The sequence below is a fragment of the Nelumbo nucifera genome, chromosome 1 (genome assembly GCF_055504915.1).
Source record: "Nelumbo nucifera cultivar China Antique chromosome 1, China Antique-T2T, whole genome shotgun sequence".
Taxonomy (NCBI): Eukaryota; Viridiplantae; Streptophyta; class Magnoliopsida; order Proteales; family Nelumbonaceae; genus Nelumbo; species Nelumbo nucifera.
Window position 1 is genome coordinate 24,011,854 of NC_142649.1, and position 72,089 is coordinate 24,083,942.

Here is a 72,089-nt window from a genome sequence, read left to right on the forward strand (position 1 = left end):
CTCACCCCTTTTCAATCAAAACCCCCACCTTCGGACTTGGTGGAATGTTTTCCCCTTTTTCTTTTTCTTTTGATTTTCCATTTTTTATTTGTTATTACTATTATTTTAGGCTTTGGATTTTCCCTATTGTGTACTTTGCTTTTGATTTTTTTATCTTCTTTTCTATTTTGGATTTTTTTTTCTATTTTTTTACATCATGACTTTCCTCATTTTTATTTTGAATTTCCCCCTTTTATGTTTTTTTTTTGCATTCAAAATTTTCCCCTTTTTTTGAATTTTGAATTTTTTTAATTTGTTTTATTCTTTCTTTTTATTGACCTTTTTTCTTTTTTTTCCTCTTTTAAAAACTTCCCCTTTTATTTTTCCCTCTTCAATTTTTTTGGATTTATTATTATACTTTTTTTACTTTTTATTTGATTTTTTGGAGATTTTGGTTTTTTTTTTATTTTTTTGCTTTGTTCCTCTTTTCCTTCTTTTTTTTTCTTTTTTATCTTTCTCTTTAATATTTTTTTGGATTTTAATTTATTAATTTTCATTTGTGTATATTTGTGCTTAACTATACCCTACTGCCCCTTTTGTATTCAATTTTTTTTACTTTTTCTTCTTTATTTTGTTTATTTTTGGCTCTTGATTTTTTATTTATTTTTGACCTTTTTATCCCTTTTTATATTTTGATTTTGTGTTATTATTTGATGTGGGTCCCACAAGGGGCATATATGCAAGCAAAGTTGAGGTGGCTGACAGCCTAACTGACTAGGCTGACACATGTGTACTATGTGGATTGTGATGCATGAGGTTGGAGTGTGACACCTAGATCCATGGCTGAGGTCACCAATCTACAAACCTCCATCCATGTGGGCTTCTCATTTTTTTGGAGATTTTGGTTATTTTACTTTTTATTTTTTTGCTTTGTTCCTCTTTTCCTTCCTTTTTTCTTTTATATCTTTCTCTTTAATTTTTTTTGGATTTTAATTTTTTAGTTTTCATTTGTGTATATTTGTGCTTAACTATACCCTATTGCCCCTTTTGTATTCAATTTTTTTTACTTTTTTTTCTTTATTTTGTTTATTTTTTACTCTTGATTTTTTTATTTGTTTTTGACCTTTTTATCCCTTTTTTTATTTTGATTTTGTGTTATTATTTGATGTGGGTCCCACAAGGGGCATATATGCAAGCAAAGTTGAGGTGGCTGACAGCCTAACTAACTAGGCTGACACATGTGTACTATGTGGAATGTGATGCATGAGGTTGGAGTGTGACACCTAGATCCATGGCTGAGGTCACCAATCTACAAACCTCCATCCAAGTGGGCTTCTCAGGTTGATGACTAGCTGAGAGCTTTCAACCGGCCTCACCGGGTTCCTAGTCCCGATGGCCCAAGTGTACTGGACTCTCTCCTAATGGGATGATGGGATGCTAAATCTAAATGCAAGATGATGTGCGTAGAGTGTGAATAGCAGATAGAAACAATATTACACATAAAGCAAATCCAAATCATATTTGGATCTAAATCCCCTTTAAGTGATAAGGATGAGTCCTTATCTTATCTGCATATTAGATCAGCCCTTCCTGATCTTATCAGGAGGTTTCCAGATTCAAATCTTTATTTGGATCTGGACTCTCTGAGTGGATAGGGATAATACCTTATCCTATCTGCTAATCTAATCTCAGATCCGCCCCCTTCTTTAATTGATCAAATCAGCCCAGTTCGAAATGGGCTTTAGGCCCAATAAGTATATGTTCACACTTAGCCTTCCAAACTGTTGCCTAGTTGGGCTTCCTTGTATGGTGTGGGACCCAAGCATTGATCTACACATCAACCACAAGGGTTTGGCCCAGCCTTTGTTACAAGGCCTAGCCGAATTCACTGGAAAGCCTAGTGAACCCCTTGAGCCCATCACATGGACTCTATGGGCCCAACACTTACACTAAGTGGTCCCTAGGCCAGGCCACCTTGTAACACCCAGGGACTGTGGGCAGATGCAAGATTAACCCATCAGGTATTACCCTCAATGGTCTTACACTCAACCTCTCAGCCCATAATGATCATACACTGCCCGACAAGAGAGGACCTCTCCCTCGGCTGCAAGGAACAGTGCTGCACTCTCTACTCACATGGATCCCGGGAATTAAAACCTTTTTGCAAACAATTTGAAACCATAATATATATATATATATATATTTATATCCGTATATAAAATATATTTTGCAAAACAAATTTCAATGATTGAAATTGGCTGCCGGCAATCTTGGTTTCCATCAGAGAGAGTGCATCCCCGATCATTACCTTTGTCCGACAAAGGGGCTGATCTTGTCACTATGATCACCCACTCAGATGAATTCTCAGACTGTCCCAACATACCCAAGTTTTGACCCCCGTTAAGGATCTCACTAATTGGCATATCAAAGACAGCCCAATCCGACACCTAGTGCAGTATCATAATCGAGTCTAGGGGTCAGGTGTAACTTTCCAGTTTTGCCCACTAATCACCAAGGTCCACGACAATACTGGAAATCTGTTCTGGTTCAGGGTTTCAAGTAAACCTACACTGCATGTACCTCGGGTCTCACCCTGGCAGCTGAGACAGGCCACCCCAACACTTGGCGGCACACCAGTGTCAGCCTTAGTAGGATAAATCTCCCCAGACTTATCCAACGACTGTGAACATTCTAAACTAACACGAGTCTCATTATGTGTCCAGTTTAAGGGTATTACACAGAAACACACCACTATAACATGAATTAAATATGTACTTTATTCATTTACAATAAATGTCATAATGTACATCAATCTGATTGGAGCTAAGGGCATACACTGTCTAACAGCTCCCACTTGCACTTAGGTCCAATCTGGTACAAGCCAAAGTCCTAGACTTTCCACGTGTTTCTCAAACACTTTCTGTGTCAGTGGCTTAGTCCATGGGTTTGCCACATTCTCCGCTGATGCTACCTTTTAACATCAATCTCCCGTAGATCCAGTGTTGTCACACAACAGTGGAATGGGTGATGTGCGGAATTCCAAATTCCAGAATGAACACCTTCATTCATAAGGCAGGCTCACTTACGGCAATGTGATTGGCTTGGGTGTGGACTGTTATCTTTGCTACTTAGGACCCCTGTTTACTTACTTTCAGGAAACAACACACGATCCTATCGTGAAAACATACCCAGATGTAGACTTTCTATCATCTGGATCCAACTGGAAATCGGCATCAATATACCCCTAGATCTGTAGTGAGTTACCATCGAATACCAAACAAAACTCTTTTGTCCTTCGAATGTATTTAAGTATATTTTTCACAGCAGTCTAGTGCTCCTGCCCTGGGTTGGCCTGGAATCTGCTTACCACACTCACTACCTGAGAAATGTCAGAATGAGTGCACAGCATGGCATACATGATGCTCCCTATGATTGAGGCATAGGGAATGTCCTTCATGCCCTCAATCTCCTCAGAAGTCTTGGGAGACATCTTCTTGGAGAGAGTGACTCCGTGCCTGAAAGGAACATTTCCCTTCTTGGAGTTCTCCATGCTGTATTTCTTGACAATTTTGTCAATGTAAGCAGATTGGGATAATCCTATTATCCGCTTCTATCTCTATAGAGTCGAAGACTTAGTATATAGGAGGCTTCTCCAAGGTCTTTCATGGAGAATTGCTATGAAGCCATACTTTTACCGTAGTCAACATTCTTACATCATTCTCAATGAGTAGAATGTCGTCTACATACAGAACCAGAAACGTAACCTTATCCCCACTGGACTTCCTGTAAACACAGGGCTCATCCGGATTCAGCAAGTTCTTATCATGCCATCTTTTAATTCTCTTTATAGACTTTGGCATTTTCATAGGTGGCAAGTCTGAATTCATCCATCTCATTCAATTGCAGCCTCCTTTTAGCCCCTATGGCCTCAATGTCAAAATTCAAGAATTTAAGAGCCCAAGAGGCCTTATGCTCTAATTCTACTGGTAAATGGCATGCTTTACCAAAGACCAACCTGTAGGGGGACATGCCAATGGGTGTCTTATATGCAGTTCTGTATGCCCACAATGCATCATCTAACTTAATGGACCAATTTTTTTTATCAGATGCTACAGTCTTTTCCAGAATTCTTTTGAGTTTCGTGTTAGCCAACTCCACTTGGCCACTAGTTTGTGGGTGATAAGGGGTAGCCAATTTATGTATAATTCCATATTTTTGCATTTACCGCTCAAATTAGCTATTGCAGAAGTGAGTTCCCCTATCACTAATTATAGCTTGTGGAGTGCCGAATCGGGAGAATAACTTCTTCAGGAAGTGTACCACCCTCCTTGAGTCATTTGTGGGCAAAGCCATGGCTTCCACCCATTTAGATACGTAATCAACAACAACAAGGATGTACTTATTCCCAAAAGAATTCGGGAAGGGTCCCATGAAGTTTATACCCCAAACATCAAAGATTCCGCAGATTAAAATATTGGAAAGGGGCATTTCATTCTGTCGGGAAATGTTTCCCGACCTTTGACATTTGTCACATGTGGACACATACCTATGGGCATCCTTGAATAATGTAGGCCAATAAAAACCTGATTGGAAAACCTTGGCTATGGTGCAACTAGCTCCAAAATGACTCCTGCTTCTTTATCATGGCAAAATTGGAGTACCGACTCCATCTCCTCCTCAGAAACGCATCTCCTTATGATTTGATCTGCATACAATTTATACAAAAATGGTTCCTCCCACAGATAGTATTTTACATCAGAAAGGAATTTCTTCTTTTGTTGATATGATAGGTTAGGAGGAATGACTTGTGCAGCTAGATAATTTGCAAAATCAGCATACCAAGGATATGCATATTCTTGAATTGAGTACAGTTGTTCATCCGAAAATTCTTCTCGGATGTTGCTGGTTATCTCCTCTTCTGAGCTTACCTTGTCTAACCGGGAGAGATGATCAGCAGCCAGGTTTGCAGCACCCTTCATGTCTCTAATCTCAATATCAAATTCTTGCAGTAGAAGGATCCACCTGATCAGTCTTGGTTTTGAATTTTTCTTGGTAAGCAAGTGCCGTAATGCTGAGTGATCTGTGTATACAACAACTTTGGACAATATTAGATATGAACGAAATTTGTCAAGTGCAAAGATTACTACTAGCAGCTCTTTTTCTGTGGTGGTGTAATTGAGTTGGGGTCCATTCAAGGTTCTGCTAACATAGTAAATTGGCTGAAAATGTTTGTTCAATCTTTGTCCCAAAACAGCTCCTATAGCAGAATCACTCGCATCACACATTAATTCAAATGGGAGGGTCCAATCTGGTGCTACCATGATAGGTGCATGGATCAATCTATCTTTCAAGGTGTTGAAAGCATGAAGGCATTCAATTGAAAATTCAAAAGTTACTTCTTTCTGAAGAAGGTAGATAGTGGCTTGGCAATTTTTGAGAAATCCTAAATAAACCTCCTATGGAAGCCGACATGTCCTAAGAAACTTCTCATAGAGCGGACAGATGATGGGGGTGGCAAATTTTCAATTGCCTCCACCTTGGCCTTGTCGACTTCTATACCACTGTAAGAGATCTTGTGTCCAAGCACTATGCCTTCTTGCACCATAAAATGACATTTCTCCCAATTCAACACAAGATGTGTTTCTTCGTATCTAGTAAGCACCTGTTCCAGATTATTCAAGCATGCATCAAATGAAGAGCCGAAAACTGAAAAATCATCCATAAAGATCTCAATAAATTTTTCAACCATATCAGAAAATATGAACATCATGCATCGCTGAAAGGTTGCTGGGGCATTGCATAATCCAAAGGGCATCCTTCGGTATTCAAATGTACCATATGGGCAAGTAAAAGTGGTCTTTTCTTGGTCTTCTAGTGCAACTGGGATCTGGTTATACCCCAAATATCCATCCAAGAAACAATAATACTCATGCCCGGCTAGCCTCTCTAACATTTGGTCCATAAATGGGAGAGGGAAATGGTCCTTCCAGGTGGCTTCATTTAATTTTCTATAGTCAATACATACACGCCATCCGGTGACAGATTTAGTTGGGATGAGTTCATTTTTCTCATTTCATGGGTGGGGGCTCACCCAAGAACTGTCAGAAATAGGATAAATGATCCCGTCATCTAATAGCTTAATTATTTCAGCCATTACCACTTTTTTCATGTTGGGGTTCAGGCTTCTTTGGGGCTGAACGGAAGGCTTGCTGTCCTCTTCCATCAAAATTCTGTGAGTGCAGATTGATGGATTAATGCCTTTGATATCCTCTACCTTCCAGGCTATAGCATTTTTGTGTTCCCGCAGCACTCTTAATATTTTTTTTTTTTTTGTAATGGATTCAGTGATGTAGAAATTATTATGGGGAGAGCTGATGGTTCCTCAAGGAAAGCATACTCTAAATGGGGAGGTAATTGCTTCAATTTAAGGGTGGGGGGTTCTTAGGATGATGGCTTACCTGATGGTCCAAGAAATTTGCCTAAGTTCTCTAATTTGAGAAACCCCTTTCCCTTGAATTGAGGCTTATCATTCAGATATGCTATCATGAGGTTTATTTTTTCATTTTCTCCTTTTTCAAGTTCTCCCTACTGGAGGCAGAGTTCAAGAGGATCAGCCATCCTACTTACCTGTAAGCATTCATCAATTGTCATATCAATGGCATCAATCATATAACAAGAATCATCACTAGAGGGTGCATGTTTCATAGCATCAGACATTTTAAAAATTATCTCCTCATCTTGTATCCTAAGGCTGAGTTGTCCTTGTTGGACATCAATCATCGCTTTCCCGGTAGCTAGGAAGGGTCTCCCTAGGATAAGTGGGACCTCCACATCTTCTTGCATGTCTAACACAATGAAATCAACTGGAAAAATGAATTTGTCAACTTTAACTAACACATCTTCTATGATCCCCCCTAGGATGTCTAATGGATCTATCAGCCAATTGTAATGCCACTCTAGTGGGTTGGGGCTCCCCCAATCCCAATTTCTTGAAGATAGAAAATGGCATTAAATTGATGCTAGCTCCCAGGTCACATAACGCTTTCTCAATTTTTAAACTGCCTATGGTACAAGGAATAGTGAAACTCCCTAGATCTTTGAGTTTCTGAGGTAGCTTGTTTAGAAGGATAGCAGAATATTCCTCATTCAAAGCAATTGTAGCCACATCTCCCAGTTTCTTTTTGTTTGCCAATAATTCCTTTAAAAACCTTGCATAGTGTGGCATCTGGGCTAAAGCATCAGCAAAAGGAATATTAATGTGTAAACTTTTAAATATTTCAAGAAACTTACCAAATTCCTTCTCCATTTTCTATTGCTTCAGCCTATTAGGGAATGGAACTTGTGGTTGCTGGTGCATCCCTTGTTGTGCTTCAGGTTGTTCCTTCTTCTGCTGTCTGGTCCCAAGGTTTGTTTCTACCTTGGGTTCAGCCCTATTCTTCTTTTCTACCTCGGGCAACTCTTTTCCACTCCTTAAGGTAATAACTTGTACTTGCTCTCGTAGATTCACTTCAGTGTTGCTTGGAAGAGTTCCCGGCAGTCTGGAAGAGATTAATTGTGCCAATTGCCCCACTTGGTTTTCCAGGTTCTTGATCGAGGCTTCCTGGTTCTAGAACCTAGTTTCTATACTTGCTATAAATTTTTTCATCAGCTCCTCCAAATTGGATTTTGGTTTGGGCCGATGATAAGTCTGGTGGAAAGGCTTGGAAGTATGCTGACTTGGCCAGGACTGGTTTGGATGTCCCCTCCATCCTAGGTGAAAGGTATGGTGACTGCTGTCTTGACAAATTGCTAACATAGTCAACTTGTTCAATAGCTGGCCTAAATTGATCGCCCACTTGGCAGTCAGTACTGATGTGGCCTCCCCCACACAATTCACAAGTAAGAGGCTGCACATGCATGGCAGCTATCTGCATTTCATCAATTTTCTTACTGAGTGCTCCTATTTGTGCTAATAGTGCCGTATAAGTATCAACATTATGCAGGCCATGCTGCTTCCTAGTATGGGTTCTTTCAGAGTGCCATTGATAGTTGTTGGCTACCATTTCTTCAATGAATGCATGGGCAACCTCAGGAGTCTTATTGTTTATGGACCCTCCGACTGCAGCATCTACTATGGTCTTATTTGAGTCAGTAAGACCATTATAGAAGGTCTGCACTTGTAGCCATATGGGAAGGCCATGGTGAGGAACTCTTCTCAGCAGTTCCTTGTATCGTTCCCATGACTAGTATAAAGATTCCCCCTCTTGTTGGAACAATGTAGTGATATCATTCCTCATTTTAGCAATTTTAGAAGGGGGAAAATACTTAGAGAGGAAATGGCTGGTCATTTCATCCCACGTAGCTATTGATCCCGCTGTTAATGAATTCAGTCATGCTTTGGCTTTATCCTTCAAAGAGAATGGGAATAACCTCAACCTAATGGCATCATCACTTACCCCATTGTGTTTGAAGGTGTCACATATTTCTAAAAAGTTAGCAATATGTGCGTTGGGATCTTCGTGGGCCATTCCACAGAATTACACAGTGTTTTGAATCATTTGTATAATGGTAGGTTTAATCTCAAAGTTGTTAGCAGCAATAGTAGGCCTGATAATGCTGGAAGCAGCTCCAGTGAGTGAGGGTTTGGCATAATCCATCATGGTTCTCTGTTCAGCCATTTCTTGAGTTTCTTGAGCTTCTTGTTGGACTTGTCTAGCTGCTCTTAGACGGACACAGAGAGTTCTTTCAATCTCCGGGTCGTAGAGGATCTCCTCCAACTCGACTCTGCTTGTCATAAACTGTGAAAGTCAAGGCATTAAAAAGGCCAATACAACAGAATATAAATCTAAGCTTATCATAACTGAGATATGTACAATGATTTACTAATCATAAATAATTTTGATTATTAAGAGGGATCCGAACCAGCAATCTTATTTACATCCATTAATTGCAGCATCTGCTTTCAGACCTACAATTCTTTTTGTGATGATCAACTTTGGTGGTCAATTTAGTGTCTTCTAGAGGTTGATCCAAGCTATCTTGATGTGGCCAAAACCAACCACTAGTTAGAAGTTGTCACCATGGCAACAAGTTGGGGGAAAAAGTGATGAATTGACTTCACATGACCTTAGAAGGCTTGATTGAAGGCCTAGCCAACCTAATACTAGTTAATCTCACTAAACTGACTTGAGACTAGCTGGTTTGTCGAGCTAACCTAATACTAACTCACAATATGTGTGTTTAGTCAACCAAAGAACAAGCAACATATGAAAAATCATGTGGAGACATGGTAGCCATGTTGATTAGAGTATCAATGCCAAAGCATTCAACACGTGCCCACTACCCACCATGTGCACACCTTTAATTCACATCTTTCTAAAAGCGGTGTTGAGTTTGGGCTCAAAACTCCCCCACTTAGCCAACTCCAATGTGTACCAAACCCTCCTCTCTGTATCCCTCTTACAAGTCACTCTTATACTAGCTTTCTTTTCCACCCTTGGGCGAAATTAGGATTCATAGGTTCTTGATTAGTGTCACATGCATTTTAACCCTTATGGGGGCCGTGGCTGCCTTTAGCTGGGCCTAGATTGATGAAGTCAAGCCTCTAATGTTTTTCTTAGAAGAAGTCTGCTCCACCGAGTGGTCAAAACTCCAAAGAACTTGAGCAAGATTTAGGTGGTGTTTGGTAGTTTTTGGTCCCATTCACGGTAAGATATGGTGTTTTGCTATGTGTGGATATGGTTCCCATCCATAAAATAGTGCGGACAGGGATGGACCACACTCCAATTTATTGCCCATAGTATTTTCTCGTGAATGGTCCACACTATGGTGTGGACAGTTTGTGGGAAGGTTTCAGCTTGCGTTACATTGGTCCAATTACTCTCATTTTATTTAATTTTTTAATAAATTTTAATATTTTATCAATAAAATAATAATATTTAATGTTAATTCTAGCACAAGTATGATGGTTCTCCTTTTCAACTCTTTTTCATTATTTAAATATTAATTTTTTAATAATTTTTATCAATAAAATAATATTTAAAATATTAATTTTTTATTTTTTGATATTTAAAACAATATTTTTTAAGTTATTTAAGAAATGCAATTGTTGTCTGCATATTGATACATTTTTTTTCAATTTATTTACCATATAAAATGCAAAAATTAGACATTTATGATCGACTCTGTAGATTTCCCATAAAATGTATATGAGATACATGAAATCAAAAAGTATGGTGTGGGCTGGTTCACACCACACCTACAAAATGCCACTGTAGGTGTGGGCTAGTCCAGTCCGCACAATCTATCCATAGTTTAGGACAACTATGAACTATGGTGTAGCATGGATTGATCCCTACCATAGGGTGTGGTGTGGACCAATCCACACCCACCAATTTCTCATTAACACATAGAAGACCCCCTTATGCTCCTACCATTTTTAGGCTCCCCTTCCACCTCAACAAGATTGTCTGCCTCTTTAGAAAGAAGCTCTATATTTGAATTTGAATTTGATTCTAACATTTCCAATGTGGGCCCCACTTCATCAGCGTCTCCCTTGCCTACACAAGACACCGGCACTAGCTATCTAACGTCTCCACCTCTTACTGTGGTGCTGACGGAACTCCCTCGGAAAGTTGGTTAAAAAATCCTCTCTTCTGTCAATGTCTCGCAACCCACCTCCGGTCCCCTTCCCCTCTCGAGTCAGTATGTATCGAGTTCCTTCCTTGTTCCTAACAGGGACAACAAAACAGGCGTTGAGGCTTCCCCTGGAACATAGCCCGCCTCCACTACTAACATCTTAAAACTTCGCCTCCCACCACCAAAGAGACTGCCACTCTCACTACAAAAATCTCCCCTACTACCTTCATTGAAACAGATTTAGAGAATTCTCGGGTAGAATGTGCCCAGGCAACCAACGAATCAACCTTTGTCCAACTCAAATTTTCTGTATCTACCTTTACAAAGCCTCTAAGTGAATCCCCTACTTTTGGGAATGTCTTCCAATACCATGCATGCAGGGGAACTCCGAAGCACCTTTGTTATGTTTGTACCTTTGAATTCTTTGTGGCAACTAGCTTCATGAATCCACTCCTAATTAATTTGAGAAAAACCCAAAGGTAAATTTTCATAGTGGTTTGCAGTGGCTCGTAGTCCACCCTGCAGTGGCATGGACCTAATCCATATTCATTGACAACTCTGTGAGGGCACAACTCTATATTTTGGGGCTTAGGGTTTTCTATGAGGGCACAACTATGTATTTCTTCTCCATTAACAACTTCATAGTGGATTTCTTTTCCTCCTTTGCCCATGGAGGTAGGATATAAGTTGAACCATATAAATCAATGTATTTTGTGCTTATTTCTCTTTATCTCTATTTTTACTTTTAGTTTGGGTGCCATTCAGATTTGTTTTATAGAGTTTTTCCACAACAACTTTACCTTTGTTGTGAAATTTTAGTAAGATCTAGGGCTGACTCTTTTTTTTTTGGAATAAAACAAGTGAGTGTGAAGTGTGGCTGCTTCTAAGAGAGATCTAGGGCTTACTCTCGAAAACACGCATGATTCCAAGAGGGGAACAAGGCCGAAATGTTCCAAAATAAAAGAACCATTAAAGAACTGGTGAGTTGAGTTGGTTGGCCAGTTAGCTAGTTACGACAAGGAAGAATGGTTGAAGGAGTCTGACTCCACCCGTACTCTATAACTTAACCTGTCATACCTAAGTGTTGATTGAAGTCCAAAAGACATCACCATGAATACTTTTCTCACTGCGATGCTCAGATTGTTTGATCTTCTTATAATTTTGAATCTTGTGGGGGATTGTTGGTGGGAGATTCAAATTTATAAGAATCTCTCTCCTTCTCTTGTTTTTGTCCTTTCCTCCCTTGAATGACTCATTGTCCCATATTGCTTGGGAAAGGAGTGAGAGTGGAGTATATTTGTAGTTTTGCTCCTTCTATGGGTATGGACTCATAGGAGGAGAGGACTATAGATATTCCATGCATGTGAGTGGGGTTGGGGGTGCTTTTCACACGCGCGCATCGAGTCTAGCCGGGGCGTGGGCGTGGGCGCATGTATGTGTATGTGCGATGCACTGAATCACTTTGTTTTAAAAATTCTAAAATGACACATTTGTGTCCATTCGGGCTGAGAGCACTCTATAAAAGGAGTGTTGGCCAACCCGGTCAACACACACACCATTTTTCAGACATCAATCTTTAGTGATTCGTGGAGGTCTGGTAAGCGAGTGCACGCCTACTAGTGGCCTGTGGGTTGTTTTATCTTGGCGACCGGTTTGCGATCACCAGACTGCACCGTAGGGAGCAAATATAGTTTTAAGGAGAGTGACCAAGTGGCACGACTCAGCCCTCCATCTTCCTACAATTCCCAGTTTCGAGTTCTTGCAACAACTTCAAATCACTACAACTTTGGTTTGGAAAGCGATTACCAATAAGTTCCATTTGCTTTCTCTTTACTATTTTTACAACATCAGATCAGGTGGCTTAGCTCCCTTAACACAAGTGATGGTTGGTAAATTGGGATGACAATACGACCCACCCCAATCTGGGCCCCGCATTTGACCATTGGTAGGGTCATATTCTAATCAGGGACAGGGTGGGGACAATATTTATGTATGTATGTATACATGTATATGTATATATCATATTATAATTATAATTAACACATGCTTCTAATGGGGTGAACCTAATCAGGTTCAAGTCCATCATATTATAATTATAATTAACACATGCCTCTATTGGGGTGAAACCAACCAGGTTCAAGTCCAATCCAAGCAATAATTTTAGGTGAGTTACAAGTCTATAAAATTTAAATTTTTATTAGTTAATTTTAAAATTGTATTAATGTTATTATTTCTAAATTAAATGCATCTTAAAATAATGTAATTAATATTAAAAAAACAAGTGGTATCTATTTCTCTAAATTTAAATTAAGACTCAATTGGTTTGGGCAAGTTAAAGTCCAATTATATTCAAGCAACATTTTCAGGTGAATGACGTGTCATGAAATTTAATTTTTTATCAATTAATTTCAAAATTTTATTGATGTAATTATTTCAAATTTAAATAGAACTTTAAATTAATGTTATTAGAATTTGGGATTGCAAATTGTATTTATTTGCCTAAATTCAAATTGACCTTATGCACTGGTCGGCCAAAGATTGAGGGAAGCGTTTTAATACTCACAATTGTCTTCTACTTGCACCTACTCACATTAACACGCAGTACCCTTTCCAACCAAGGTTCAAAGTATCGACACGTATCGGCCCATATCAGCTGATATGTATCATTTCGGGACCCCCCTGATATGCCCCTACAGTGGGTGTATCGGGTTTCTGACTAGTTCAGGGGGTGGAGGAGCCCAAAACCGCCCCCCTGAGCCAGTTTTGAAAAAAATAAAAAAAAAAGAGTAAAAAAACAGTATCAATATCACCTGATACGCGGGCGTATCGATATTTTGAATCTTGTTTTCAACTATTTTACTATCAATCCTCTAGCAATCTATATATTCCCCATAAATAGTAGTCTATATATAGTCCATCTTTGTGGCTTCCAAATATTACAAAAAATTACTTAACTCTGTAATTTCCTTCTTTATTTCTTTTTCCTTTTTTTTTAATGGACTGAAATAATAGTGTTATTATTTTGATCTATAGGTACCATTTGAAAGATGTTGTTCTTCAAGGTGGAATTCCTTTTAATAAGACCCATAATATGTCTCTATTTTGAATACCTTGGGAAAGATTCTCGATTCAACAAAGTTTTTAATAGAGCAATATCAGATCACAGTATAATAATCATGAAGGCTTTGAAGGTCTGAAAGAGGTGGTGGATGTTGGAGGAGGGATTGGAGTCATGCTCAACTTTATCACATCTAAGTATCCTCAAATTAAGGGTATTAATTTCGATTTGCCTCATATTGTTGCAGATGCACCATCTTATCCTGGTATGACTTATCTTTTCCTTTGCATAATTATCATTATTTACTAGGTAGAGAAATTAGCAATATTTCTGCTTCCAATTTTATGGTATTTTAGTAAGAAATTTTAATTCTTTGTCATCAGGTGTGGAACATGTTGCAGGGGATATGTTTGAAAATGTCCCACAAGGAGAAGCCATTTTAATGAAGGCGAGTTACTTTTTTAATTTTTTTAAATAATTTATTTCTTACGAAGATCATTCATAAAATATTTTAAATGAATTATTATAATGGGACAATATAATTCACAAAGATCATGCATGCTATAATCCGAAATAGTTCCTTGTAACTTATAAATTGTTTATTACAATTCTTGATTTTATATAATATATATAACCAAGAAATATTTTCAATTATTGTTATTTATTTGTGTTAAAAGAAATTAATTTATCTAGTAAACTGAGTTTTGAATTGTATTTAAAAGGTGCATGAGACTTGAATTAATCCCCCCGTACGTATTATTAATTTAAAAGCTCAATTATATTATTCGTAAAAGAATTTCTTTTCCTTTCTTAAACACTTGTAGTTCGTACTTCATGACTGGAGTGATGAGCAATGCTTGAAGATATTAAAGAACTGTTGGAAAGCTCTTCCAAACTCGGGAAAGATTATTGTTGTGGAATACATTCTTCCAGAGGCTCGAGCAGCTGGGATTAGTGTGTTGCCTGAAGTTGTAGATTTAATAATGTTATCTCAATGTCCTAGAGGAAAAGAGAGGACTTATGAAGAGTTTGAAGCACTGGCAATGAGCTCTAGATTTTCCAGTTGTGAAAGACTTTGATGTGCTTATGACATGTGGGTTATGGAATTCCACAAATAGCAGGGGTTTGTTTGTTTGTTTGTTTTGATGAAAAAGTTAGTGTAAGGTTGTGACTGTGAGAGAGTTTTATTTGTAAGGGTGGGGACTAGTCTATATATCCTAAAGTCTGAATATTTTATCAGGTTTATAATAGTCACGTTAATATTTTCTCTACAACATAATTAGAAATAAATTGAGTCACTGAAAGCGGCTTTCCTGTGTTATCTCTAGCAGGTAGCTACACTCTAATCAAATTTGTTTTGTAATTCCCTGGAAGCTCGCCACCAAGGTTTTTGAAATCAACCCGGAGAATGAACCAGTCAGGGGTCCAGTTTTTGGGTCAAACAGTCGGCCTATTCTGATAAAAAAATAAAAAAAATAAAAAATGATTAAAACTATTCAAACAGTTTGAACAGTTAATCGTCCGGGTGAGTGGTTTGTTGATCAAAATCAATGGTTTTTAAAAAAATCCAATTTTAGGGAAAAATGGAACTGATCACCTAACCGATTTTCGGTTTTTCCGATCCGACCATCCGATCCAGTTTTGAAAATCATGCTCGCTATAAGAATGGGATGACAGTCACCACCTAATTTTTGCAAGAAAAATCAAAAGAAAAGAAAAACAAAAATATAGGGAGAGAAAGAAGCATGAATTTTGAAAACCTTCTACTAGAAAAAGCATGACAGCCAGATTGGCTATTAAAACCATTGTCTTAGGCAAAAGTCGATTGCCGATTTTGATCAAATCAGCAGCTTAGACTGAAAGAAAAGATGTGCTTCTTTTCTGAATCTCCGGCTTTGATATTCAAATGTGGTAGCCAGAATCGCCGGGAAGCCCAGACTGACTTTGCAAGATAGACAATGAAACAAAAGTGGTGTGAGCTGGCCTTCATGACCGCCGACAGAGATATATTTTAAAAGTATTATTATTCTGCACCTTTTTTGGCGGTAACTGACCCGTATGGGTCACATTAATTTAATTTATTATTAACGGGGACTCATATAATGCATGAGTTTTGTGGAACGGGATCTACTCCTAACATTGGGCGCCTCACATACACATCCACTGTGCATTGGGAACATCTCCTGTGAAAAATAATTTACAAGTACGGGAGATATTCCTAATGCATGGTAGGATGTGCTTGTGAGGCACATGTGAAGCACCCTATGTGAGGAGAAGATTTGGTCTCGGGTTTTGTTAAACCAAAAGCTATACAATAAAATACATAAGAGTATAAGACCAGTCTCTTGTTTTATATTTTAATTTTCAGATAATTAATAATTATTTATATTTTGAGAAAATCTATGATGTGGGATAGACATGGTATCAAAAGAGTTTTGACCAATCAAAACCCACCCATGATTTCTGATAAATAACACCTGATTGGCTACCACACTTTATGATTCTAGTTGATTGGTCATACATTTTTCAGATATCATATATTTTCCATATTATAGTCACACCCTTATATTTTATATACTACTTTTAGTTCTTTTTTTTTACAAGACAAAATAGCAATCATTAATTTCAGTTAGGGTTTTAAAGTATTTCCAATTGGCTTGGGTTCAACAATTTCCTAATTAAGTCGATCAGGTCGAATCGATTTCAGCTTGGCCATTTGTAAATCAACCAAAACCAAAATGACCCAATCATATACATATAGTAAAATTTTATACTTTAAATATATTCTTTTAATAATACTGCTATAATTTTTAAATTTAAATTTAATTTTTAAGTTTAAATCTTTTGAACCAACTAACCAAGCTAAAAATTGACACAAACCGATAAAACCTAAATTGGATGGTTTTCACTAATGGTCGGTTGAACAACCTACAACAAAATTGAACTAACTTGTGAATACTCTTAATTTCAGCCAAATTAGTAGTCTAATCTCTAATAAATAATAATAGTTTAATCCTAAATAGTTACCGAAAATTAATAGAAAAAGTACACAATCATTAGAAATAATTTACAATAAAAATACAATAAATAGCTAATAAAAATACAGTAATTATGAAAATACAATAAATAATAAAATCTATTAAATTAGTCAAAAAATAGTGCAATCTCCAATATAATTTCATCACTAATTACTACTAATCAATAAATTATAACAAAAATACATAATTGTGGAAATTAAATTTATAAGTATAATAAATTAAATTTAAAAAGTTATACAACAATAGTTTGATCTCCAATAATATTAAATATTTTCTACTACATAAGAAAAAAAATATATATTTTTACATAATTAACGAAAATAAATTTACCATAAAAATACAACAAAAAATTACTGAGAATACAATAAATATTGATTTCAGTATATATAAATATTTATTAAATTTAAATTAAGGTTTTAAAATTATTATTAATAATAATTATGTTTTTCTTTAAATTATTTCTACAACTATTAATTGATTTAAGAGAAATATTATTTTTATAATTAGTATAATAATAATTTAAATTATGGCTCTATTTTTTACTATCTATTAATTTTTTTTGAAAGTTATTATATATATGTTTTTATTTTGAAGCATCGATATTTTTTAAAATGTGATTTAGTTATTAAATTTTTTGATATGTAAAATATTTAAAAATAAGTTATTTACAATAATATTTATTTTTATAAATAGTATCATTATTGAAATTTCTAAAATATTAATGATTTATTCAATTTAATAATTTGTAAAATTATAATATATACTATTAATACATAATTTCGTTATTAATTTCGTAAAATGCAAAACAAATATTACTTCAAATATTATGAAATCTATTAAAATTATTTCTAAACTTTTTAATATTTTTTAAATTTATTACATAATGTTGTTATTTGAAATATTTAAGATTTAGTTATGTTAAATATTTCGTGAGTTAAATAATTAAATAATATGTAAAAACTTTTATCTAAATTTTATTTATTTTAAAGTTGTCATGTAATATTAAATATTTGTTATTTAATTATTTAGCTATTTTTAATATTTTGTTATTTTTAGTTTTTTAATATTTTGACAGTATTTAAAGTGAATTATCCATAAAATTATAATTTTTATTTTTAGTGCTTAATTTCATTATTATAAAAGCATTACATTATTAATAATATGAATATTAGTAAATATATCATAATTACTTTTTTGTGTTTTAATAAATATGTTAAAATTATTACTTAATTTTGTTTTATTATTTCAATAATTTAGGAGATCTAGGTGAAACGTGGGGGGAGTGGATAAATTGGAATTAGAGACAAATTAAAAAAAAAAGTCTACTAAATTAGAGATAATTTAGAAGAAGAATAGGAATTAAATATAATTTAGGAGAAAGTGGGGGATAGTGGTGCCACTTGGCTAGACATTAGAAAAGAAAATCTCTCTTTTTTTATCTATTGGTTGTTTTCAAAAATCATATGAATGAAATAAAAGCAAAAGTTCAAGAAAATGAGGGTAATTAAGAATAAAAATGATCAAAGGATATTTTAAGCGTTACTGACATGGTAAATTTAAATAAATAATTTTTAGTAGAGAGGGGGTAATAAAAAATTTATAATTTATTTTCTAATAAAAATTAATTAACAAATTAATTATATTTTATATTGCAATTTAAATTAATCAATAATTTTATGAAAATGTAATGAATTAGATTTTATTTCCCAATAGAAATCAATAAATAAATTGATAAAAAATTTAATGAACTTTTACTTTCTAATATAAATTAATCAAACATTTTCTAAATATTTTACCTAATTTTCTAGAAAAGTAATAACCTTCATTTATTAGTATCCTAAATTACACTCTTTATTTTCATGAATGTTATTTTCAATATAAAGTTGTTAATTTTCGGAAAATTTTAATAATTTATGTTTTATTTCCAATAAAAATTATTCAATAACTTATTTATCTTTTAATTTCCAGTATAACTTAATCAATAATATCCAGAATAAGTAATAAATAATTTTATGAAAATATAATAATTTTGAAAAATTATTTTCCTAACTTACTCATTTACTTTCCAAAATGTTATTTATATTATAAATTATTTAATTAAATTCTAAAAATTTAATAAGTTTCAATCAATTTCTAAAAATTCAAAAATTTATCCTTTACTTTTCAATAAACAATAATCAAGAAATTAATTACTTTTTATTTTCCAAAATAAGCTATTCACTAATGTTCTAAATATGTACTGAATAGTTTACTTTTATTTTCCAATCAAAATTAATTATCTTTTATTTTCTATTATAAATTAATCAATGATTTTCTATAATTAGTTTTCAAATTACAGTAATTTTATATTTAATTTCCGAATAAAAATTATTTGTACTTTTTTGAATAAATATTTATCTATCAATAATTTTCTGAAAATGAAATAATTTATCTTTTATTGACTATAATGGTTTGAATAAATTTCAATAATTTTACAATAAAAAATAATAATAAATAACCGAAAAATAATTATATTTATTTTATTCTTTGATATATATTAATCCAAATTTTCTAAAAAATGTAACAAATAAATTTCTGTAATTTATTAGTTTTCAATATTTATTTTTCCTATTACAATAATTTATCTTTTATTTTTCAATATAAATTTATTAATAATTTTATAAAAATGTAATAATTTATCAATAATTTTTTGAAAATGAAATAAATTATCTTATATTTTCAATAATTATTACAATAATTTTATGAAAATTTAATAATTCATAGTTTATTTTTCAATAAAAATTTATCAGTATTTTCTAAATACATAATAATTAACTTTTTAAAACTACGATAATTTTAAATTATCATTTTTGAAATCACACTGTTGTATGTTTTGTTTTCAATTATGAAAATTAATATTTTTTGTAAATTGGAATACATTTATTTTTTACTAGCAGGACCTGTGGGATGCATGGATTTTCTTAAGCAAAAGCTAAATAATAAAAAGGCATAAGAGTAGACAATTGTTTTATACTTCAAAATTTTAAATAATTAATAATTATTTATATTTTATATATTATGTATAATAATTTTTTGCAATGAAATAACAATAATTAATTTCAGCTATGTTTGTTCACCAAATTGATGAATTGACTAAACAAACCCAACTTGACCCAAGTTGGCCAACTTCGGTTCAACAACTTTCCAACAAGTCAACCAATTGAACCGTTCAAACCATCACCTGACCTTGATTCCGTGTTTGGTTCTATTGAAACCTACCCTCCGGTCAAAAACCGTTCGACCCAAATGATTCAACCGTTGACCCATTTGACTCGATCACTAGGTTATGGTTGCACATTTAATGTATGTGCAAACTTTTGGAGGCCATAACTTTGGACTGCAATGTCCAATTGAGGTGATATTTTCTTATTTTTTATTTTGGGTAACCTAACAAGATCTATGCATTCGAAGGTGCTATAGGTTCTTTGCCTCGCTATTTTCATGGAAAAAAAACCCTTTTTGGCCTTGAAATGAAATTATTAATGTTTTTTACAAATAAAAAAATTTAAAAGTGTAAATTACATGGACCACCCTATTGTACGGGGTTAGTGACAAAGACCCCCTACACGTTTTTTTGCGACAAAGGCCCCCTTGAACTTTTACTTTGCGACAAATGCCCCCCCTCCCCCCTCCACCCTCAACTATTAAATCAAGTAACGGAAGGCATTAAATTACCAAAATACCCCATTAATTTAAATTTTCTTTTTTTTGCCATTCTCTCTTAAAACCTAACTTGCTCAAAAGTAAATTTAATCGTAATGATCCATTCACCACAGACACAAGTTCTTGTGATATTTAGGGGATAAAGGTTTCTGTGGGTGTGATCGTATTGCCTAGATTTCCAAGTTCATAGGTCGTACTATCGAGGTGTAAAAGAGCTTCTGCTTGTTGTTCTTCAACTTTTCCATCACAACGATCAGAGGGCCCCCCATTCAGAAGCTCTCTGTTAGAATTCTTCATTTTCTTTCTCTGTACTCTAGAGTTTAGACCAAAGAGAGAGAAGAGGGTAGTTTGAGCAAAGTAAATGGGATGAAGATAATAACAGTAAAGGAGAAAAAGCTAAAATAAATTAGAAAGAGTAGTTTCGGCATTTAGAAAACTTTAAACAATAAAATTAGGATCTTTTTTCGAAAGTTAACTGACAGAACACTAATGGAGGGGGGTCTTTGTCGAATGGCCAAAGTTCAGGTGGGCCTTTGTTGTAAAAAGAAAAGTGCAAGGGGGTCTTTGTCACTGACCCCATAGTATAGGGGGTTGGTGTAATTTACCCAAATTAAAAACATAATTAGAACATAAATTAAATATAAAATAATACATATATTTTATGTAAAACATAATTATATACTATTTATTAATAAAATATGTATTTGCACACACAGAATGGTCTAACCCATTTGACCTAGATGGTTGAACCAGTGACCCATGACCTGAAGGCAAAAAGTGGTCAACCATATATAATGTGTGCTAATTAGAAGGAAGTAGAGATTAGTTAAGAGTCTAACAAAAAAAAACTTAGCTATTAGCAATATTTTAGGAATGAGGAGGGGTTTTAGGAATTAATAAATACATTTATTAAGTAATTTTGAAAAGTTAAAGTATAAAAGGAGGAGAGAAAATAAGAGTGGGAAAATGAGAGTTTAAGAGAAATAAATTAGGAATTTTGGCAGGTTCATGGAGAGGAGACGTAGACAACCATTAGAGCTTGATTGACAAAAATTCTAATGAATATTTTTTAGGATAAATTGCTAAAAGCTCCCCTGAAGCAAAAATGTCCAAAATACCCATGGAATTACTAGTAAGGTTGGTTTCTACAGAAAAACAAAATTTATAAAGAAACAGAAAAAAAAAAAGAATTTAAAGTTGTAATTTTACATTTGAGCGATTGATATGAAGGGAAAATTTTGAAATTAAATCAATTTTCAAAAAGAGATTGGAAGGGTTTGGGGTAGTGATTCATATGAAGAGAAAATTGAAAAATAAAAATTTTGGTCAAAATTAACTACATGAGTATTTTGGACATTTTCATGCCGTTTTTTTGAAGATTCTAACAAAGTGGGTCTACTTGCAACCATATTGAAACTTTAGGGGAGATGATTGCAATTACCAAACTTCAGTGGAGGTTTCAGCAACAATCAGGAACTTCATGGGAGATTTTAGGAATTTACCCTTTTTATAATTAAAAAACAACAATTAAATAGAGGAGAGAAAAATAAGCAATAAATGGGGGAGATTGTAGGGATGTGGAGGGTAAGGGTGAGAATGATATCATCTAATAAAAAGCCATTATTAGAATTCTTTCTTAGAAACATATGAATAACGGGATCGTCTCTCCTCGACTTATATACCCCTTAGGTGTCCTTCCATTCAAGTTAGGACACTTGTTCATTTACAAAATCTCAATTAAACAGATTGTAACAAAAAGAAATCCCATCTCTAAAAGGAAACTGAATATTGATTCTCTCACTATATCTCTCTATCCATTAAAACTTGTTCAACTTTATACAAATTTTATAAGATGAGTTATAATTTTATATATAATTTATATCAATATTAAGCTGAGTTGTTTGGTTAGTCTAGAAATGCAATTTGAATCGATTTTTAGAACATGTGTATTTTGTCCGAAGATCGAATCATGGTTAAATTAGTCAATCCGCCACCTAACTAAGATTTTTGGTCCATCCACTACCGAACTACATGGCTACTATAGAAACATTGACTTGGTTAATAACATTGTGATCTAGATAATTGAACCATGCATTAAATTATTTAGTCCACTTAGTTGAGTCCCAAGTTAGACATTATTACTTCTTTTCCCTAATTTTTATTTTATTCCTATCACTAATAAAAGTAATTATTACTTATAAAATACTTTTCAGTATCTTGAATATGTAATATTAGAGATTTACCAGATTATTTTATAAGTTTCTATGTTTCTAAAATTTTATGTATTTTTATTATTTAATTATCACCTCATGGATTGATCCATTTGACTTGGGCATTAAACTGTTAATGCAACACCTTGATGGGTAAAAACTGTTTTGCTTTAGTAGAAATAAATCTTATTTTTCACATTTATTTTTGTTCAATATGTTGAATATGTAATATTAAAGATGTATCCAAAATATTAGACTCATTTGACATCATTGATTAACTCATTTGACCAAAAAATTAGACTATTGACCTACCATCTATAGATGCAAATGATTTTTTTTCATTCAGTTTTAAAATTTACACTTAATTTACATCATTAATAAAAATAATTCTTATTTATCACACTTATTTTTGTTTAATAAAATTAATATATAGTATTAGAAATGATCTGAAAGTTGTAATATATATTTGTTTGTATTTTTCATCTCCTTTTTTTGTTATTTTGAATTTTTTAACTATGACATACCAATTTCAGCCTAATGGTTGAACTGCTATATTGCCACATAGATAGGAAAATGGTTCATTTTTTATTGGTTTTAACTTTACATTTCACTTCATTAAAGAAGATACTTCCTATTTATCATACTCATTTTTGTTTAGGGTGGTAAATTGCAAATAAGTAGCATGTACTTTGGGGTAGTCTCACTTCAGGCATGAATATTCAAATGAGAGAGTAGGTTAAGATGGTCTGCTCATGTGCATAAAAGACCTACAACATCTCCAGTTAGAAGAAATGATCTGTTACAAGTGGAAAGATAGAAAGCTTGGGATAGACCAAAGAGGACATGGGTAGTTGTAAGAAATGATTTAAGAACTAATAATTTAATAATGTATATGGTTATAAACAGAACAAACTAGAGAAAAAAAAAAGATTCGTCTAGCCAACCCCAGATATTTGGGATAAGTCTTGGATGATTATAATGATGATGACCCCATTAGTTGTGGAAGTCGATGCAAGTCCTCCACTTCTTTCCTATAATTGATCCTAGAGTCAATTGAGGTTAAATCTTGCTTGAAGTTTATTTGTTGTTGTATAAAAGTAAGAAGCTAGTGTCTAGGTAGCAATGTTCACTCACTCTTTGGATCATATATATGATCAACATATATAGCCTCCTCCAAATACCTAGGATCCTTCATATAGTTGGGGAAGGCATTGGAAGAAGTCAAGCATGCCAACGAATGTGCAATCGATGCAACAATCATAGCCAAAACCCAGTGATCGATCAATTGAGGAATCCAATGTCACAGAATGTAACTGTATTTTCTTCTCTCACCTTTTTTTCCAAAGACCATATCCTAGGTAAGTTTTTTCAATTGAATCCATTTAATTAATTTTCTAAGCTATCTCATCACTGTCGTAAATGTTAAATAGATGCAAGAATAAGTGAGGTTAGCATTTTATAGTGTTTTGTGAAGTAAGTTTACGACACTTCTTATCTAGTGATCCTTATCGATTATAGATGAGAGCTCCGGTAAGCTCATGGTTGGCTCAAAAAATGGAGTTTCCACCCATTTTTTGAAGGAAATGGGCCCTCATTTTTAAAATTGGAAAATTTGATTTAAGTCTTTGATAGTGACTCCGTTCTCCATGGAAAAGGCACACAACTGAGAGGGAAGGTATCAACCCAATATGGGTGTTGTTCAGTCTCAAATTCTAGCGAAACATGAATTAATAGGATTGCTCAAAGCTCCTAAAATCTGGTGAAAACTGATAGCTATAAATATATAACCCTAGCAAGTGTACTAGTTATCGAATAGTATAATAATATCGTTCCCATGGGGATTTAACAAAATAAGTATTAGAATCACAGTCTTCCCTAATTATTTGGATAGTCAAAATTTAGATTTAAGGAAACAAGAACTACTGAAAAATAGAAAAAAGAAAATAAAAACAAGGGTGATCACCAATCGAATATGCAAATGATGGAATCGCTAGGACTTTTGGTCCACCTAACCAATGCAATGAATATTGATGGGTCCAATTATCCAAGACTAATTGTTATTCCCATAAGTTAAGATTTTCACAAATTTATTTAATATTCTCTCTCGAGATATACTAAACCTACGCCCATCAGGTAACCCTTCGATCTCTCGAGTAGAGCTCTCAAGATGGAAGTGCATTAAATCCAAGAAAATCATTAAATTCAGATGAATCATGTATATATATCTCTATATACCATTCAATTCACACTATGAATTATTCTATCAATTATGTGAATTCCTCTCTCAATTCATTCACATAACCCAAATCAATTAAGAGGTGGCCAAGCTCTTAATTGCATTAAGCACAATAATTCATAGACTATATGGAAATCACAATCTTGGATAAATCAAGAAGATAAAAATATATTCATTAACATGGTTAGGCTTTCCATAGCCCTAGCAAGAAACAAATCAGTTCATGATAGAAGAATTAAAACAAACAAAGGGGAAGAAAAAACTCTTGAATTCGCCCATGGTGCTGAGATCTCCTCTTCTTGAAGTTTCTTGGATTCTTGAACCTTTCTTGAACCCTTCTTAACTGATTGCTCTTTGCTTCTTGATTCAGATCAGAAGTTGAATGATTGAATAATTCAGTGATCAAGTGATCAAGTGATACCTAAAGCTGGTCTGCCCCCTCATTTATATAGATTAAAGGGGAGGGGGTGGTCTCCTACTTTCTCTTGAAGTTGATGTTTACAAGAAATAGAAAGTCTTATCCTAATTCTAATCCTATTTCTTTATCTCTTGAACTCAATCCTTTTATCACTCTAAGATTACATCATGAATTTAAATCTAGAAGGATTCTTCTTATTTTCTTGTTCTTGGATTCGTAATAGACCTCATCTGTGAATTGGGCTTCAGTCAGGCTTTTCTGCGAGTTGGGCTTCAGTTGCGGATTGGGCCTTCCTATGAATTTGCCGCGACTTTGGGCCCGGAATTGACTTCGATGCAGGCCGAATCTGCGAAAGTCCAAAACATGAAAGTTGTTTTTTTTTTCTCTTATCTTTCCAGTGGATCTTGAATCAGCCCATTCGGAGTTCGGAGACGTGAGTTAGGTCCAGATCACTGAACGATGTCGAAACTGTGAAAAATCATCCGATTTGTCTTTCTTTGCTCTTGATGCCTTCTTTCATACCCTGGACCAAAATACAAGAGATATGAGTCCAATTAGATGCTAATTTATTATAAAAGATAGAATAATTGAGGATAAAAATATGATAAATTCTACTCTCATCAAATCCCCCACACTTAAACTCTTGCCCGTCCTCGGGCAAGACAAAACTCAAAACAAAATTAAAACAATAGCAGACTAACTAAAAGATTTGTTTTGGATTTCTCTCAACAGGGTATTTGTCCTCTCGTAGGCCTTGATCAGTATCCATGCTTCTTCCCTTCGTTCACTTCTTTTCCTTTTTAACTTGTCCAAGAATAATCTTAAATCGCCAATCCTCATGTCCCCAAGTGAGATCGACAATCAAGGGAAGCAGGCATCTCTTTGCATTAATAATTTAGGGCTAGAGTAAGCCCTCTTTGTTTTCATAATCACATGTGGCAAGATTCAAAAAATACCCTCCCATGATTCTTCAGAACGAAACAACGAATGTTATTACCATAAGCTTGCTCATGTATCATATCTCCACCACTTATCATGAGTGCAATGCATCAAAAGGTGAATTAGGGTTTGGGATCTAGGGATGAGTGCATTTTATGCTCTATCTCACCCTTTTATTCTTTTAGTGTGAGTGCATTTTATGCTCCATCTCACACTAGCTCTTTTTTCTCTCGGTGTGAGTGCATTTTATGCTCCATCTCACACGAGTTTTTTTTTTTCAAATTTTTTTTTTGGATAACACATTCCAATACATGAACTCATTATCGTGGTCTCAACATGCCTAACAAAACAAGTTCTAGAATAATCAAACCCTGTTTGTCCGTTAGAAACCAAATGCTCACAAGGGTCAACTCTGTATTGCATTTTGCCCGTTGATCATTCAAACTACTGAGATGCCTTACCTAGTTAGAAATTTCAGCTAGATTTGCCTGCATCCTTTCTTGTCTATCCTACCTAAGCACATGTTTCAAGGTGGTTTGCAATCATTCAAAAACAAGTCTCTAAGGAGCAGAAATTTCAAAAGGAAAGGTAAAAAATGATGATCAAAGCATGCTAGAGTTCGAAAATTTTATCAACCCCTTACTCCTCCCCCACACTTAAGATATACATTGTCCTCAATGTATGCAATATGCATAATACAAAAAGAGAGAGAGATTGAAGAGGACTTCCCTGAATGTCTCGTTGAGATCTTGCAGATGTGAGATACAAAAAAGAGAAAAACATACTCATAAGAAATAAAACTGAATCAAACAAAGAAACTTAATGGGTTGCCTCCCACAAGCGCTTGCTTTAAGTCATGAGCTTGACTTTCACCTTTCCTTCATGGCAGTTTTAAGGAGAGAATGGACCCATGGTGGATGGGTTGTTCTCCTTCGATGAAATGTTTCCACCGCTATCCATTTACCTTGAATGTACTCTCATCATCATTATGTATTTCAATCGCTCCATGAGGGAATACTTTAGCCCCTTTAAAGGGTCCACCCCACTTGGTTTTTAACTTCTGATGTTTCCCCCTTTCATCCTTCATAGGTGGGTTTAAACCTGGAATAGGGACCTGCACAATAGATGGGAGGGGTTTTGTGTGAGATGGATGTAAAGATGCATTATGAATTGTAATTTCAAAAGAATCTGGCTCAGAAGTCAAATTTCGCAATTCTGATTTCAGTACAAACTTCTGATCTACTTTTTGCAATTGATTAGGACTATTGTTAAGTGCAACTTTTAGCGTGTCTTCTGATTTAGATGTGTCTACTTCGGCTACACCAACATCAATGCTATCGATTGCATAAATTTCATGTTCAATTGTGTTGGGATGTTCCATGGTTTTAAATACATTGAACACCACTTCTTCACCATTGATTCTAAGGGTAAGTAGACCTTTTCGCACATCAATTAAAGCATCACCAGTAGCAAGAAAAGGTCTCCCTAGAATCAACGGCATTGTCCTATCTTCCTCCATATCCAACACAACGAAATCAGCAGGAATAATAAAATTGCCCACTTTGACCAAAACATATTCTACTATTCCCCTAGGATATTTAATGCTTCTATCAGCTAATTGCAGGATAATAGTTGTAGATGTTAGTTCATGCAATCCAAGTTTTTCAAAAATATAATAAGGTATTAAATTTATACTAGCACCTAAATCACATAAAGCTTTTTCAAATTCAGTATTCCCTATGGTGCAAGGTATAGAAAAACTCCTTGGATCCTTAAGCTTTGGGGGCAATTTCTTTTGAAGAATTGTTGAACATTCTTCGTTTAGTTTTACCATCTCACCATCCTCTCACTTTCTTTTGTTGGACATTACCTCTTTCAAGAATTTGGCATACTTCGGCATCTATGACAAAACATCAAGAAGAGGAAGGTTAATATGAATCTTTTTGAAAACTTCTAAAAATTTTTCAAATTGCTTATCTAATTTAGCCTTCAAGACTCTTCTTAGGTAGGGAATAGGAAGTTTAATTTCATGTAAATTCAGTTTAGGGGTACTTCCCTCATTCTCCTTTTGTAGATCGGCCACTTCAGCTTCCTTGTCGTTTCTTTGAATTTCGCCAACTTTTTTCCCACTTCTTAAAGTTATGGCGTTTACTTGCTCTCTGGGGTTCCTTTTTGTGTTGCTGGGTAGTCTTCCCTCTTTCCTTTCTAATAACATGCTTACAACCTGCCCCATTTGAGCTTCTAAGTTCTTAATTGCTGTTTCATGGCTTTGGAATTTTGCTTCAGCAGTGTTGATGAACTTAGAAATCATCTCCTCCAGATTGCTCTTTTTCTCTTGTGGGGGCGGTTGTGGTTGGAATCCCATGGGTGCCTTTTGATGATTGTTGCTCCAAGAGAAGTTGGGATGACTCCTTCACCCTGGGTTGTATGTATTGGAGTATGGGTTGAAGTTTGACCTGCCAGCATGAGAGATAAAATTAGCATTCTCATGGGAAATAAAAGGACTATTTAATTGACAATCAGAATTAGTATGTCCTATTTGACCACATAAATCACATGAGATGCTAGATGGTGTATTAATGGTTGCAATATTAAAAGCATCAAACTTCTTATTCAGACTAGCAAGTTGCGTAGATATGGCTACAAGGGAATCGAAATGGTGTACTCCCCTCTGATTGGTTTGATCATTGCTCCATTGGTAGCTGTTTGACACCATCTCTTCTATTAGGTCATAAGCTTCCTCCGGTGTTTTCCTCATGATCGTACCACCTACGGCTGCATCAATAATAGATCGATTAGAGGGGTTAATACCATTGTAAAAAGTTTGAATCTGTCGCCAAGTTGGTATCCCATGGTGAGGACACTTCCTAAGCATTTCCTTGAATCGTTCCCATGCTTCATACAAGGACTCCCTCTCAAATTGAGCAAAAGTTGTAATATCATTAATTAATTTTGCTGTTTTGGAGGGTGGGAAATATTTAGCCAAAAATTTCTGGGTTAAATCATTCCAAATGGTGATGCTTCCTGCAGGGAGTGAGTTAAGCCAATCTTTAGCTCTATCATGCAATGAAAAAGGAAATAATCTTAACCTAATTTTATCATCACTAACTCCATTGTGTTTAAATGTATCACATATTTCAAGGAAGTTAACGATATGTGCATTAGGGTCATCACTTGGTAACCCACTAAACTGAATACTAGTTTGGATCATTTGAATTATTGCAGGCTTTATTTCAAAATTATTGGCATGGATGGTAGGCTTGCAAATGCTGGATGTCACCCCACCAATGTTTGGACAAGCATAATCCAAGAGGGTGCGATTTCCTTCTGCCATCTCTACTTCTATCTCTATGGCTGGTTCGCAAATAACAACCTCTTCTCTTGCTTTTCCTTTGTTGGCCCTTTGCAACAAACGAAGGGTCCTTTCAATCTCAGGATCGAATTCTGCCAATCCTTCCTGTCTAGTGCGTGTCATGCACTAGTAATTCTGAACTAACAAGAATTCGAACAAACAAATAAAATTAATAACAGAAATAAAAAGAAATAGGAAAATAGAATAATAATAAAAATAATAACAGAAAAAAGTCCAAATTAATTAAGGTTAACAAATTCTAATATTATTTTAGGATTAAATTCCTGTCAACGGCGCCAAAAACATGATAGCTATAAATATATAACCCTAGCAAGTGTACTAGTTATCAAGTAGTATAATAATATCGTTCCCACGGGGATTTAACAAAATAAGTATTAGAATCATAGTCTTCCCTAATTATTTGGACAGTCGAAATTTAGATTTAAGGAAACAAGAACTACTGAAAATAGAAAAAAGAAAATAAAAACAAGGGTGATCACTAATCGAATATGCAAATGATGGAATCGCTAGGACTTTTGGTCCACCTAACCAATGCAATGAATATTGATGGGTCCAATTATCCAAGACTAATTGTCATTCCCATAAGTTAAGATTTTCACAAATTTATTTAATATTCTCTCTCGAGATATACTAAACCTACGCCCATCAAGTAACCCTTCGATCTCTCGAGTAGAGCTCTCAAGATGGAAGTACATTAAGTCCAAGAAAACCATTAAATTCAAATGAATCATGTATATATATCTCTATATACCATTCAATTCACAGTATGAATTATTCTATCAATTATGTGAATTCCTCTCTCAATTCATTCACATAACCCAAATCAATTAAGAGGTGGCCAAGCTCTTAATTGCATTAAGCACAATAATTCATAGATTATATGGAAATCACAATCTTGGATAAATCAAGAAGATAAAAATATATTCATTAACATGGTTAGGCTTTCCATAGCCCTAGCAAGAAACAAATTAGTTCATGATGGAAGAATTAAAACAAACAAAGGGGAAGAAAAAACTCTTGAATTCGCCCATGGTGCTGAGATCTCCTCTTCTTGAAGTTTCTTGGATTCTTGAACCTTTCTTGAACCCTTCTTAACTGATTGCTCATTGCTTCTTGATTCAGATCAGAAGTTGAATGATTAAATAATTCAGTGATCAAGTGATCAAGTGATCAAGTGATACCTAAAGCTGGTCCGCCCCCTCCTTTATATAAATTAAAGGGGAGGGGGTGGTCTCCTACTTTCTCTTGAAGTTGATGTTTACAAGAAATAGAAAGTCCTGTCCTAATTCTAATCCTATCTCTTTATCTCTTGAACTCAATCCTTTTATCACTCTAAGATTACATCATGAATTTAAATCTAGAAGGATTCTTCTTATTTTCTTGTTCTTGGATTCGTAATAGACCTCCTCTGCGAATTGGTCTTCAGCCAGGCTTTTCTGCGAGTTGGGCTTCAGTTGCGGATTGGGCCTTCCTGTGAATTTGCCGCGACTTCGGGCCCGGAATTGACTTTGATGCAGGCTGAATCTGCGAAAGTCCAAAACATAAAAGTTGTTTTTTTTTTTCTCTTATCTTTCCAGTGGATCTTGAATCAGCCCATTCGGAGTTCGGAGACGCGAGTTAGGCCCAGATCACTGAACGATGTCGAAACTGTGAAAAATCATCCGATTTGTCTTTCTTTGCTCTTGATGCCTTCTTTCATACCCTGGACCAAAATACAAGAGATATGAGTCCAATTAGATGCTAATTTAGTATAAAAAACAGAATAAATTGGGCTAAAAATATGATAAATTCTACTCTCATCAAAAACATTCCCAAATTTGCCCAAAATTTGGGTCCCAACGATTGGAAGAGGGAAGGTATTAGGCACCCCTTTCTCCAAGTTGCTTTATCAACCCAATATGGGTGTTGTTTAGGCTCAAATTCTAGTGAAACGTGAATTAATAGGATTGCTCAAAGCTCCTAAAATCTAGTGAAAACATTCCCAAATTCGCCCAAAATTGATTTGAGGTAATGTTATCGGATCTTAGGTACTGGTTTCCTTAAGACCCTCGCCTCTCTACCTCTTTTTCTCAATTAAGAGGAAGTTGAGAATGCAAATTTCTCATGGTTTTAGGACTTTAAGCAATTCGAAACTAAACTAAAAGCAAAGAGATAGTGGAATGAGAAATTTACCTCTCATGTGTGACCTTGAAACAAACTTTCCAACAACTAGAAAGACTTCAAACAAAGCTTGAGCAAATTATAGGGTTGGGCTGAGCATTTCTAGTGTTATGTCTGAAAAAGAGGGGAAACAAATTTCAAGCTTAAGCTTGGCTTCAAGGATTTTGAGATTTCAAGTAAAATGGGTGTATTACTAAAGTTGGAAAAACTGCCCCCCCCCCCCCTCAAGCTTAAGTTAGGCCTCTATTTAGAGAGAAAAAAGGAGGAGAAAGGGTCTAAAACTTGTCCAACTATAGTGCCTGAGACTCAACAACGATTTTTCACACAAATAGGCAAAGATTAATCAAAGAAACAAATGCCCAATCAGGCTTTCCTATTTGGTGAAATACTTTCTTCGATTTAGGGGTGGTTTTCACGGGTTTTGTGCATCCAATGGGAGCTTGGGGCATGCCTGTCATGGCAGTATCGTAATTGAGGCTAGGGGTGTCAATTGGATTGGATATGGTCCAATCTGATCTAGTCCATTGTGAATCCATTATAAATGGACTAGGTCCAATCCAATCTAATGAATGCTTTGGACTAATTTGGACCGGTCCAATTCATTGTTTGGATTGTCCAATCTATTCAAATTCATTTTGATTTAGATTGGTTTCAACCTAAACCTGGTCCATTGACAGATATTCTTATCCTATATCCATGGGCCAGATACTGGCTTAATCCAATCCAATCTAATAAATATTTTGGACCGGATTGGTTTAATCCAATATGTCTTGTTGGTCCATCCAATCTGTCTAAATTGATTTTGGATTGGATGGGGTCCAATCCAAAACCGGTCCATTGACACCCTTAATTGAGGTTGTTGATGGCAGAAAATGTAAATTTGATGAATTTTAAAACATTATTTTGTCTTTTCTTGGTTTTGAGTAGGGATATCTTAGGGTTTTTAGGCTTTTTTGGGTCTATTAGGTTATATTTCATTGGTCCAAGTGTTCTAATGGGTCAAGAATGAATCAGATTAAGGAGATTTGAGGTTTTCTAGGTTTCCAAATACAATGGTAAGGTCTGATTGGTCATGAAGTTGGGATGACGGATGGTAAGCTCTAATTAAGGATATTTGTTGAAATAGGATCTAGGCTTGATGAAAGGGGTCAAATAGGGGAATTTTGAGCTACAATTTGGTAGGTAGGAATGGATTAGGGTGAGGAGTCAAGTGGATGGTTCTGATTTGAGAAAAATGTGGTCAATCTTGGTAATCAATCAGGGTCATCAGAATGGGATCTTGATGCTTTTACGGTTGGTTGTCATATTTTTGTGTTGGGATTTGCTAGTTTATTGTTTCCTATTGATCTTGAGGTGATGAATATGTTGGATTTGATTTAGGAGGAGTTAAAATAAGAATATCACATAGATCGAAGCTGTTAGAAAGGAAGTTGGCATGATGAACAGTAGCCCTTTGGAGTTTAGTCATGAAAATTGACTAAACTAGGTTATAATTTTCTAAGTCTAGGAATGATGTCTAATCAAATGTTGATGTTGATCTAAAGATTCTTATTTGTCCCATGGATTGTGTCAAATGAGGGAATTTTAGGGTTTTGGAAAGTCTTAAGTTAATCAAGTTGTTTTTCTGAATTTTTGGGGTCTAAGAGGAGGGTACAAAAAGGTAGGGTGAAGGGACCGAGCAAAAATTGGGTGCTGACAATAGATAATTTCAAATCTATTTTTTTGGTAGTAAATTAGGATTTGCCAACTAGCTAGTAATTAGTAGTCTCTTGGTTTCTTATTGAATGTGCATCATCGACAATTACGATTTCTTTCATTCTTTTTCTCTTTATGTCTTGAAGAGGTTTCATTCAGTTATATAGTCACTCGATATTGTTGGACAATTTTTGTATGACCTTAGCTTCAATTAGTTTTGATGTACTTTTGATATTTAATGTAAATAAATGAAGTACATGTTTGATTCATGTTGTGTGGTATACTTCTGTGTAAGACCTTAAAACTGGACACTTAATGAGGCTTGTGTGGGTTTTAAATGTTCACAGCCGTTGGATAAGTCTAGGGAGATTTATCCTACCTAGGCTGACACTGGTGTGCTGCCAACTGTTGGGGTGGCTTGTCTCAGCCGCCAGGGTGAGACCCAAGGTACACGTAGTGTAGGATTACTTGAACCCTTGAACTGGACCAGATTTCCAGTACTGCCTTGGACCTTGGAGATTAATGGGCAAAACTAGAAAGTTACACCTGACCCCTAGACCCGATTATGGTACTGCACTAGGTGTCGGATTGGGTTGTCTTTGATATGCCAATCAGTGAGATCCTAAGAGGGGTCAAAACCTGGGTATGTTGGGATGGTCTGAGAATTCATCTGAGTGGGTGATCATAGTGACGGGATCAGCCCCTTTGTCGGACAAAGGTAATGATCGGGGATGCACTCTCTCTAATGGAAACCAAACTTCCGGTAGTTGATTTCAATTGTTGGAATTTTGTTTTGCAAAATTTATATATATGATATATATTTAAGTATAGTTTCAAAATGTTTGCAAATGGTTTTAATTCCTGGGATCCATGTGAGTAGATAGTGTAGCATTATTCCTTGCAACCAAGGGAGAGGTCTTCTCTTGTCGGGCAGTGCTTTATCATTATGGGATGAGAGGTTAAGTGTAAGGCCATTTGGGCTGATACCTGATGGGCTAATCTTGCACCTGCTCACAGTCCTTGGGTTTTTATAAAATGGCTTGGCCTAGGGATCACTTAGTATAAGTGTTAGGGCCATAGGGTCCATATGATGGGCTCAAGGGGTTCACTGGGCTCACCAGTTAATTTGGCTGGCCTTGTAACAGAGGCTGGGCCGAACCCATGAGGCTGGTGTGTAAATCAATGCTTGGGTCCCACGCCATACAAAGAAGCCAACTGGGCAGCAGTTTGGAAGACTATTGAGCACATAACCTTATTGGGCCTAAAGCCCATTTTGAACTGGGCTGATATGATCAGTCATTATTAAGGGGCAGATCTGAGATTAGGATGAGCCCAAAAGCTTATCTAATCTGCAGATAGGATTAAGAAGAGTCATAATCCAAATACAGATTTGGATAAGGGCAACTCCTGATATGATCAGGAAATCTTTTCTTAATCATTAAGCAATTGGAGGAAACCCTATTCGAATAACAAGAATTTGAACTCTAAGAAAAGAAGAACACACCTTGCAGTTTTGTGAGATAGGATCTCAAAAACCCTAGAGAAGAAAAGCAGTTCGCCACCTTCTTCTCCAGTCTCCTCTTGTTGTAGCCGCCACCATATGTCACAGCTCGTTTTCTCTGTCAGAGAAAGATCAAGAAAAGTTCTTGATATCAGTCTTTCTTGAAAGACTGATTCGGTTTGGTGCTCATTGTCATCCAAAGGATTCTTGTGAAGGATTCAGTGTGTAGGATGTACCCTGCTGGTTCTATTCCACAGTTGCTGTGTCATCTTTAGCAGGAGCAGATGTTGGTTCCTTCTTTGGGCATGAACACCAACTTTGGGAGATATTGTTTCTCTAGGTCAGGTATAATTACTCCCTTCACTTTTGGTTCAGATCTGGTTCGGTTCTGGTTCAAGTAGGATCCTTGAATCTTGATTCTAAAATTAGAGAATGTGATTCCCAGTTAAAAGGTAGGTAGAAAATTTTTGAAATTCGCCCACCCATTCCGCAACTGTTTTGGCGTCCATATGATGGATTCTACCATCCCTTTTAGATATTTCCTTTCTTTTCTTTTACTCATCATTAATTTCTTCTTCCCTTAGTTATCTTTTCGTACATTAGAATCATCATGTTCACATGCCATTATCGGCTGCTAGCTAGGAAAGTGTTTAACTCCATCATCCATGAAAAAGTTTAGATGCGTTGCATGTTTTTTAGTCTTACATACTACAAGTAGGACCCACTTTGAGATGTACCTAATCCCACCATTTCTCCTTTCTAAAGACTATTGATGAGGCCCATGGTATTCACCTTAACATCTCAAGCATTTACATTAATCTTAGTTAAATTAGCTTTCTTTCTTTCTCATTTCTTTTGTAGTTAATCGTGCATTAGTAAAGAAGTTCAATAATCTCATTCAAACCATCTCTGTCTGACATATCTTGTTTCTTGCATTTAATTTTTATCGACCTAATGCTCCATCAATTAGGAGTAGATTTTGGGAAGAGCTGGATTCCTTAAATGAACATGATGAGTTTCCCTAGTGCGTGGGAGGAGACTTCAATGTCATGAGATTCAGTCAGGAGCACTCCAATGGGAAGAGGGTAAATAGAAGTATGAGGGAGTTCTCCAACTTCATTTCCAGATGCAGGCTACACGACCTCCCCCTAAGGAATGGTAATTTTACCTGGTCGAACGTTCAGGAGAATGCGTTAAGTTGTAGGCTTGACAAATTTTTAATTACTTCAGATTGGGAAGCCCAATACCCCCTGACCTTTCAGGAGATCCACTCCCGTTGTACTTCCGATCACTGGCCTATCACCCTAAGTACAGATTTGGAGGTTAGAGGGAAAACCCCTTTTAGGCTGGAAAAATTTTGGACAGAAATTGCAACCAACTTTAAATTTTGCTTCTAAAACCCTGTTTTCATAGTTTTTTTACCCTCCCAACTTTAAATTGCAACCATAGGATTCTAGTACTTCTCTATCCTATTTTAGTCTCTCCATACTTTCCATCTCATCCTAGAGGAATTGATTTGTGTGTTTGAATGCTTGTTGGGGAAAAAAGTAAGATTTGAACTAAGACTTCGTATTTTCCACATGTGGTTTTGTATTTTCCATGTAAGGTCTACAATTGAGCAGGCCTAAACTCCAACATAGCCAAAAGTTTATTCCATTGTAATTTGATTTTAGCCTAGCCCCTAGAAATTGCAACACCAACTGAAGCAGTTGCATGACATACCTATAAATGCCATATTTGAGAGGGAGAAACCCCTTCAATCTGTTGCTTCTTTCCATTTTCTACAATTTTTATATTTTTCTGAAATATTTGATATTTTCTTGTAAATTTTATATTTTCTATAATTTTTACTAATTTTGAGATTTTTGTTGTTTCAATATTTTTTTTGGATTGGATCATCTTTTTGCATTAAAATGGATCAAATTGGACCCTTTGTCCAATTTATTTGGATTGAAATGGGTTTTGACTGCCCATCATCATTGGGTACACATTGGATTGGGTCGGGTTGGGGCACAACCTATTCAATTGACCCCCCTATATTACAGAAATGAATGTCTTGAAGCTTAGAGCAGCATATATTGAAAAGGTGTTTTCATTTTCTTTTGGTTGCATGACTATATTAATAGGTGAAGAAAGATATTGCAATCCACTTTAGTTTTTCCTAGAGGTGCAAATCAAGTACCCAATTTTAACAATTTTCCAATCTGAGCCCACGCAAGTTGCACTTCTAGTTTTTTCCACTACAAGTGGGTTAACTCCACTTATAGGTCCCTCTTTAGTTCATTATATGGAGGCCACTATACAAATCCTTTTTCTTCATTTCACTCTTTCAAAGGCTCTCTCTATCAAAACAGTAGAAAATAAAAAATTAAATCATAAATTCTTTTTCCTCGTATCTTTTTACTCCCTCAAAAAAAGGGTAAAATACAAAAACCTCCCCTGAACTTTCTAACAATCATAAAAACCTCCGCTATAGTTTTACTTTAGCAAAAACCTCTCCGCTATTTTTAAACAATTTGACAAAAACCTCCCTTCCATCAATAATCATGACGAAATACATTAAACTGATGTTCAAATATTTTCCAAATATCTATTTTACCCTTTTGTAAATTAATTTTGCATATGTTTTTATTAAAATACACCTATCGACATATTGTCATCTTTCCCTTTCCCACCGACATACACCTGTCCACATATTATCTAACAGTTGGAGTCCTGACCTCTGCATTGGAAAACCGGCGCTGAGGTCTCTCTCAATCTCTACCACCATAGGTGACGTGTTGTCGGTGCTCAAGAGTTCAGGACTATCTCAGCCTATGGAGCTGCAATCACTCATCAAAGCCCAAGGTTGACTTCGAATATTGTCAATGTGTCAGGAAGATTTGCATGGTTGATGTTATCTTCTTTCTTTGTAAAGAGGAGAACCTTTCGTGTCCTTTTGCGCTTAAATCCCCGATCTCTGTTCTTCCCAAGGCCGTAGGGATTGTGAGGCATGTTGAGCCACATTTCAGGTTAAGATAAAAAGAAATCATTAGCCTCTGTTCAGATTTGAATATATATTTTTCCATGTCGAGAAATTTGCAAGGTGTACTTCTTTGATTGATTGCTTTTTTGCAACTTAAAATATATATTTTTTTTTCATGAAAACCCTCTGCCAATGGCCATTGCTTTTCAACTAAAATTTCCTTTGTTTTCCCTTCAGTTCCGGATTGCTTCATGAATTTTGTTCTACCATTTTATTGATCTTATCATATCAAAATTTGTCACTTATCATAAATGCAGATACGTCCATTTCTTGGGATTTATTTCCAATTAAACATCTCATTTTTTGTTTACTTTTACTATCAAACTTGTAAAAAATTCCAAATAAAATAGTCAGGCAATTAATTTTTGTTTCTCAGTTTTTTCTCATTTTTCAGCTTGTTAGATGTGATTCATCTCATTCTCGAAGGATCCTGGAATCTAATCATTCCAATACAAAGAAGCATCAACAATAATTCAAGCTAAAAGCTCCTGTAGAAATCTTCGTTCGGTCCTGCACTCCACAACGACCGGGAGTTCTGCTGGCATATTTAGGAGGACGTGATTCGGTTCCTCTAGCTCCATCAGTCTCTTCTCACCCATCGTGGCATTGTCCGTCGAATCTCTAAGCGTCATCAGCACTGATGTTCTGGCCATTGGATACCACGACCCGAGCTACTATGCTATGGACTTGAACTCTAGTTCCCTGTCTCTACAGACATCCATGGCCGTGGTGGATGACAATAGGAAAGGGAAAGATGACAATATGTCGACAAGAGTATTTTAATAAAAACAGATGCAAATTAATTTGTAAAAATTATTTGGGAAGATTTGATCATCGGTTTAACATTTTCCATCATGATCATTGATGGAAGGGAGGTTTTTGTCAAAATTTTTTAAAAATAGCATGTAGGTTTTTGCTAAAATAAAACTATGGGGGAAATTTTTATGATTGTCAAAAAGTTTAGGGGAGGTTTTTGTATTTTACCCAAAATAATAAAGAAACTATCTAGACAATCCACATATAGCTCACTCCTCCCAATTCACTTTTGGCTAGTCTATTTCTTGTTTGGAAAACTCTTACCAAACTATTGGTTCTCCACGGATATACTATTTTATTTTTCTCTATTAATCAGCATAAGTGTATATGTAATTACTTTATGGTTTTATGTATGTAGAAGACGTGGAGGTTTTTGTTCGATGCACCACTATGCATGAAATATTAGTTAATACGATTAAGCTCTGGTTTGCAAATATCTGATATTGATGTTTTATGCTCTTCGTGGATAAGATTCATCTTGCATAGTCTTGAGTTTTAGGAATCCCACCCCTTCCCTTTAAATAAAGGTTGCTTTCTTCCTTAAAGAAAAGTAGAGGAAATGAAAATTTCTACATTTCACATGTTTATTTCTTTAATTTACAAAGGTACTGATGATTTTTTGATAAACCATCCATATCATTATGAAAAACACAATTTTTTGACTAATGATTAGGGGGTGTCTGCCCTTTATCATAAAATGGAATTTGTGCAAACCACTCCTCTTTCACAAGTTTTTCCTTTCCTTCGTTTATTTATTGTTTATTTCCCTATATAACATCTGATCAAAATATTTTGGCCACCATTTGGTGCTACTTCCAATTGAACTTATTCATTTTTAGCTGATATATTTTTCTTTTTGTCATTCAAACCCTCATGCCTACGGATTTGAAATTCTGGAAAATTCTTGCTCTTTGTTTCTTCCAATAGCTAATGCAGAAGTTGGTATTATGAAGATGTGTATGCCACTCCTATTATCTGCTTCTAGAATCATTCATTTTGAAATATGTAAAGGCTAGGCAATTCAAGTAAACCTTTCTCTACTTGAGTGGTTGAGGTTTATTTCTCTTCCTTCCTTCCTTCCTTATTCTATAAATTGCTTTTTGGTGCAAGTTGGTGATTTTGTAGCAAGGCTTGATCTGGATACCTTAAAAGAATCTATTTGCTAGAAACTTCCATGCAACAGTAATATAAGCTATGTATCATTTGAATCTAGGGTCTCCTCTTTGATTACAGAATCTAGGGTGTCAAAACTTGATCGATTTAAATTTAACATTTGACCTTGAATTTATTCAAACTTCTACTTAACCGTGAACATAACTAAAATTTGGATATGGGAATTATATTTTCTTACCTTATACGGCCATAGTCTGTTAGATAGTTTTGTATGCCCTTAACTCCAATTGGTTTGATGTACTTATGACATTTATTGTAAATGAATAAAGTGCATATTTGATTCATGTCATGTGGTGTATTTTTGTGTAATACCCTTAAAACCGGACACTTATGAGACTTGTGTTAGTTTATAACGTTCACAGCCAGTGGGTTGGTCTGGGGAGACCTATCCTGATAAAGCTGACACTAATGTGCCGCCAAGTCGGTTGGGGTGGCCTGTCTCTGCCACCAAGGTGAGACCCGAGGTACATGTAGTGTGGGATCAGCTTAAGACCTTGAACCGGATCAGAATTCCAGTATTGCCCTGGACCTTGGCGATTAATGGGCAAAACTGGAATGTTACACCTGACCCCTAGACTCGATTATGGTACCGCACTAGGTGGCGGATTGGGCCATCTTTGATATGCCAATCAGTGAGATCCTTAGAGGGGGTCAAAAACTGCCGACAGTTGATTTCAATCATTGAAATTTTGTTTTGCAAAATATATTTATACGATATATATATGTTTCCAAAACTGTTTGCAAAAGGTTTTAATCCCCGGGGTCCATGTAAGAGGAGAGTGCAGCATTGTACCTTGTAGTTGGGGGAGAGGTCCTCCCTTGTTAGGCAGTGTTTGATCATTATCGGTTGAGAGGTTAAGTGTAAGGCCATTGAGGGTTAAACCTGATGGGCTAATCTTGCATCTGCCCACAGTCCTTGGGTGTTACAAGGTGGCTTGGCCCAAGGACCACTTAGTGTAAGTGTTGGGCCTATAGAGTCCATATGATGGGCTCAAGGGGTTCATTGGGCTTTCCAGTGAATTTGGCTAGGCCTTGTGATAGAGGCTGGGCCGAACCCTTGTGGCTGATGTGTAGATCAACGTTTGGGTTCCACGCCATACAGAGAAAGCCTAACTAGGCAGCAATTTGGAAGGTTTCAGTGAGCACATACATTTAATGGGCCAAAAGCCCAATACGAGCTGGGCTAATTAAATTAGCTTGAATGGGGCAAATCTAAGATATGGACCAGCCTTAAAGGATAAGGGAAAAGTCCCTATCCACTCAATAAGAGTCCAAATTTGAATATGATTCAAAACTGGAAAATCCTAATCAGATTAGGAGGGTTGATCATGATCTACAGATTAGATAAGGACTCTACCTTATCACTTAAGGGGATTAACATCTCCTAATGGGATTAGGAGCTGATCCCTTTAGGATTATAAAAGGAGGAGGGGGTGGCAGCCTCAAAACACACTCATCCAAGATATAGATACAACTTAGAAGAGAGAAATCAGCTTAAGTGAAACTATGTCAATTTCTCTCTGTTGCCTCCTTCCTGTCGCCGCCGCCATTAGCAGTTCGTCTCCACTCACGTGGGAGTCATCAAGAAGCGTTCTTGGTTTTAGTTCTTTGTGAAAGAAGTTGTGCTCACCTGTCGTCCAGTGGGTTCTTGCGAAGGATCCAGTTCTTGTGAAGAACGTTGTTGATTCTGCTCCGTCCTACACTGCGCCATCTTCAGTGGGAGCAGTCTTTGGTGACTTTTCTGGGCGTGAACACCTTCATTGGGGGGATACTAATTCTCCGTATCAGGTATTTCCCTCTCCTGCTGTTTTGTTTCAGATCTGGTTCGGTTCTTGATTCAAGATTGATCCTTGAAAATTAGTTTTCTAAAATAGGGAATGTGATTCCCAGTTGTATGAAGGAAAGAAATTTTTGAAATTCGCCCATTCTATTCTGCATTATCCCGGTGTCCATACGATGGATCTTTCCATTCCTTCATAGTCTCCATGGTCTAGGAGAGAGAAGAATTTTTCCATAAAGAGTTGACTTAGAAGGTCCAATGTGTAATGAAGACAAATACTGATCTCAAGTGTCCATTTGTTTTAGATTTTTCTAAATACTGACATGAGTCTTTTCTGATGTTGGATTATTACTTTTCTTCATTTGAGGCCATTCAAGTGCATTACACCTGTCTTGGCACATGGAACCAATCCTGCAAGTGCATCTATGTGTGGAATGAAAATTGATGCTATTGGAACTGATGCCAAGGGAAATATCAACATTAAGGAATTGAGAAGGTTGCTAAAGCAAATAGAAAACCTATCTGCTCTTATGGTATGGATAGTTCACAATAGTTGCACTTTGATTTGGTTGTTTAATTTACTATGAACATGAAGCTGATAAAATTTGCAAAACAAGTGCACTTTCTCTATTGATATAGATCGTCGAATCTTTTGGTAACATATCCATCAACTCATGGAGTCTATGAAGAAGGTATCAATGAGACATGCAAGAAAATTCATGACAATGGCTGGTATAATTCATTCCTGAATACTTGACATTGCTCTATGTTGGTTTTGTTCTACCTGCCAATGCTGGCATATAACTGGTTACCATGAATGCTACTTCTTTACTCATACAACTGAGTTGGAATATTAGTACCAGTTATCTAAATTTTTAACTAAAGAGTAAGTTTTTCCTCTTCCTCTTATTTCAAGTGGTAGTTGTTGATGCTTGATCTCATGAAAGACATGGATATCAGTGTGGCAACAATATTTTCTTTTCCTCTGTTTGTTACATTAGGTTCAAAAAGTGAAAAGACACATTGCTTCTTTGTTCAATTGATTTATCTTTATATTTTTGAGCTTGATTTTCCATACACAGAAATGTTTGATTTTTTCAAATTTTTGAAACAAAATCCTTATTCCCAATTTGCAGTAACCTGGCAAGGATAGAGATAAGTGCACAGAAACAAGCAAAATCAGGCACTAAAAATGTTGGATGGTATGAGAAATTATGAGAATACTTACTCCTTTTAGTTATTCCAGAACTAGACAAAAGGCACCAATGGTTCACTAATGTCACAATACTTTGACATGATTTGATGCAACGAGCTTCATTTGCAAAAGTTATCTCTATAGGATTCACACAAAACATCATTCACCATCTTCCAGGTACCTTCGAGCTCTTATATACACAAAAAAACTAGCAATACGTAATAATTGTAGGTCATCAGTTTGGTGTTCTTAATGACTATAAATTGAGAAAATTTCTTATCTGACTATGATTATTTATGTGTGTTCATAGGATGCTTGGACAACATTAACCTCCCAGAATGTCTTATTTGGCTAGGAAAGGCTTAAGGTCACTCTGTATCTTCATTTTTGTTGTCAAGAATGCTTGAGAACTCAAACACCAAGGCAAATGCTTGGATTATAACTTCTACAACAAACTATCTAGAACAGTCTATGAGATAAAAGTATATTTATCAACTCAAGTGATTTGCAATGTGCTTGGTGGTTTCATTGGGAACCTACATTCTCTTGTGTTGATGTTTCAATAAGATGTGATGAGATTTCAATGAACAAGACATCAATGGAGATGGAAGTGAGTAATAAGTTGCAACATGTTCAAAATATATGCATTATTTTTGGACATTTTCTTTTCTTGAGCGATTACTTGATCTCCTATTCTGCAATACTTCGAAGATGCAAAACATTTGTCTTCTCTAATAGTTTATATGTTATGATTTTCAGGTTTAACAACTACACCAAGTTGATTTGCATTGGAAGATGTGCTACATTATTCAAGAAATTGATTTTTTTAGTACTTGTAATTTTTATATATCAATTTGATAGTGTATTTGAACAATTTGTTTTGGATATTATAATAATTAATCTTTAAATTAATAGATTGAGTTTTAAATTGCAACTTTTATTTAAGTTGTTTGAGTTTTCATGTATCAATTGTCAAGAGTGTATTAAGCAAGTATTGAAGTCATGGATCAATAAAGTGCAAGTACAAAAATGATGAAATTAACCTACCATAAAAAAAAAAACTAGATCTAAACCGATAGTCACCCAACTATCGGCTTAACCATAAATAGGGCCTAAATGGCGATCAAACATGATCTAAACTGGTGGTTCAGACTAGGGATCTTTGGTTTCTAAGCTGGTATTTGAACAATTCGTGAAAAGCTCAATTCATTGCCACCCCTAGTTCAGGCCACCGCTTGAAGAAGTAGGCCATCGTTTGGCAAAACCTAAGCCAGCGGTCTTTGGTTTCTAAGCCGGCAGTGTAAACCACCAATACAGATCAAACAATCTTATGATTTTAACTTGTGTCGGCATTGAGAACTGCCAGCCAAATTCAAAACAAGCTGGTGGTCTACTTTTATTTGTACCAGCGGTTTGCAATGTCAGTATCTATAATACATTTCAAAAATATTTATTTTTTTACTTTTCCTGGCTGTTTTTGACCGCCGATATAATAAAGGATATGCTAGCAATTCTGACAAACCACAAGCAATACTTAATTTAATAAACCAAATTGACGCCACCTACATCGGCGGTTTTGTATATATTTCTCAACGGTCATGATTTTCCCCGATAGTGGCTATACCGGAATAGAAAGACTGCTGGTAGACTGCTGGTATAGGTCAATGCCGGCGGTCCTAGACTTCTGACAAAAGCCTATTTTTTTTGTAGTGGTAATAGGAGCCTAGTATTTTTTTTTCCTTTGAGGTTGGGTGATGTAAGTGCATGGGTGTAGGGAAGCCTATTTCGTGAGAAGGCCTTGGGAGCTTAACCTAATCAAAACTCTTGGGGACTTATTTGGAAGAAAAAGTTAAATGATATGGGGCTGAAATCAATCTTAATTCTAACATAAAAAGGGGAATGGAGAGGGGAAAGGAATAAGGAGATAGTAAGTAGGGGGCGTGGTAGGGAAATAATTAATAAGGTAGTTATTATTTAGGATTTCCCAAAAAACAAAAAGCAAATAAAATGGAAAAATTAAAAAGAAAAAGAAAAAGAAAAAGAAAAAGGCAAGAAGTAAAGGATTAGAAGGGTTCAAGGGGGAGAGCCAAACCTAAGCCCAAGCCCATCTCTAACCCCAGTCCATAGAAGCTTAAAAGCTTAACCTAGTCCAAAGCCAAATAGGCTTAGGCCCAAGCCTACTTACCCTTAGTGCTCAATTAAGCCTTGACACAAACCTACTACAACCTAGATACCTTAGGCCAAAGCCTAATATGCTGAGACCCAATCCCATCTCCAACCCAAGCCCATAACCACCTAGGGGACTAGCTTAGGCCAAAGCCAAATAGGCTTGAGCCCATGCCCATTTTCCTCTAGTATCTAAATAGGCCTAGACTCAAGCCCATAACCACCTAGAAGCCTAGCTTAGGCCAAAGCCAAATAGGCTTGAGCCCTAGACCATTTCCCTCTAGTATCTAACTAGGCCTGGACTTAAGCCCATAGCAACCTAGAGACTTAACCTAGGCTAAAGCCAAATAGGCTTAGGCCTAAGCCCACATACTCTTAATGCCCAATTGAGCCTTGACTTAAACCCATGGCAACCTAGAAGCCTAACTTAGGCCCAAGCCCATTTGCAACCCAAGTCCAATGGCCTAGGGTACATTGGTCAAGCACAAGCCAAAATTCAAGTCCAATTTCAAGCCTAATTTCAAAACCAACTTAGCTAAGGCCATATGGGCCATGTGCAACACTAATCCAAACCCATTCCAGCCCATTCCCACTTTAGCCTAGGCCATATAGGCCAAGAAAAACCCAGTCCAAGCCCATTTTAAACCAAGCCTAATTTGGTCAAGGCCATATAGGCCATGTCTAACCCCAGTTCAAGTCCATATAGGCCATGTTTGGCCTAAGTCCAAAGCCCATTTCAGCTTAGAACCAAGCCTAACCCCAAGCCAAATAGGCCAAGACCCAAGCCTATTCCAACTTAAATCCAATCCTAAAGCCCGACCTAACTTAGAGCCCAACTTATTGCAAGCCCAAGTGGAATTAGGCCCAATCCTATTCTATCGTAGAACCCACTTAGCTCCAAGCCCAAAAAAAGTTTGACCCAAGCCTATCCCAATATAGCATCCAAACAAATTAAACACAAGCCCATATCAGCCTATCGCCCAAATAGGTTAAACCCAAGCCCATCATAGCCTAGCATCCAAACAACTTAGACCCAAGCCCATCTTAGTTTACCATCCAAACAACTTACACTCAAGCCTATCTTAGCCTAGTGTCCAAACAAGTTAGACTCAAGGCCATCTTAACCTAGCATCCAAGAAAACCAAGACCCATGACTTAGATCCAGGGCCTAGGACCTAAGAACCATAACCCAGGACCTAGATTTGTGACCAAGACCCATGACCCATGACTTAGGACCTATAACCCATGACCTATATCCTAGACCCATGACCTAGATCCATGACCCAAGACCCATGATCCATTTCCATAATCCATACCCAGGCCCATAACCTGTAACCCATATCCATAACTTAGGGCCTGTGACCTAGACTTGTAAACCATATCCATGACCCTGGACCTAGGACCCATGACCCATTAGGCCACCTCTACCCAATTATAGGCCCCCTCCTCCCCTAATAACCCTTAATAATAAGCATTGAGTACTTGATAAGAATGTTTCCATTAATTGTTTATGAAATGTTGATTGTTCCTTGTTAAATGTTTGTGTTTTCACTACTTGCTTGCTTTTTTGTGCATTCACATGCATAGCATATCATCTTAGATTGTTCGAAACCCAAGTCCTATAGGTGAGGACCGGTACAAGTAGGCCATTGGGACCAATGTACCCTATGGATGCTTGAAAAGCCTCAGACCAGCCACCAACCTAAGAAGCCCACTTGTTCAATGGGCAGAGGTTTGAAGGCTATCAACCGTGTTGGAACCATATATCTAGGTGTCACCTCTAACTGCATGCATCGCATCCTGCATGTCTTTTTTCTTGCATGTCTTTTTTCTTCCTTCTTTTTTCCCTTTTAAGAGGGGCCCAAGTTAAAAAAAATAATAATAATAAATGTAAAAGAAAACAAAAAGGAAATATAAAAATATAAAAATATAAAAAGGCAAAGAAAAAGAAGATACATAGAAATAAAATGCAAAAGGAGTTCCCTAAGAAGCGTAGCAAAGTAAAGAACATTTAGAAAATAATAATGAAAAGGGAATATTGACCAAAAATAAAAAAGAGAATAATAATGAAAATAAAATAAGAAATAAAAAACAACGAAATTAAAAAAATATTAAAAAATGAAAACAAAAAAGAGCCTTTCAAAAACAATAATAACAATAAAATTAAGAAGTGGTATAAATAAAAAAACAATAAAAAATTAAAAAAATAGAAAAAGGAAAAAATCTGAAGAAAATGCAAATAAGGCTTTCATCAAATGCTCACTTGAACCAAATATATAAATCATCATCTTTTGAGTCTTGCATACGCCTAACCCTACTTGTCTTTAGGACCCACTAATAGCCCATGATCCTTCTTAGTCAAATTAAAATTTGTCCATCACCAACCATTCAAGCCTACAAACTTGCAACAATTAATCTTAACCAAGCCATCCCCACCTCTCACCTAGTCCAAACAATCCAACCTTTAATTCAAATCAACATCTCCCACATGGTTCACCTAACCCAATTCTCCTCCAAATCTTTTTGACCAACATCTCACAGAACCAAAACCAATCCAAAACTTGCTTAAATGTCCTACCCAATAGCTTGAACCACAATCAACCATCTTGATCCTCTAGCATCCAACCCAACACACTTAGGACCAATAGAACCAAACCAATTTAACCCAATCACACCCATTGAAATCCTGACCTACTTAATCCTATTAAGCTTAATCAAACCAACTAGACCCTAAAATCAAGTCCATCCAATCTAGTCGAACCCTTTAGAATAAACCAGATTGACTCAAACCAAACCTATTTGAGCTAGACTTAGCCTATCTACTTGGAAGCAACTTAAATAGGCCCAATTCATCTAAGCCCCCCCACAACCTAGCATCAACCTCAAGCAATCCAATTCACCTATGACTTGGAGCCAACCTTATAACCACCTCATTACTTTCAAACCCAAAACGCATGGAAGACCATTTCAAAGAAAAATCGAAAAGAAAGAAAGAAAAAGAAGAGAAATCTAAAAAACAACAACAAAAAATCCAAGAAAGAATTCTATAAAAAATAATAAATAAAAAAAGAGGAATTGCCAATGACCATTCGGAACCAAAAAGTTTTCTCTAGAACCTTGGAATCTAGCTAGGAATAGATTAAGGCATCAAACTTAGAGAATATCATGTCAAAAAGATTAGAGAACTCTGGAGATCAACATCATCCTACAACAAATGCAATAATGCCTTTGAGTACAGTGTCCATCCTTGATGATATAGATAATTTGAAATGAGATTTTGAGGGGAATTAAAGCTTAGTAAGTTCCCCTAGTCCAATTTTTTAACAAATTGTACATACACCCAAGCTTGGATCTACAAAAAGATGTAAAATTCCCAGATTTTGAGAAATATAATGGAAGATGATGTCCTAAAGTGCATTTAGGTACATACTGTTTAGAGATGTTTCAACTGGGAGCAGATGAGAAGGTTCTCGTATAACTTTTTCAATAGAGTTCACTACTAGAAATTTCATCTATGGAGGTTGTCATAACTGCCTCTAAAAGCTTAAAAAATGCCTTTAAAGGAAATAGGAGGCGGTCAGGTAAGTGCCTCTAAAAGCCCTATCGCTAAATGTTTTAGAGGTGCTTGGTTGAGCATTAGAGGTGGATTTAAAGTCTTGTAAATTGGACTTTTAGAGGCACATACGACTGTCTCTATTGCACTGACGCTAAAAGTCCTGTATAGAGACAGTTAAAAGTGCATCTAAAAGTTTAATTTAAAGGCGCATTTGAATACCTCTAAATGATTTTGCGGCAATTTTATGTGCCTCTAAAAGAAAGTTAAGAAAAGGAAAAATCTGTATGCTTTAATATTTAGAGGCACTTTTGGCTGCTTCTAAAATGGTTCCAAATTTTTTTAAAAAAAAGTGCAATATATTGTAAATATTGTCATAAAAAAATTCCAATTGATACACCAATATGAAAATATATTCAATCAAAACATAAAACCTGTATGAAAATATATATAAAATCAAAAAATATACACCTCATTCATAAAATTCTAATTGACTTTCATCATCATTTTAAGAACAAAAAAAAAAAAAACACAACATTCAGCCCTCATTATATTCATTCGTCCTTTAGAGTAGATGACTTCTTTTATTAACAACCTACAAATCAAATATAGAGTAGTCCGAAAGAAAATCCTTTTAACATCTCAAGAAAAAGCTCTTTGTAGTCTTCATCCTTTTAACATCCAGTTTTGGGTTTGACTTTCATCATCATAAATTAATAGCTATTAACTATCTAAAAACATATAGCAACAATTCGATCCAAAATATTTATTAGATTGGATTGGACCTGGTCCATCCGGTACTTAGTTGTTGTACCTGATACTTTTATTGCCTTGGAATGCTTTCCATTGCCACCATCTGTAATATCGGATGTGACAAATGGGAGATCTTTCTTCTCAAAGGCATCTGAGGATTCAGAGAAGACTCATTACGGTCCAGGAGAACTTGTTACCATGTATGGTGACAGAAGGCAAGATGCTCATAATCAATTCTTGTCCTTTGATTGTCTTGTTTCATCTATTCAGAAGCGTGCTGATAATCTCATAGTCTTATTTGCATGCACATGGGTTGAACTATTTGGAATTGTTAATGGTTATGTATGCATGCACATAAACTAAAGTTTCTAGGACTGTTCATAACTTCATTTACATGCACAGGGACTGAATGCTTTTGGGACTGTTAATGGCTACCTTTGCATGATTGAATGTCATGTCTTCTTCCTTCATTTTTTCTTCTTGCATTGCGTACTCTTGTCACTTAGTTCTCATACTTTATTTTTAGCAAACAAAATGGTTATATACAAAGAGAGAATGTTGGATGATCAAGTAATGCATACATCGTGGGGATCTTGGTTTTCTCCAAATGCATCATGGGCTTCTTTTTGGTGATATTGCCTAGTTTATGTGGCTGTCAAAAGGTAATTGCCCACTCCTTCCAATGGAGGCATTCAAGAAGTATTGATAAGGTTCTTTGGGCATCAAGTTGGCATGGGTTTGATATTTGATGAAGTAAATGTCAATAGGAATAAGACATTTTTAGTGTTTTAGAACCTCAAATTCATGATGGCTTGATGATTTGCAATTTTTCATTATTGTTGAAATTTGATTCATGCTCAATTATGAAAGTGACATGTGCTTGCTCCCTTGAAATGCCTGAATGGTTTGTGTGGTATAGGGTCTTTCAAGCATTAAATTAGCATGGGTTTAGGGAATACATGTCATTAGGAATGTGATATTCCATTAAAAATTTAGGGCCCTAAATCCATGTTAGTTTAGTATCTTACATTCCCTTACCATGACTAGGTCATTGGCTCATGTTCAATTGTACAAAACATGTTATCTAGGATAGTTCAAGGATGATGATTATGCTGAATTGCAAGTAGTTTGATGATAGGTGAATGGTATGATGGCTTAGTTTGAATGTTCTTATGCTGAAATTGTGTTCTTGTGTGAATAATATGTTAGTTAGGATAGTTCAAGAATGATGATCATGCTGAAATGTGTAATTGCATGATGACATGTGAGTAATATGATGACGTAGATGGGGTTTGCATGCTAACATCATGTTTCTTGTGTGATTATTTGAAATTGGTATATTAGGAGACAATGATAACTAGGATTTGATGTATGCTGAAATGTATAACATCATATCTGTTTACAAAATCCTTAGCATGAGAACATAATCACATATAGGGCTCTGAAGGGATGGGAGATCCATCCTATGGACGCCCGGATTTTGCGGAACAGAATGGACAAATTTCAAAAATTTTTTCCATCTCCACTGAGAATCGTATTCCCTATTTTAGAAAAATAATATTTTTCAATGATCAATCTTGAACCAAGAACCAAACCAGATCTGAACAAAAGCAATAGGAGAGGATGGAGGTGTTCACGCCCAAGGAAGGAACCAAAAACTGCTCCCACTAAATATGGCGCAGTGCAGGATGGAGCAGAGTCAGCAGTGTTCTTCCCAAGAACCTAATCCTTCGCAAGAATTAGCAGAACGGCACGTGAGCACAACTTCCTATCAGTCCCTTCACAAGAAACTGATATCAAGATCCAATCTTGATTTCTCCCACTTAACTGGGGATCGAACTGGCAGGTAAGGCGGCGGAAGGAAGGAGGCGACAAGAAAGAATTTCGTAGGTTGCTAGGTTCTTTCTTCTGTGATTTCAGCTCTAAAGAGGATGTGAATATTTTTCTTCTAAAGGTTGCCACCCCTTCCTCCTTTTATAACCTTAAAGGGATCAGCTCCTAATCCCATTAGGAGTTGCTGATCCAAATCATATTTGGATCAGAATTCCCTTTAAGTGATAAGGATAAACCCTTATCTTATCTGTAGATTGGATCAACCTTCTCCTAATCTCATTAGGAGGTTTCTAGATCTGAATCTCATTTAGATCTAGACTCTTTGAGTGGATAGGGTTAAGACCCAATCCTTTCTGCTTATCTAATCTCAGAATTCACCCCTTATTTAACTGATCAAATCAGCCCAGTTCGAAATGGGCTTTAGGCCCAATAAGGTTATGTGCTCACTTAGCCTTCCTAACTGCTGCACAGTTGGGCTTCCTTGTATGGCGTGGACCCAAACATTGATCTACACATCAGCCACATGGGTTCAGCACAGCCTTTGTTACAAGGCCTGGCCGAATACACTGTTATGTACAATGCACCCCTTGAAACCCATCACATGGGCTCTATGGGCCCAACACTTACCCTAAGTGGTCCCTGGGCCAAGCCACCTTGTAACACCCAGGGACTGTGGGCAGATGTAAGATTAGCCCATCAGTATTACCCTCAATGGTCTTACACTTAACCTCTCAGCCCATAATGATCAAACACTGCCCGACAAGAGAGGACCTCTCCCTCGGCTGCAAGGAACAGTGTTGCACTCTCTACTCACATGGATCCCGGGAATTAAAACCTTTCGCAAATAATCAGAAACCGTAATATATATATATATATATACTTTTATATCTCATATAAAAAATATTTTGCAAAACAAATCTCAATAATTGAAATCGGCTGCCGGTAATCTTGGTTTCCATCAGAGAGAGTGCATCCCCGATCATTACCTTTGTCCGACAAAGGGGCTGATTCTGTCACTATGATCACCCACTCAGATGAATTCTCAGACTGTCCCAACATACCCAGGTTTTGACCCCCGCTAAGGATCTCACTGTTTGGTATATCAAAGACAGCCCAATCCAACACCTAGTGCAGTATCATAATCGAGTCTAGGGGTCAGGTGTAACTTTCCAGTTTTGCCCATCAATCTCCAAGGTCTAGGGCAATACTGGAAATCTGGTCCGGTTCAAAGGTTCAATTAATCCTACACTGCAAGTGCCTTAGGTCTCACCCTAGTGGCTGAGACAGGCCACCCCAACATTTGGTAGCACACCACTGTCAGCCTTGGTAGGATAAATCTTCCCAGACTTATCCAACGACTGTAAACATTCTAAACTAACACGAGTCTCATAAGTGTTCAGTTTAATGGTATTACACAGAAACACATCACAGGAACATGAATCAAATATGTACTTTATTCATTTACAATAAATTCATAATGTACATCATTCTGATTGGAGCTAAGGGCATACAACTGTCTAACAGAATTGATGACACTTGAACCTAGCTCCCTTTGTAACATAATCACATGCTTGCTAAAATCATGTTTCTTGTGGTGTTATGTTTCGCATATTTAATATATTTAAAACCTGTTGTACAACATAACATGTTTTATGTGCATAGGCAGGATGGTTAATTTGTTGTTTTTAACTTCAATCTCATGCTAATATTTTATTACTTATTTTTATTTTTATATATATATTACATACCTGAGTAACAATGATCAAATGAAGGTTGTTCCATTGCCTAACTTCACCTTCAACATCTCTGACCCTGTTGTTGTTCCCCTAAACCCCTCTTTTAAGGCCTTGAGTCATTCATTCATCTCTACCTCTTTCACTAATAATCTATTATTATGGGAAAGCAATAAAGCATTTATCATTCTTCCTTCACCTAGTCAATATTTCTACTTGTCTGAGAAAGCATTCAAGCAAGTTTACAATTTACAACATAGTGTGCTATGTGGCAAGTGGGAGAATGGAGATTAAATTAAGGCCTCATTCATTTATTGGTAAATAAGAGGGGGAAAGTTGGTCAATGGGTATCTCTTTCTCATTGACACCTTTATATTATTATTTTTTCATCAAGTATTGGGCTCCACGGTAAAGAGTGTTTTATTTATCGAGATAAAACTTATCCATTACCAAGTGGATAAGTAATTTTTCCACTTAGGGAAAAAGTTTATAAAACATGATGTGACAAGTTTGCCCTTTTTAATATTAACCTTTTATGGGTAAAAATGTCATTATATTATTTACCTAGAATCAAAAGAGAATTGGTAAGTGAACTTACCCGGATAAGTGTTACCTAGATAGAATTTACCTAGACACTTACTCGGGTAAGTGCACTTACCCAGATAAGTGTCAATGATAGTTCTACTTCCACCTAGTTGGTCTTTTGGCCGACTCTAATGAATGATGAATTGCCTCCTGGTTTTGGATTATCCATTTCAATTTCTTCACTTGTACTTCTTGTGTTTATAGATAAGAGCTAATTACAAAGATAATTTGATTTCAAACTTACGTGAATGGTGGGCTTGGGATGATGGGTTTATTTATAAGCAATGATAGTACCTTGTGCAATGCATGGGCTTTATTTTTATAATTTTTTTGTATCTTAATGCTAATTTTTATTATTTTGAAAAAATATGCTTTATTAGTTTTTATTGAATTTTTATTATTTTTGTATTATTTTTAGGTAAAATTATAAAATAATCCTCTTATAATAATTCTATAAATTGCCTTCATGTTTTAATCCTAACAAAGGCCTCCCATATAGTTTTGAGAAAATAAGAGCAAATAACTCCTTTCCCTTGGCTTTTCAATAACAATGACATTGAAATTACCAAAATACCCTTATTATTGTTAATGCATTATCATACACAATTTAAAGTTTCAACTTCACCCTCCACTAAACTATTTTGCCAAACAACTTTCAAATAATAATTCTCCTTACTTTTCTTGGACAAAGTAAGGTAAAAACGTTGAAGTGAATTAAAACTAATGCATTACATCATTTTTTTTTACTTGGAATGCCCACAAAAGAAAGGTATTTGTAGCTTTTTTCAAAACATAAGGGAAGGCTTTTGTTAGGTCAACACACTAGGAGTTTCATAAAATTGTTAGAAAACCCAAGGAAGATTTTATAACTTTCCTTATTTTAAAATGGAATTTAAATTGATTTCAGGATAATCAAACTATACTTGAAATTGGTATTTCTTAGTAATTTTTGAAATTAGTAAAAATTGAATTAATTAAGTATATTAAGTTTTACAAAATTTATATTCCTTATGAAATTTAATTAACTATATAAATTTTTATTTTTTAGTGGGACTTGAGTTTTTTTTTTTAATTAGTAAAATTTAATTATAAAGATAATAATTGTTAGATAATTTTTTATTAGTTTTATATTAATTTTAAATTAATATTATTTTTTAATTTATCTTATTCCTTTGATTAATTAAATTCTTTTTACTATATTAATAAAATCATTTTTAGCAATAACAATAAATAATAATTATTTTTATTTTATTTAAGGAACTTACTAAATTATTTTTATTATGATTAATAATTTTTACTATTTTAAATGGTAAATAAATATATTATAATTTTAAATGGAAGTAGATGATTTAGTGCAATAATATATCATTGAATATCTCAATTTTAGTATAATTGATCTTTACTAATAATTACAGTTTAATGCAAATATATCTAATGTATATAAAACAATAGTTAAATTGAAATGTATATAGATATAGATAAAATTAATGAATTTTATGCAATTGAATGGAGTATTGGAGGTGAGACAATTAGTAGCATGCATTATTGAAGGAAAGAGTTAATGGCATAATTAATGAGAAGAGATTATTGAAAGAGTTAGTGGGAAAAAGGAGAGAGAGAGAGAGAGAGAGAGAGAGAGAGAGAGGTAAATGCCTTTCGAAATTAAAATATTCAATGGTGAGTTAATGAAGAGTATTAAAACTCTTAAAGTTGATTGGTCACTTAGTTATTTTGTTTAACTTTGAAATTAAAATATTCAAAAAAACCAAAAGAAAAGATAAACGCCTTTGAGAAGAAATTGAAAAAAATAATAAATGCATTTGAGAATAAATCAGAAAGAAGGAAAGTGCTAGCTTGGAATGTTCCATTTTAACATATAGACATAAATAAGCATAAGATGACATGACATGGGAATCTATATTAAAATGCATTGCCAAGCTAGAACTTTCTTGCTCTATGGTTTATTCTCAAAGCCACTTATCTCTTTTTTGGTTTCTTTTCAAAGGCATCCATCTTTTTTTTCAGTTCTTTTTTGAATTTTTTAATTTTAAAATTGAACAAAATAACTCAAGTGACAATCACCTGTAAGAGTTTTAATACTCCTTATTAAACAACCATTAACTCTCTCTCTCACACACATCTTTCCTATTAACTCTTTTAAGGGAAATTATCTAAAACTCACCATGAGTTTTCTGCATTTCTCTTAAACTCACCACAACTTTTCAAAACGTCTAAAACTAACCATGTCATTAAGTTTTTATTTACCAAAACTCACCTTCCGTTAGTGCACCGTTAATGTTTCTTAATAGAGGTGTCCATGTCAGCATAAAAAAAAAATTTATAACTAAATCACCCTTGAATGGTGAGTTAGAGGAAAAGGGTCTTTTTAATTTTTCAATTTTCTTTTTTTACATTTTAGTGTTTTGTTATAACTTCTAATGCTTTTTTATAATTTTTATTTTTTTACATTTTTCTATTTTCTACAATCTATAAAATTTCTTGTATTTTTTGTTATTTATTTGCAATTTCTATGTTTTTCTATAATTTTTTGTGCTTTTTCTACAATTTTTATTTTCTGATTTTGTTTTTCAATTTCTATAGTTTCTATACTTTGAAAATAATTTTTTATTTTGTGTGTAACTTCTATAATTTTTTATATTTTTTGCAATTTCTATGTTTTTATGTATTTTATATTTGAAAGTATTTTTGAACTCCTTTCCTTTTTTTCATATCTAAATATTAAAATATATGTATATATTTTATATTTTCTATGAAGGTTAAAATGGTAATATATTAACAGCCATTAGTCTCTTTAACGTCAAGTTAGTGACATGGTGAGTTTTAGAAATTTTGAAAAGTTGTGGTCAGTTTAAGAGCAATGCTGAAAACTCATGGTGAGTTTTTGACAATTTCATCCCCTCTTTTAATAATCTCTCTGTATTAATTATGCCATTAACTCTCTCCTCGAATAACTTACCCCACTAATTCTCCCTCATCTCCATTACTCCATTAAATTGCATAAAATTAATTAACTTTATACCTATATCCATTTCAGTTTAGCTATATATGTATAATAGATATATTTGCATTAAACTGTAATTATGAGTAAGGATTACTTATATTGAAATTGAGATATTCAAGGATATATTATTGCGCTAAATAATCTACTTCTATTTAAAATTATAATCCATTTATATTCCATTTGAAAATAATAAAAATTAATAAACTGTAGAAATCATTTAGTAAGTTACTTAAAATAAAAATAATTATTAATTTTTATTAATATAATAAAAAGAATTTAATTAATCAAAGGAATAAGATAAAATAAAAATGAATATTAATTTAAAATTAATACAAAATTATCTAAAAATTATTAGTTTTATAATTAAATTTTATTAATTTAAAACCAATTTAAGTTCCACTATATAAGAAACTAAAATTTTATAGTTAATTAAATTTCAAAAGGAAATTAAATTTAATTAAAACCTTATATACTTAAATAAATTCAATTTTTACTAATTTCAAAATGATAAATACCTCCTTGGGTTTTCTAACTATCCTATGAAACTCCCCAATGTTTTGACCTTAACGAAAACCTCCCCTATTATTTTGAGAAAATGTGCAAATACCTTCCTTTAGTGAGCATTTCAAATAAAGTGCAACTTAGATTGCATTTGGATAAATTAATAAAAATTAATTTATTAATAATAAATCAATAAAAGTTAATAAAAATTCTTTTACAAAAAAAATAAAAATTAACATTAAAATACAAAAAATATATAAGAAATTGGCCACTCTCACTAAAGTGCAACTTAGATTGCATTCGGATAAATTAGACAACCTCAAAAAAAAAATAGTTAATTGAACTTGATGAACACCATTTAATTGAAAATGTAATAAAGCTCCATCTTCAATTTAACTGATAAATAATGCCTGTGCGTATAGAATAAAATTTTAAACTAGAGTGCAGTGGGCTTTGCAAATCTACTCGAGTTGATGATCTGGGTTTTCAAATTGCAAATAATTTGTGCCATTAATTTTAGTATTTCAATTGGAGATATTCCTAATACACGGTTACGACAAATGTGAACTCATTTCAAATTAAAGATGTTAACTTTCTGGAAAAATGTTCATTAGAGGTCAAGATATACCAGCTGGCCACTTGGTATTTGCTTTCATAGCTGCCCTTCGTTGTAAAGCAAGTCAATTGCAGACCGCTGTGCAGCGGTTCGTAATACAATAATAACCCACGTTCTCATCAGAGTATAGACGATGTGGTCTCTCCCAGCTTTTTCGTCTCACTTTACTTATAATAATGAATGCACTACCCTATATAATAATGATAAGCTAATGAGACATTATGGACTAATTGCCATGTCTCCCTCGCAAGACTCCCAAAAAGCTTTTTGTGTACAGAGAGTAGTTGAAAAGTTCCTCACAGGAATGGGTCAGACTTGATGGCCTTAAAAGTAATCATCTTATAGCAGAGTTCATTTGTTTTTTTTTTTTGCTAAAATTGAAAATTATAACTTTTTTTATTGATTTTTTGAATGGCTACACAACGGGGCCCATAATCCCCAATCCAGGTGCAGGCAGGTACTTTACAAGAGATCTTACCGATCTTACCAGTCAACTGGTTGGTACTTTACAAAAAATTCTTAGCCCCAACATGTATTACAGTGACCCAAGATTAACTTCATGTAACTCAAGGAGAAATAATGACAACAACAGATAAAAAGATTTTAAGGGATGTTTAGTATTGTTTAATGGTTAGGTGCCATTAAGCGCCACATAAATAAAATTATAATTAAATATTTTTATGTTTGGAGAAAATATTAAAATGAAGCTTTTCCAATAATTGATTCACAAATAAATCAAGACAAACATTTATTTGATGAATAGTCTTAACAAATTACGTTTCAGGATAGACACCATCTTAATTAATTGTTTCAGCGCAGCTAACTTCGCATAGCAAATTAATGTGGTTTGACTAGTTCAGTCTTCACCAACCAACTCGTTTGTCTTCTTAATTAGTAAGTGATATGGTCTTCGGTGGCTAGAATTCTCTCTTTATCCTATACATGGTTTTCTTTGAAGCTGGGCTTAAAGCAGCAGTCTCAAGTCTCTCAATTATTCTTCTTTCCTTTCCTTGTCAGAGGGTTTCGTTTCAAAGTTTGCAGCCTACCAATGGGGAGACTCTTTTGCTCTCCTCTTACTATAAATTCACGAGCTTCCTCTATCTGCTGCATATCCCACAACCAAAACAACATGGCTTCGACCCATAATGCAGAACCCTTGGTCCAAGGCAAAGAAGAAGAAAATTATGTCTTGGCCATGCAATTGGCCAATGCTTCTGTGTTTCCCATGGTCTTGAGAGCAGCTGTAGAGCTTGGCGTGCTTGAGATTATAGCCTCAGCTGGTCCTGATGCATGTCTCTCGTCTTTGGATATCGCCTCAAACCTGCAAACTCAAAACCTGGAAGCACCAATCATGCTCGAACGTATGCTTCGTCTCCTTGCCAGTTGTTCTATTCTAACATGCTCTCTCATTAAACAAGACAATGGTGAAGTAGAAAAGCATTATGGTTTAGCGCCCATAGGCAAATTATTCACCAGGAACCAGGATGGAGCCTCGGTGGCCTCTTTGCTTCTACTGATTCAGGACAAGGTTTTCATGGATAGTTGGTATGACATCTCTACCTCTTACGCAGTTCATCATGCATATTGTATGTAGTATACGAAGAATTGAATGATTTTCTGAAAATTCTTATTGTACAGTATTTGGTTGCATGCATAATATATGCTCGTAAAATCAACATTTTTCAAACAGTTATTTTTCATTCATTTTCTTTATAGAACTTGGTCCCGCGTTTTGATTTTTTTTAGGAACCAGCAGAAAAGGAAGTTTTCATTAATGTGCCCGCCGGAATACAGACAAAGTAATTAAAATCAGTGAGAGCAGTCAATGAAATTGACGGGAAAAAACAGTTAAATAAACATGTCATCAACCGTGAAGTAAAGCCTTCAACAGTGAAATAAAAACAAGGAGAAATATCTACTTGTATTTATGAATGTACTAGAAGGGATCGGCATGATGCTCCATAGTGTTTAAATTCAGTTTTTTCTTTTTAAAAAGGAAACTGAATTAATTAGTTTAGAAAGAGATAAAAAGCCTCATTGCTTAAGTTTTCCATTTTTCAAACATTTAAAAATGCCATATAATTTAGAGGAGTCAGGAAGAGGACAGAGGAGTTGTAATGCAGATCTCTTATATATTTATAAGTGTTAGGGATGCCTCCTATTTTATAATGTAATTATCAAATTCATCAGTTTTATATTAAAAAAGGAACTGAATCTGTTATGGGTGAGTTTAAGTGGCCCCATATTTGATATTTTTGTATTTTTTCCAAATTTCGAAAAGCCCAAAATATATAAAAATATATGTTAATAAGAGATCATAGAAGAGTTGTCATGTGTGTAGCTCCATTATTAATGGTAGATGTAAAGGGGCCACCTATGTTAATTATATATATAATGCAATTTTCAAGGTCAACAACCCCTCTAGCCACTCTCCTAGTGGAAAGAAACTAGGAATTCAATTGTAATTAATAGAAATATCTATTCATTATCTCTACATTTAATTTTGTATTAATACAATTGTAAATCTTATTTAATATAAAAAAATAATTACAATTATTGATATAAAATTAGATGTCTAATTATATATATATTAAAAATAAATAATAAAAAAATTTATTATGTTGGCTCACTCCTAGTCAAAATATTTGTTAGTTCTTCCAAAATTTAATTATATATTAATGCAACACTCAATTAAAGGATTAATGTCTAGGGGTGTCAATGGACAGAGTTTGGGTTGGACCCATTTGAATCAAAATCAATTTCAACGGATTGGACAGCCCAATCGAACATTGGATTGGATCAGTCCATACTTAATGGTCCAAAGTATTTATTGGATTCAATTGGATTTGGTCTATCTATAATGGATTTATATTATATTAGGTCAAATTTAACCAATATCTGGTCCATTAATAGAAGATAAGAGTAGAAGTGTCAATAAACCAGTTTTGGGTTTGACTGAATTTGAATTAAAACCAATTTGAACAGGTTGGTTGGCCCAATAAGACATTAAATTAGACTAGTCCAGTCCAAAATATTTATCAGATTGGATTGAACTTGATCCATTTGTAATGGATTCATATTGGACCAGAGTGGGTTGGAACAATATCCAGTCCATTGATAACCCTAGGTGTCTATAAAAAAATATAAACTATGAAGTGTTTTATTACATACACTACGAAGATCAATTCAAATAAATGATTAACATAGCATTAATCTATATTACGTAAGAAAAAAGATTGGGCCCACGTTAGCATTTATCCATCTTATCCTTTGATAGGTCATCAAATAGTTCAACCATCTGGGCTTGTGACATCAGAAATAATATAATAAAATTATAAAAATATAAAAACATGAAAAAGTACAGAAATAAATTGTAGAAAAATTGGCCAAGTCTTTAGGGCTGTAATTGGGTGAAAGTCAAATTGGATCTAGCACATCTAAATCCGACTCAATTATTGTAACTTTAAATTCGAACCAAATCCAAAATCTGATTTATCAAACTCGGATCCATTCTATTGTACTAAAAACAAAAATAAAATAAGATAAGAGGTTTTAAAAAAGTTAAATTAGCTTTTAACTTATATATATGTATATATAATTTTATATAAATATTAAATATTGAATTTAATAATTATAAACTTTTTGTGCTTATATATGGTATCTATATTTACAAAGTTATATTACATGCATACATACAAAAACTTATATAAAGGTGGACTATTTATAGTATTCTATATTCATCATATATTTTGACAATCAGGATTTTATTGTTAATGATGGAAGTGGTTAAAACACAAAAAAAAAAAGAAAAACAAAGTGATTTAATGTCTAACCTATGACCAATTGATTAAGGGCCCGTTTGTCATGTTTTTCCGCAGGGTCTTTCAGCTGTTTACAAGTTGGAAAGACCGATTTTCAGTCTATTCCCATTTGGCTCGTGGAAGATCTAGCCACCAAAAGACAGTGCCAAAAAGATGCGAGAAGCCCATTTCGGGCTGATTTCAAGATGCTTCAAATGAAACTTCTTGCGTCTTTTGCATTTTAATCTCGTGCGGAAAAACGTGCATCTGCCAAACGTGCTTTGGACAACTCAGATCTTCATACAAAAGCCCAATACGTCTTTTGCATGTTAGAACTACCAGAAAATCTTCCCAAAAGGACACTCCAAAGAAGCCCTAAGTCAAAAGGTTTGATGGTTTAACTAGATGGATCAAATAGGTCATTAAAAGATATGGTTATTCGTGTTTGATATCTACTCTAATTGGTTTTATATTTTGAGAAATAGCCTATGAATTATCAATTAGGGGCTCCTCTTGAAATAAGTAAATATTTTCTGTTTGAAGATAAAAATTATGCTCTATTACCAAATAAAAATGTTATCTAATCCAGGTGTACTACCGACATTTATTATGCATCTTGTTCCTAGAGGATTTAGACTTCTCCTAGACCACATTCTCTCACAGAATGTGAGATATATATAACTACATATAAACTGGGAAACTGTCTAAAATTCATCACGACTTTTCAGCATTTTTTTTTAAATTCATCATAATTTTTCAAAACGTTCAGGGAACACCATTTCAGTAACTTGACATTAAACAGATTAATGAGTGTTAATAGTTTACTATTTTACCCTTTGTTATATTCGACACATTTTTCAATGTTTTAGAAAAATCCTTGTTTTTATTCTACCCAAAGCCCATTTTTCAGCTACCTTGGAATACTTTCAAGCAGCAAAATGAGAACAAAATGTCTTTCAACAAGTTGAAATCATATATATAAGGCAGTTGGGCACTTAAGGGCATTTTAGTCATAAAAATGTTTAATAAGGCTGACTTCAGGGGCAGTTTGGACATGAAAATTGCATTTATGCTGACATGGACAACTTTTGTCAATGAACATTAATAGTGCTCTAACGAATGGTGAGTTTTGGAAAACAAAAACATACAAACATGGGATTCCCTAAACGCTTTGAAATGTTATGGTGAATTTAAGAGAAATGCTGAAAGGTCCTGATGAGTTTTAGACAATTTCCCTAAATACAATTTCTACTTTCAAAAGTTTTGAAAAGGGAAAGCCCACCAACCGAAAATAACATGTCTTTTTGTTCCCCTATGCCTTTCTTGCAACCTGTTACACAATTTTAGACAAATGGAAATTCTTCATTATTTGTGCAAAAATTGTGTAAAAGGATCTCATAATAATTTTTGTTTCTTGTAGGTATCATTTGAAGGATGCTGTTCTTCAAGGTGGAATTCCTTTTAATAAAGCCCATGGGATGTCGGCATTTGAATACCCCGGGATAGATTCTCGATTCAACAAAGTTTTTAATAAGGCAATGTCAGATATGACAGTCATACTCATGAAGAAGGTTCTTGAAACATACAAGGGCTTTGAAGGTCTCAAAGAGGTGGTTGATGTTGGAGGTGGGATTGGAGTTACACTTAACATGATCACATCTAAGTATCCTCAAATTAAGGGTATTAATTTCGATTTGCCTCATGTTATAGCAAATGCACCATCATATCCTGGTATGACTTATTTTTTCCTTATTATTATTATTATTATTATTATCATTGTTGTTGTTGTTGTTTTTAGTGAAATTAAAATTAATTATTTATATTTTTAAATTTTTTTATAAAATTTTATTTATTTGGCAGGTGTGGAACATGTTGGAGGAGATATGTTCGAAAATGTCCCACAAGGAGATGCCATTTTTATGAAGGTAGATTCCTTTTTCCTTCAAATAATTTCTCATCAGTATTTTAGGGACCCAACCTCATATATGATGGGTCAACTTTACATAAACTATAAAAGATAAGTTGGTTTCTGAAAAGTCAATTTTATAATTCATTTCCAAGGTTCAAAATAACGTTATGTATCGGCCTGTATTGGGGCCTTCCCGAGGCCATGGTTCAGAGGGTAGTTGGGACTTAAACTTACACCTTTAAATCGGTTTTGAAAAAAAAAAATAAAACATAAAAAAGCACTGATACGCCGGACATATCTAAAATATTTAGAAACTTGTTCATTTCACATAAGTGGGATAATTCTAAAAGTCAAATGTACATTTTTGTATGCCATATTCACATACTAATTCCCTATGATATACTAATTGTTTTCTTACGATTTATAATTGGATTTTGTATAACCTGGAAGTATTTTTAATTGATTTGTTGTTTCTATACAAAAAGAAATTTGGATAGTAGATTGACTTTTCAATTGGAATCAAAAGGATAAGATTTCGATTATTCAATTTACTAAAGATTTTCTTCTCCTTTCTGAACATTTGTAGCTCATACTTCATGATTGGAGTGATGAACATTGTTTAAAGCTATTAAAGAACTGTTGGAAAGCTCTTCCAGAGTCTGGAAAGATTATCATTGTGGATTTGATCCTTCCGGAGGCTCCTGGGATTAGTATGTTCTCTGATGCTGTCTTCCTGGCAGATTTAGTAATGTTGGCTCAAAATCCAGGTGGAAAAGAGAGGACATTTAAAGAGTTTGAGGACCTGGCACTGCGCTCTGCATTTTCTAGTTGTAAAATGATTTGTAGGGTTTATAATTATTGTGTTATGGAGTTCCACAAATGATAAATAAGATTGTTACTTCTTTTTTCTTATTTTAAGGAAATCTTGTGTTGTTGATTATTATTTGTTGTTCTTAGTAAGGATGAAAACTACATATTCCCATCCAAAAGTCCGAATATTTCATTATGTATCAAATAACCAGTTCATTAAAGTGAAAACATTAACTCAAATCGTTTCTAATTAAAATAATAAAGAAAACAACATATGTGTTTTGTGGCGAATTAGGTCATTGATGTTGTTCTAGTAGTTGTAATCATTCAATGAATAACAACTCCTCTAGAATGATGTGTCACAGGATACTTGTAATAGAAATGTTAATAACCTGAATTTTTTTCTTTTTGGTGTCTGTGTAATGAAAAGAAATAAGGTGAAAGAACTAAAAGAACCGGGGAGGTTACAGCAGAGGTGGTAGAGGTAGATGGACCCTCTTTTTGGTTGTTTTGATTGTGCCTTGTTTTAGCTTTTCGGTTTGTTTCTTGTGGGTATTTGGGCTTGGTTTTGATGGGCTGGGCATGTTTTGTTGGCCTTGCTTTCTTGCTTCCGTTTTAAAGTTCTTGTTGGCTCTTGGGCGGGTTTTTTGTTGCCTTGAGTTTGGGTGTTGGGGTAGTTGAGGTGCTGTGGGCCCTTCTATTCTGTATCTCTTTTCTCCTTTTTTTTCTTTTATAAATTTTATTTTATTTTATTATCAAGAAAAATGAATACGAGGTGTCAATTGGATGAATTTGGTCCAATCCGGTCCAGTCCAATGTGAGTCCACTTATAAATGGATTGGACCCATTCTAGTTCAAATCCAATACAAATCAAATCCAATTCAATCCATTAAAATGTAAATGGATTGGATTAGATCCAATCCAATCCGAATGAAATATCAAAAATTATATAAAAGCACTTTTAGCATTGAAAAAACACTTTTGTAAAAGTATTTTGATAAAAATATTTTCATAAAAATGCTTTTACAAAAGCACTTTATTGAAAGTACTTCGTAAAAGTGCTTTTGTAAAAGTACTTTTGTAAAAGCACCTTACGAAAAGTACTTCCATAGACATTTATAAAAGTACCTTTGTAAAAGTACATTTGTAAAAGTACTTTTATAAAAGTACTTTCGTAAAAATGCTTTCATAAAAGTACTTTTATAAAAGTACATTCGTAAAAGTGCTTTCATAAAAGTACTTCCGTAGAAGTGTTTTTATGAAAGTACTTTCGTAGAAATGTTTTTATAGAAGTACTTTCATAAAGTACTTTGGAAAAGTGCTTTTGTAAAAGTACTTTCATAAACATACTTTTATAAAAGCACTTTTCGAAAATTACTTCCATAGACTTTTATAGAAGTACTTTTGTAGAAGTGCTTTTGTAAAGTATTTTTATAAAAGTACTTTTGTAAATGTACTTTTATAAAAGTACTTTTATACTTTTGTAAAAGTGCTTTCGTAAAAGTTCTTTCATAAAAGTGATTTTCTAAAAGTGCTTCCACAAAAGTGCTTTCGTAAAAGTGCTTTTATAAAAGTACTTCCGTAAAAATTTTTTTGCAAAAGTGATTTCATAAGTGTTTTCGTGTAAAAGTACTTTTATAAAAGTGCTTCCATAAAAGTATTTTTGTAAAATTGCTTTCGTAAATGTACTTTTGTAAAAGTGCATTTATTAAAGTAATTTTGTAGAAGTGCTTTTATAAAACTTCTGTAAAATTTCTTTCACAAAAGTACTTTTGTAAAAATGCTTTTGTAAAAGTATTTTTATAAAAGTGCTTTCGTAAAAATACTTTTCCGTAAAAGTACTTTTATAAAAGTGCTTTTATAAAAATGTTTTTGTAAAAATGCTTCCGTAAAAGTACTTTCATAAAAGTGATTTTATGTTGTTTTCAGTTTTGATTGATTTCAAATTGGACAAGGGTTTGGTCTCATGATCGGATTATTGGAAATTTGGTTTAGGTCTAATTCAAACCAATAAGAATATGGACCAATTTATTTTGGATTGGTCCAATCCAATAATTATAATGGACCATCCAAATCCGATTTGATAAGGTTTGGATCGGATTGGATCCAAACCAAAATCGATCGATTGACACCCTACCTGTAATAGGTGGTTCTTGTCTATTAGATCAAGTTATGATTGGATGTTGACACGATTGGCCATTGGTTAGGGTCCTCATTTTTGTTGTTTCTAGATAAATATATTTCATTGACCCAAATATATGCTTGATAGTAAGGCGAGTCCGATCCCAGATACAATATTTTGAAAAATTTCAAGAAAATTATCAAAAAAGAAATGAATTTATTAGTTCCTATGGCAACTAAAGATAGTGCATACTTTTATTTTCCTCATTTCTAAAGTTTTGCCTAGTGTTTTCAGCCTGCTATTGATTTGGCCGGTTGAACCATTGTCACTTGGTTAAGATTTTGGGTCTGATTCGAATGAAATTTGGAGAAATATTAAAAAATGTTGACTTTTTCAAAAACTGTCTGATCCGAACAGTTGGACCATGTCCAGAAGCGTGTCGTTAAGCACTTCAGAGCACCAATTTAATATTTATAATTTTATTCTGATTCTTAAACAACTACTAACGTAGTAAAGTGATGAGAACGGGTCATATCCATAGGGAAGCGAGGGAAAATTAATTAATAAAAAAAATATAAAATTAATTAATAAAAAAATGGAATTCATTAAAACCAAATTCGAATAGTATTGAGAATAACAAGTGCATACAAATAAATAGCAGAAACAGATATATAAAAGGAACGAAATAAAAATGTCTGAGAATCCGATCAGAGGTAGTAGTCTCCGGATCTCTCCTTTGACCCTCGAACATCTCGAGCTAGGCCTTCCGTCTTACCTAGCCGAATTTTAGATCTGCAGAAAAGAAATAAAACACAAATTAAATCTAATAAAAATAAATTTGCAGGAAGGAAAAATTAAACTAGAAATTAAAGAACAGAAAATAATTCTAAAACTGAAGAAAAAATGGTTGGGATTCAAATCCAAAGATGGCAGTAGTGGTGTTGGCGAACTGCAAGTAGGAACCCCTCCTCTTGCTTGGGCATCCTCCTCTTCCTCTACCATTGAGCTTCTCAATATCAGCCTTCCTTCTTACCTGGGTGAATTGACCAACCCCTAGGATTTTAGCAAAAATATGGGTGCCCTAGGGTTTAGAATGAATGGTTAGGATGGTTCTAGGGTAATCCTAAGGCTGAGAAGAAAAAGGAGAAGGCACCCAATATTATGTAAGGCTGAGATTTAATAGCTAAAGGCTGGATGGTGAACATTAGAAGTTAGGTGGCTCCTAGGGTTAGAATGCTAAAAAGAAAGTGCCTTAGAATGGATGGTGGAGATTAGAAGGGATGGAAGGTGAGGATTTAGCAGATAGGGGCTGCTAGGGTTTGTTAAGAGTGAAAAGAATGGGTTAAAAGGCATCCTAGGGTTTGCTAAGGCGTGGGGAGCATGCTAATATAGTAGGAGGGGCGCCAAACTAGGTTTATCGGTTAGGAGGCACCCTCCTGCTTTCAATTTTTCACAAAAACACCCCCTCTCTCAACTAGACTTCACACCAGCTTCCTAAAATCTGCATTTCAGCCATGAAAATTTCCTAGTTTTCCCTAAAATTTGCATAGAGACCCTTAGAGGCCACAACATTGCATTTAACTGGGAAAAGGCACATCTTGACTATTCTAAGGCCGAAAATACCCCTGAATTGATGCCATTAAGGCATCAAAAGGCAGAGTTATCACACTCTCCAACTTAAACATTGCTAGTCCCTTAGCAATGCAGCCTTAAAATTAAACTGAGCATAGAGATCCTTCCCATCTCAAGATCATCCCTGACAGAATTAGTCAAGTATCCTGATTCCAACATTCTCAAACTCTGTATAGATCAATATTGGGCTTTAGGGGTAAAACTATCTTACTTTGAATATTACAGAAACTTGGCTTAAAAAAATCTTATATACCCTTCCATTTGTAGACTGTCTTGATAAGCTGAAATTGATTTTTAAAATCAGACATGTATTCTTCTTATCATTTTTTTGATAGTGGATTTCTACCCCTGAAATTGATTTTACTTCTATTGTTACCTTCCCCCATTTGATGCGAATCTCGACACTTGCCTTAGGTAAAGAGACCCGGTTACTAAGTGGTAGGTGATTGTCTTTGGCATTCCCTTTTCGTTTGATGCGAATTTCGACACTTGGCTTAGGTGAAGAGACCTGGTTACTAAGTCTATGGTGTCCATTGACCTTTTATTCTCTTTTTTTTTTATTTTTTTTGCAACATTGTTCAGGGTAGTCCACTACTAACAATTTGAAGAATTTTTTTCTAATTTCTCAATCTTTCTTTTCTTATCTTGGCAGGGGCAAACTATGGAGTATCTTCCAATTTCAAAACGGTTTTGACAATATTCAAATAAGACCAATTTTGACTCTTATCACTTGCTACCAATTTCTACAAAATTCAATATTCTTTTATTAGTTTCCTCAACTTTTTCTGTTTGGGAATCTCTTTTAATGGAAGAATTTAAAAATTTCTTAGTAAAATTTTAATTCTACACATTTAAAGACTTAGCTTTTAATTTTTTTTTCAATTTTTCTTTTTCTTTCTTTCCTCAACCTCAACTTAAATGCCATTGTCCCTAATGGCATGACTAGAATGATGCAAAGAAGATTTGGGCCAAAGGGAACAACAAGTAGGATTTTCCTAAGGGGTTCAAGGTCTGCCACCTAGTCTCAAATCAAGAAAAGAAAAACAAATTCTAAAAGCAAAAACACTAAAAACTACGTTGGGTTGCCTCCCAACCAACGCTAAGTTTAACGTCTTTAGCTGGACACATTCACGCACTGTTCCCATCTATACTCCCCGACTCACTTTCATCTTTCGACAGATAGAGTTTAGATTGGGCTAACCACGGGGTAGGTAGGGCATCTAAAAGATCATCCACTATATCCACCTTGCACTCATCTTCCCCTAGGTTTGGATACTTAGAGGCACTAAAAATGTTTAACCGGACTTTCTGCTCCCCTAATGAAATGTCCATTTCTCCTGATTTACAATTGATATTTGTATTGGTTGTTGCTAGAAATGGACATCTTAAGATTATTGGGATGTGGTTCAGTTCCTCGGTTAGGGTCATGTCTGGGATGATGAAATCCACTAAGAAGTGACAACCCTCTATCATGACAATGACATCCTCAATAACACTTAGAGGAGTCTTGACTGACCAATTAGCGAGTTGTAGAATTACCGGGGTAGGTTCTATCTCGCCGATCCTGAACCTGTCATGAATGGACGGAAGCATATTTATACTAACCCCTAGATCCAATAAGGCCCGATTGAAGGTGATTCTAGAGATGACACAGCTTATGAGAAGAGCACTAAGGTCTTTCATTTTTCGGGGAAAGTGGTTTAGGAGAGCTACACTAACATCTGCCGAGAGCATTATTCTTTGTGGGTACAATCATGGCACCATCATATGAGTACAAAACTCTTTTAAAAACTTGGCATAGGCCGGGATATGTTGCATCGCATTGAAGAGAGGGAAGTTAATATGGACTTCCCGACTTTCCTCACTGCGAGTTTCTTTGTTCTTTAGCACTAGCCCAACTGTGAGTGTAGTTGGAAAGGAAACTACGGGTTGGTTTACTATAGGCTCTTCTTCTAAAGTTTCCTTTCCTTCTTCTTCTCCTCCCAACTTAGGGTCTTCCTGCTCCTTTTTATTAACTCTCTTTTCCTCACATAGATCCTCTAAAATCTTCCCACTCCTTAAGGTTGTAATAACCTTGGTATTTTCAAGCCGAGGGTCTTTAGGAGGTGGTTGAATCTGCTGTGGTTGAAAACCCAGTGGTTGATTTCTAGGACTTGCAACTGGGTGACTCGGTAGTTGCCCTACCTCTCTCCTCTTCTTAGCTTCGGCTAGCTGTCCTATTTGGCTCTCTAATCTATTGATGGAGTGTTGTTGATTTAGGATTAGCTACTGAAGTTGCATGAATTGATCATCTATTGTATGGGTTTGAGGAGGTTGGGGGTAAGCCTAATATGGTTGGACCGGTTGGTTCATAGGGTACATCTACTGGAATTGGGTCTGCCCTTGTGGCCTCTAAAATTGCTGGGCCATGGAGTTAGATGAATGGTACTACTCGGACTGTGTGTAGGTTTGACATGGTTGAGCTGGTTGAGTCCCATGGTAATAATTGTACTCCCAGTGGGTTTGGCCATCTAACCATTGAGAGTGCACATCTGGTAGGGGGATTTTCTTGGGCTTGGGCCCTGTAAGTGAAGTTGGGCTGATTTTCCCACCTAGGGTTATATGGACTAAAGAGTGGATTAGCATTGGGTTGGAAAAATATGTTGTCCGCATGCACTTGGTTTGGACTGACTGGTTGACATGGGCCTACCGCAGGGCACTGGTTAACATGATGGGCTGGGTTTGCACAGATGGAACATGATGGATAGGTTGACAAGGTTGGGTATGGGGCACTTTGTTGATGATATGCAAGGACTTGGTCAATTCTATGGGACATCCCCATTAATCCTGTCCAGTTGTCAAGACACATGGTTCCAATCTATCTATGGCTCAGGTTGGAAGTAGTTTTTCATTCCACAAACTCCAGCCATTGAATTCATTTTGTTTTAACCTCCCTTTTTTTTGAAATTTGAAATTTAAATTTTGAATTTTACTTTCAAATTTAAATTCTGCAATTTAAACTCAAATTTGAATTTTTAATTTTTTTAATTTTTTCTTCTTTTTTTATTTTTTTATTTGAAGTTTGAAATTTAAATTCAAATTTAGATTTTGAAATTTAAATTCAAATTTGATTTTTTAATTTTTTTTGTTTTTTTTTGCTTTTTTTTGAAATTTGAAATTTAAATTCAAATTTGGATTTTGAAATTTAAATTTATAAAATTTAAATTCAAATTTGAATTTTTAATTATTTTAATTTTTTAATTTTTATTTTTTAAAATTTGAAATTTAAATTCTTGAAATTTAAATTCAATTTTGAATTTTTAAATTTAAAAAAAAAATGCAAGCAAATCAACCACATGACCTAGGGGTTGACCTAGGGTTTCCTAAACTAGTGGTTCAACCAATGTGAATCCTCTTAGGTTCACTTGGAATTACACCACTTCCTTTAGTTTGCCAGGTAAGAGGTGGGGATGTGGGAGGCTCCCATTGCTCTCGCAAGGATCTAATTATCGCTTTGGCGTAGCCGTTTAACCTCTTTCCTTAGACACCAACCACCGGTTATGGAAAGTAATTACAAGTTTTCCTAAAATTCAACACACCTTTGAACCAAGTGTGAGGCTTCCCTAAATGATCTTGCTATCCAAATTTTAAATTAGGGTTTAGGGTAAACCACATGTGAAGGCTGATGATTTTTGGGCCAAGGAAGGGTGATGAAATCCCCACCTTATCTTATTTAAGTTGGGTGCCCTTAAATGGATTAACGAAATAAAACAATCAAACAAAATGAATACATCTAACTACAATGCATGAACAATTATTTCTAAAATGCAATTCAGCAATACAACATAAAAAGAAATGAAATAAACTAAGCAAAATAAGCAATTAAAGTAAAAAGAAAGAAAACCTAACACATTCACAACTAACAATGATAATTTCAACAATCAAATAAACCTATATGATGCATGCTCTTGAATATGAAACCCTAAATGTTGGAATGCAAATGCAAAATTTTAATTTTTTTTATTTTTTATTTTATTTATTTATTTATTTATATTTTTGAAATTCGAAAATTTAAATTTAAATTTTGAAATTTGAAATTCAAATTCAAATTAAGATTTGCATTAAAATTTAAATTCAAATTCAAATTCAAAATTTAAACT

At 34.7% G+C, this 72,089-nt stretch overlaps 1 protein-coding gene, 2 non-coding genes and 2 pseudogenes across 3 annotated transcripts; all 5 read left to right on the plus strand.

The window, feature by feature from the left end:
* The first annotated feature begins 7,311 nt into the window (after window positions 1–7,311).
* On the plus strand, window positions 7,312–14,733 carry LOC104590660 (caffeic acid 3-O-methyltransferase-like; annotated as a pseudogene).
* Window positions 8,152–8,258, plus strand: LOC148803007 (small nucleolar RNA R71). The gene has a single exon (XR_016081740.1). It is a non-coding gene; the product is annotated as a small nucleolar RNA R71 (small nucleolar RNA).
* A 14,310-nt stretch (window positions 14,734–29,043) lies between the features above and the next one.
* Window positions 29,044–29,150, plus strand: LOC148803008 (small nucleolar RNA R71). Its single transcript, XR_016081597.1, has one exon. It is a non-coding gene; the product is annotated as a small nucleolar RNA R71 (small nucleolar RNA).
* A 3,814-nt stretch (window positions 29,151–32,964) lies between these two features.
* LOC148803009 (CBS domain-containing protein CBSX5-like) lies at window positions 32,965–42,938 on the plus strand (annotated as a pseudogene).
* Window positions 42,939–58,765: 15,827 nt separating this feature from the next.
* On the plus strand, window positions 58,766–64,304 carry LOC104590656 (caffeic acid 3-O-methyltransferase-like). The gene is made up of 4 exons (XM_010249375.3): window positions 58,766–59,222; window positions 62,898–63,208; window positions 63,338–63,402; window positions 63,973–64,304. The coding sequence occupies exons 1-4, from the start codon at window positions 58,807–58,809 to the stop codon at window positions 64,267–64,269; spliced, it is 1,089 nt and encodes a 362-aa protein (XP_010247677.1). The 5' UTR covers window positions 58,766–58,806; the 3' UTR covers window positions 64,270–64,304.
* The last annotated feature ends 7,785 nt before the right edge of the window (window positions 64,305–72,089 follow it).

Excerpts from the sequence above, each read along its gene's own strand:
- LOC104590656 (XM_010249375.3), top strand. The coding sequence starts at position 58,807 with ATGGCTTCGACCCATAATGCAGAACCCTTGGTCCAAGGCAAAGAAGAA. Across the intron at positions 63,209-63,337 it reads AAATGCACCATCATATCCTG|GTGTGGAACATGTTGGAGGA; the intron begins GTATGACTTATT and ends TTTATTTGGCAG. Across the intron at positions 63,403-63,972 it reads GAGATGCCATTTTTATGAAG|CTCATACTTCATGATTGGAG; the intron begins GTAGATTCCTTT and ends GAACATTTGTAG.